We start from the raw sequence: 54224 nt of genomic DNA, 5'->3' as shown, positions 1-54224 counted from the left end.
GAACTTTCTTCTCCCTCTCTCTGGGGGAAGTTGCCAGCACACCCAAGGGAAGGTCTGGCGCCAGCTCTAGGGGGGCACTTTTGGATGTCTGCTTGGGTAATCCTGCCTTGGCTGCAGCAACAGCACAAGAGGCATCTGGAGACAGGGCAGCGGAGAAGCCAACAAACAGCAAGGCTTTCTGCATGTTTTATAGATCTGCCAGGCTTCTCATGGGATGAATCATGTCCAGGTATAGGTGTGTCTAAGGTCCAAACATCCACTGGCAGGTGTGAGAAGAGGGAGCTATTTACAAACTGTCAGAAGCTCACGATGCCCAGCCTCACGGCTAAGCAGTGGGACTGCCCAAAGATGCCTGTTCAAGTGTTCAGGTTCCTGTCCAGCGCAACTGGAACTAATCTTGCCCCTTCTGCTATGCGTTCCCAGCTGGCCCTTGAGGCCCCTTGGCCAGCTGCCTTCCCACCCTCTGTGCAGAGCATTTGCCACAGCTGAGCCTCTCTCTTGATCCAGGGCCACAAAGTCTCCTACAGCTTCTCGAGTCCAATATTGGATTTCTGAGTCTTACCACAGGCTCCCTTGTAAGTCTACCTCTAAGCCTGGCCTTTATATCTTGCCATACTGCTGCAAAGAATAATATTGGTTGTAATTTGGCTTCACACTTACTAGATTATCTGACCTTTTAGAAAAAGACTTTTTATAGAAGTACAACCAGCAGTTTAAAAAATATCAGCGTAGTCTGATGACTCAAGTGGTTGGTTCAAAGCACACTGGGCAGAGCCAGTCTCTTTGTACCACATGGTGGCTTTGCCATCTTATTATTGCCTCCCTTTGGTCTCTCATCCAGGATTGATTTCCAAGGCTAGATTGAGAAGGTCATTTGTAGTCTCAGTCTTACAGCACTAGATAATATTGACATGAAGTTGACTGATTTAAAATCAAAAATATGACAGTGGTTCTTGTTCCTTGGTGATCTATATATCTGTGGAGGATTACGATGGCCATTGCTTCCAACTAAGTACAACTCAAAAAGTACCTTAGAGATATGCCATCAGTATTTCCTTGCTTCTTTTATGCTGATTAGAGGGAACATAATTTAATTGATGTAACAAAAGTGGTTTATTGGAATAACATAATCTCAGTAGATACAGAGATCGAATAAAACACTTTAGGATTCTTCTTTTATTACGTATTTTCTCATCCCTTTGTTATCATTCCAGTGAAGAGTAAATATAATGATCAAATTTATGCCTAATGCAACTGGGCATTAAATCTGAATAGTGCTTTCAACGCCGCTCAAGTATAAAGAACAAAAAGAGAAAAAACAGCGAATCAGTATTGCCTCAGATTTGCCAGTATAGAAATCTCTCAACTTTTACTGCTAAAATTAAACTAGTTTTGAAATAGCATAAACTAGTGAAAAAGCATGCCTGGAAGGTAAGTATTGGAGCTACCCTGCAAACCCCTTTGAATGTTTCATTAACTACAAGAACCTCAACATATACTCTAATAGATATATAAAAATACCTTTTTTCCTCAAAAATAATAAACAAAAAATAAGTACTGCTATCAGATAATGAAGATTTGAATATATGTAACTCAGGATAGCCTAAACTGCTCTTGCTTATTGCTTTCTCAAGTTTTAAGAGAATCAATTATTCCAAAAATGTATGTATCTTCTTCCCTGGCAAACACGGAGCTAAAAAATCTTTGATAATAAAGAACCTCCTCGGGAAAGCAAGTTCTCAGAAGTGTTGATCCCGTTACCTAGAGCAGGACAGGTTGCTCAGTCCTTTAACTTCTGGAGAAGGTGCCCCCAGTGCCCTGCATTGCCCTGCTGCACGACGAGCATGCCAGCCTTCCGGGGGAGCTCAGAGCTGGCCACCGGCACATCGGCTTCTCCACCCCTACTACTCAGAACATGTTATTGCTTATGCTCCAGTTACTGACAAATAGCTTCTGTAGTAACAGGAATTGCGCATTTAATAGGCTGTGGGTTTTTCTGTCTTAACAACTTGTGAATCTGCTTCCTCCTCCTCCCCTGTCAATGAACTCTCTCTCCCGGAGACACAAAGTAGTGACCAGAACACGCGTGTAGCTAGCACACTGAAAGGCTCATGCTCTGACACCTCCGTGTTCTTGGGGAGGCATTTGCTTCTGCCGAAACGAAGCAACTGAAAACCGGGTATAAAACGGTGCGCCAGCCTGGTGATGGAGGCGACCGTGAAGGCGTCCGTCTCCCTTCTGAAGAAAACATCTTACTGGGGTGAGTAGGTGAAAGAGAAGAGAATTGTAATTTCCTTTATTCCAAACCAAAGTTGCAGACACTTTAACCCCAGACAGGTTTTTCCTGCCCGTCCAGCCCGGCACCTGGGCTGCGCCCGCAGCGGGTTTTAGGGTGCCCAAGTTCAGGGTTCTGCCGTCCCCGAGGGCTCCCGCCGCCGGATGCCCCGGCCTCCCCCCGGCCCCGACGGCTTCGGCGCCCACCGGCGGCGCGGGAGCCCCGGGGAGCAGCGGGGCCGGGGGAGCGCGGCCGCCGCCTCAGGAGGGGCTCTGCGGGACGGGCGGTAGCTCCCGCCGCCGCGGCTGCCCCGGCCCGGCCCGGCCCGGCCCCGCTCCCCGGAGCTCCCCGGGGCTCTCCCGGGGCTGCCCCCCAGCCCCGGGCCCGGCGGAGGCGCCTGCGCGCTGCGGCCGCTCGGTGCCGGCCCCGCTGGCGCCGCCCGCAGCTCCCGCGGCTCCTCTGCCTATTTTAGTCACAGCCGCGCCTCCGCGCCCGCCGCGGGACGCGGGGCCGCCAGCGGCGACGAGCGGCAGCCCGAGTCCGTCCCGTCCGGGCGGCCCGGAAACTTTCCCGGGGCGCGGGGCAGGTAAGAGGCGCGGGCAGGGCGGGGGCCGAGCCGGACCGAGCCGGGGCGGGCAGAAGCCTCGGCGCTGCCTCCGCCCGCCCCCGCCGGCGCTGTCCAGCCAGGCAGCGCTCGGAGCGCCGCCCGCTCTGCCCGGGGCCGGGGGCGAGCGGAGCCGGGGGCGCCTCCGGCAGCGCCGCGCTCCGGGACACCCGCGCCGGGGCGGGGGCGGCGGCGGGAGCGGCGGTCCCGGGAGGGCTGCCCGCCCCGAGGATTCGGCGGCGTCCTGAGCAGGGTTACAAGGGGTCACTGTCCCGGGAGGGAAGCCCTCCCTCCCTGCGTGCCCGGCGGGGGTAACCGGAGCTCCCGAGTCAGCCCTGCCTGGAAGTTGGAGTGCTCTGCCGTGTCCCCTCCGGAGAGGAGCGCGGCGCGCTGCCTAGCGCTGCTCCCCGCCGGGGCTCTGTCTGAAGTGGGACCCTTCGCTGTGTGTCTCAGGTTAGGGTCTGTCCCTTAGGACAGCGGGGTTTCTGATTCTGCCCGGGTGCTGCCGCTCATTGACAGAAGAGCTGGCTCGGAGAGTATCTCTGCTTGTCACAAAACCACCTCGGGATCCGGGGATTTCTTCCTCCGGCTGGGGGTTTGCCTCGTGGGCTGGCGTTATTTGATTCTTCTCCCTGTCCATCAACTAATGGTAAGAGCAGATAAACCCTGAAATCGCATTTGCAGTTGCTCCTTTCTGAAGATAGAACGAGCGACACAAAGCATTTCCCTTCCCTAAACTACAACTTCTTTTTGCCAAACATATTCTTCCAAACTCTAACATTTTATCACATTTTCTTCATCTGTTCTATAAATCTTTATGTACCTGTAGACTGTCAATCAGTTTATGGGCAAATATTTTATGTAGCAGATCTCTTGTAACACTGAATCATGGACTACCTGATAGTGTTACAGAGATGTCATTGATGAAACCCGAGTTCCAGAACTAGGGCTTCTTGCTTACTTTGTTGTTTAATAGGAATATTATTCTACACATACAAGTTTAAATGTCTTCACTGACATTCACAGCAAAACAAGGGATTGTTTCCACTTCTGCAGAACTGGTTCTGTACAGGCTTTCCACAAAAGTTCTGTGTGGTGTCAAATAATAAAGTAGCTTAAAATGTCAAGTTTTAATGAAATGCCTTGCCTGCAAAATAGTAAGTATTCTGCAAGTCCTCTAGTGAAACAGAAGAAAATGGTAACTGTGGTCAGTTGTGGTTCTGACACAAACTTTGCCTTCACAGACATCTTAGAGCTTTTATGACACAAGTTGAGAACAGATAGTTTATTAAGGATTCAAGAGAAGCGTTAACTGAAGCTATGTTTGATCTTTTCATTAAGTGTGTGGGTTCTTCAGAGAGGAGATTTTATTTTGTCCTTTCAGTGTGTTCCCCTGCTTTTCAAAGAAGAGCTCTGGTCAGTGTCTCCAGATGATGACAGACAACCTGTGTTTACGTGTTTGGACTCGTGGCTCATGGCACATCTCATAAGCCAGTTGTACGTGCAGGTATGGTGTGGTGAACCAAGCCTCTTCTTTGGGAAATGAAGTTCATGTCAGGCGGTCGGTTTCATGGGAATACATTCCCATTGAAAGGCACTACTGCACCATACAAACCCATTTAAGCAGAATTCCGCAGAGTTCAGCTGGAGTTCATTAACCCACATTTAAAGCACTTGTGAAATGTGCCTTGTGGCTGCTTTCTCCACTATTAATTTAAAAGTTGAACTGGAGAGAAGCTTGAACTTGTACTTTCTTTCATGTTTTATTCTAAAACACAAGAAAACAGGCCCCCTGAATTTTTTTTTTGGTTATGCCATTCAATATTCAAGAGCTTGCTCAAATTTATCCAACTGCTGGTGATCTTAAAAAAAAAAAAGTCTGATTGCCATTCCATATTCTAGGAGCAAAAGAGCTTTAAAAAATGAGAGAGGGGATTCTACTTCTTAATTTGGTGAGAATACCACATCTACTTATGGTTCATTAATTCTGATTCAAATTGCAAGAAATGTGTAGGTTGGTTTTTTTTTTTCATTTCAGACACTGTCTAGATGATAAAATAGCATCTTCAACATTGGCTTTGCAACCACAGAGGGTTGCACTGTATATTTTACAGTGGTAAATGAGGAATTGTTGAAGAACTGGAAGTTGTGTATAGTTAGCTGGTCTTTAAATAATTAAAGATTAAATAATACCAGCTTCGCTGTATGCAGTGCTCCTAATGAGCCTCTTACTGCTCTTTCTGTATTATTGGGGGTTTCTTCTTCTCTCATGGCCTCTCTCCACTTCCTAAAAAGATTTGTAGGAATTTAAGCAAATTGTAGGCAGAATCAGGCTTTCCCAGCTGCCCCAAACAAGCTCAATGAGTGAAAAGTCCCATGAAACATCTTCTGTTGAAGAGCTGGGCTTTGGAGACAGCAGCTCTGCATCTGCTGCAACAGGGAGATGGGAGAGTGGCTCAGCTTGGTGAGGAGGACAAGCAGTCGCTGGCCTCGTGCCATTTGGTGGGTTCTTTGTGTGGAGTGTTGACTTCAGTGTGGAGGTGGCATTGGGGTGTCTCCAAGGCTGGGCAGCAGCTGGCTGAAGGAGCTGCTTGGTTGAACCTTAAGCATGCTAGCCTAAATTCTGCCTGACCAGAGCAGGGCTTTGGCCCTGGAAAGCCCTGCTTGGCTGGTGGTTGTGTCTCAGAGGTGCCCTGAAGGCAGTGAAACACCACTGGTGGTTGCACATGCCCCAGCTGCCTGTTTTGCAGCTCTGAGCGTTCCCAGAAGGATTATCGTCTGGGGAGGTATCACATCACATGGATGATCTCGGTGTGGCGGGTCCAGTTTGGGAATTGCAGCCCAGCTGGTGGAAGGACTAGGAAGGGTGTGGTCTGACTGCTCTTCCTGAGGCCTGAGGCACTTTACCTTCCATGTGACAGCCTTTGCTCAGAGCACTGATCCAGTGGGCAAGGCAGCGATGAGACATGAATGGGACACGGGATGCCTGCCTCAACCCGAGGAGTGCTGATCCATCTTCTCTCCTCCCGTGAGCCTGCTCCCAGTGACTCATTTTGACTCGTGTGGGTGGGTCACTTGCTGCCCTTCTTGTTACAGGTGTGGTGTTGTGCAGGAGGGACACAGAACTGCACTGCAGTCCCTCTTCACTCTTCCCACACAGGGAACGGGATCCTGAGGCTTGGTTGCTCAGGTTGCAGACAGGCTCCATGGTAAAGCATTCACATCCCTTTCTTTGAAAACCATTCACAGGAAGGGATGCTGGCTCCACACGGATGAAGATTTCATCTATAATGTTGAAGATTTAATTTATAATGTCTACAGGAGGAATAATTTCAGAGATATATCTGTCTTTAGTACTTTCAGTGTCTAAAGTAGCTCTTAGTTGGTATCTGAGATAGGCTTCTGGATTTCTCTGGGAAGACCAGCTCCAAAACTTTCTAGGTATACAAAACTTTTTTATATCAAGTAAATCAAGACAAAAGTCCAGGAGACACTGTTGCAATCATCTAATGTGATTTCCTGTAGCATAAAAAATTGAATTGTAGTAAATAATTTTTTTACTAAGAGTATACCCAGATTTATTTTAGGGACCAGACAACATCTTAACTTCTTTAATTCCTAGCGAAGGAAATCTTTAAAGCCATCCTACTAATTAATTACCTTTGCCATGTATGCTTGTGTGTCTTTGAAGTCTGAATATATCTAGGTTCTTAGTGACTGATTATCTTTATACCCTTGTCTTTTAGATTGATTAGTCCTTTTCTTCCTCACCTTCCTTCCACCTTCCTGCAGGCTGCATTTTGTTGGGGAAACTTTGTGTTTTCCAGTGTTGTAATTACAGCTTTCTCTAGGATACAGTCTCAAGAAGTTTAAGGTAATGTAGCTTGTGTTGCTAGTTACTGTCCTTATTGCTGCATGCATGTTCTCAGCCTGAAGTGTTGTCCAGGGATAGTTGATCACTGAAAATAGCTGGCTTACTTGCCCATACTTGCCCGGAGGCAGGTAGCCTTAGCTCTCTAAGCTAAGAGAGCTCCTCTGTGCCCTGAGTTAGCGCTGCAAAGCAATTAAGAGTTTGGTTCTCTTGGTCCCTGGGGTGTCTAGCCCCACTGCAGAAGGAAAGTAGCCTGGGGAAAGTGTGCAACATAAACAGGGATTGGGAGTGATAGGTGTCAGTAGGAGCCACAGAGCGGGGATTCTAGGGATATAGGGCAGTGGAAGGAAGGGGTATCTCAGTTGACATATGCCTTTACATTGCATGTGAAACTACTTGATGAAATGAAGGAGCAATTTGTTTTAATAATTTAAATTATATTAGACCAGATGTAATTTTTAAGCCTAGAGAGTGTGCTTGGAGCTCATCCCTTTGGAAGTGGGATGTAGCTAGGCCAGGACGACCCCCCCCCCCCCCCCAGCTGGAGGGACTGCCTTGTCCCTGGTGGAGCTGCTGGAATGTTGAGCCAGGCTATGACTCCTAGCTCATGTATACACATACACACTGTAGTGTGCTAGATCCATCATAATCTCATTTTGTGCTAAGAAGTGCATATTCTGTAAAGGAAAATCTTTCCTTTTGCTTCCAAACCTGTAGCAAACAATTCACCCAGGCATGATTAGCATGTGCAGCTCTGTAGCCTCTCCACATGTACAATGTGAAAGTGCTGAGGGCTTTCTTTCAGAGTACTTGGGATAAGGCAACTGAAGAATGGACTATTCAAACTCTGAATAGCTTTACTTTTGACTTAATTAAAAAAAAAAACCAAAAACAATGAGAGAACTGCTGGTGGCCTCAGGGCTTTTAGGGTTTCTTTTTTTGTATGAATTATTGTGATCCAGACACAGAAACTAGCACTCAGAGCTTCTCAGAGTTGAATTTGAATCATCAGTGACAAAAATGGGGTAAAGTACATGGCTCTTGAGCAAATTAAAAAGGTACATAATAGGTAATTCTTTGTGTGAACCCTGCAGTGTAGGGGGGAAACACCCATTTGAGGAGAGGGAAGGTTGTAATGTGCATTTATTTGTACAATGCAAATTCTTTCTGTTTTGACTGGTTCAATGTACTGTTTATATGAAATATTAAGTTGCCAGCAGGTATTTATTTGGTAGCATATAAGTGAAATACTTCATTTTCTGCTTTGAAACTCCAGAGAACTCTGTGATTTCAACACTTTCTGATGGCAACTTAGTCCTCTCAGCACTGCTGCTTATTTTAAAGAAGTCCATGCCACTGTATATTGCTCACATCTCTAGCCTGTGCTGATTTTTTTGCATCACTTAATCTGCTCCTGCTGGAGAAGGTGGGATGTGTGATGGGGCAAGACACTCTAAAGCATGTCAGTAATTCAGGCTGTGTTGGCAAGGCACATCTCCTTCCCAAGCTGGGAGGACTCATCTTGCATAAAGCTCGGGTTTTGGCAGCCTACGTGTCAATGTGTGTCATTCTGATTACGGCAGTCCCATGGCAGGGAGTGTGCTGTGCATGGTGCTCCTTCTCCCTGGCAGGGGATGGAGCAGAAAGTGCTCCATGTTTGCTTGGGAAGACGCAGTTCTTCAGCTTTATCAGCCGAGGCACGTGTTTTAAATGCACTGTCCTGCTTGCTGGATCGTCAGATGAACTTGTAGCAGTAGCTGTTCACCACAGCCAGGGCAATCGAAGCAGGACATCAAACAAAGCAGAAGGCCAAAGCACCTCAGTGACAGGATGGTGTCCCCTCCAGGTGCTTACAAATGGTAGTGTTGTCCGCTGTGGAAGATGACTCAGTTGGTGTCACAGCTGTTTGGTTTTTTGGTTTGGGAGATTTTTCTCCCCCACAACCTCACTTGCAGTAGATCAATGGCTTAATTAGAGTTTAAATTTTGGAGTTGGAGGAACTATAAAGAAAAATGTGAAAGGCCTCATCTAGCCCTAAAGACCCTTCAAAACTGGAAATTTTACTGTGCTTATGCCTGTACCTATTATTGCCTCTGCTCTATTTACATCTGTCAATTATTTTTAGCTCCCAAACATTAGAATAATTTCTTATTTGAGAAGAGCTGTGTCCTCTCTTTCTGCCTGCAGTTTGCAGCAAGGATGCCTGCTCTTCAGCATAGCCCTGAGAAGTCAGTCCCGTTTAGGAATGGGTTTTGTCAGTATTTCCAGAGGATTTGGTTTTCCTGCACACCTTGTGTAGCTTAGGAGAGTGTTGTGTTGGTAAGGCTGTGCTTTGGATTAGCACTGGCCTCCCTCCTTTGCCCTTCCTCTTGCCTGGAAGGAGAGAGGCCCTCTCCAGTCTGGGAGATGCTGCAGCACAGTAAAAGTTCTCATTGTGTAGAACTAATTGAATAAGTGGGAATTTTCCACACAGTGGTTTTGGAAGATAGGTCAAATTCTGAAAATGAACAAATGCAGAACAGTTTTCTCAGGACTTTGCTTTTGTGTATGATGAGCCTATATCCATGTCCTAGTGGTAAGCTGTTCTTTCCAAATTATTTTGGCCCATCTTGTCATGAATAAATGCTTTACAGAAATGCTGTGAGCTGTAGTGTGGGCAGACTGAGAAAGCAATAAGTGAATTAAAAATTGTGCATACATTCTGTGAAATTACTATTGTGCTGTGTCAAATTATAGTAATGCATGACATTACACGATGAAAAGATGTTGGTAATGTAAAGCAAATTACTGCTCCACCGTGGTTTTGTTTGTGGCATTCATACAGTTTCCACTTTATCTTCTCAGTCATGCTTCCCTTCAAAACACTGATTTTTACTGTTTTCTTTTAGAAATTAGGGTCTTCAATAAAACTGCTTAGAACAAAATGTTGGCAGGAGAGTAGAAGTATTAACAATAATCCAAAATCACTATTATCAGTGATTCTGTTTTAAACAATCAGTCAAACAAAAAACTTCTGCCACTGATTTCTGACTGTGTAATGGAAACACGGACTGGATTCAGAACACAGGGTCTGGAAACTGCATGTTCCAGTTTTATTTTCTTTTGATTCAAAAATCTTATCCCTTGATCACAGAAGCACCACCTAAAATTCCTCATGACCTTACCATACCTAGGTAACTTCTTTATATCTGATGCAGTTTCCATCTCCCAGTCTCCAAGGGAAAAAATCCTGTATCTGAGGGAAATCCTGTACCAGAAGAGAGTATTTGGATAAAGAAACAAACTGCAAAGGTTGTAGTTGTAAACTACCTTGTTCTTGTAATACTGGTTCTTACTGCTGCAGGAGGATTTTGAGCACTGTAATTTGGAGACATTCTGTGCTCTTCAGCTGTGGTACTTTTATGGGCCAGTGACTTTCTTATCACCACTCCCAGAGAGGGAGTCTCCTCCTAACTTGTTCTTCTGAGCTCTGCTGCTCAGTTGTGTGGGATTTTATGTCTTTATTTGGCACCAGTGTTATTCAATCATAGAATTAATGTTGGGGTTTGAATAAACTTAAAAGAAGTAATGCTACAGTGGCTAGGAAATATGATACAAATTTTCTTTATTAATTTCTTAGACCTGTCACTGTAAAAGAAGCACCACTGAAAGCCCTGATGAGTGATGTTGGATGCTTCACTGCAACAGCAGTGCTTTTGAAGTATTGACTTCTGTGGCTCTTGTGAGGGGAAAAAAAAACCAAACTACTTTGATATTCTAGAGAATCCGATAATTTTGATAACAAGATAGTTCTTAGTTTCCTTGCCATTCTACCAGGAAAAGATCCAGACAATAACACTTTGGAAGGTTTCAATACTGATTACCTCACTAATATATTCTGGCTTTGCAATTTCTACCGCGTATAATCTCACATTGAAGTATGTATTTTTATTTTAAAAGACATATATGGAAAGCTGGTTTTGATTTTTTGGTTTTAGATTTATCTTGGGGTTTCTTTCATACTTCTTGGTTCTGTGTTTTCCTTTGAAAACTCTTAGGAATACACCACCATATGAAAATGAATACCATGTCTCACATTTTAGAGCGTTGAACAATAAAATTATGTGGTCCACGGCATGAAATTCTATGATGTAGAACTTTGAATGTTGTAAAATTGCTTTGTAAATGTCCCTTGAGTCATATTTTGCAGGACTACTTACCTCATGTTCTAATAGCATAATCTGTATCAGGATGCCTTTAAGCTTTGTAGTGTTTCCTATGTATGACGGGGTTTTTTGCCTGTTATCCTTGGAGTAGAAAGACCTTCCCCTGTGACACTTTGGTTTCCCATGTTGCGGTGTTTGGGGATGGAGTTTGCTGTCCCCAGGAACTGACAGCAGAGTTGAGAGAATGCTCCACCCATTAATGAGAATGATTTGACTGAAATCCAGAGAGAGATGGAGGAAGTGAAGAAGGAAGAAGAGTTCACTGTCTCTTCTTGTTAGAGAGCTGGGTAGGCCATTTAAAAGGCTCTCAGGGAGCAGGGTCTGGAACAACAAATCCTTGTCAGCAGTGAGGCTGTACAAAGGCTTGTCACAGGATGTTGTGGGCACAACACACAGCTTTACATGGATTCAGCGGCAGTTCAGTGGTTGCTGCTCAGATCACAGACACAGAAAATATGATCTTCAGCTGAGTGCATATTAAAGTTTGATCCTGGAATCACAGAGCTTCAAGGGTAATTGAATTGTAATGCAGTCTGTGGTTTTAGGCAATAAAACTTTGATAAAATTTAATTGATGAAAATAATTTTATAAGTAATTTATCTCTTCTTCACTTGTCCAGATCAGATGAAGCTACAGAGGACATGACCAAAGTCAAAACAATGCATGAGCTGATGAGAAACAGCGCTGAGAATGTCAGCTGCTTACTTGCTGGAAATTCTAAGTGCAACTTCACTACCGAGAGACCCTGATGTTCTGTGATCATTGAGCAGACTTTGCAAGAATGGAAAACCAAAGGAAAACCAAAACTAGTTGCATCTCATAAATAAAAATTTTCAAGATTCACCTGAATCAAAAAGTTATTCCAGCCATGGGAGAAAATGCAAGTTTTTGGGAAAGTCTGATATATGCACATCCTACGTGTACCACCTGGAAGCAAGAGGCAGAGGGATCTATCTACCACCTAGCCAGTATTTTCTTTGTTGTGGGCTTCATGGGTGGAAGTGGATTCTTTGGGCTCCTCTACGTCTTCAGTTTGCTTGGACTGGGCTTTCTCTGCTCTTCTGTTTGGGCTTGGCTGGATGTGTGTGCTGCTGATATATTCTCCTGGAATTTTGTACTGTTCGCGATTTGCTTCGTCCAGTTCGTTTATGTCACCTACCAAGTACGGAGTGTTGCCTTTGACAGAGAATTCCAGGAACTCTACAGTGCACTCTTCCAGCCTCTGGGAATTTCCTTGACTGTGTACAGGAAGATTGTCTTGTGCTGTGATGCAGAAGTGATTACCCTGGAGAAGGAGCATTGTTACGCCATGCAGGGCAAAACACCTATTGACAAACTGTCCTTGCTTGTGTCAGGCAGGTTGGTATTGCTTTGTTCAGGTTTTCTGCAAATATCTTCATTTTCCTCTCCTTGTTGAAAATGAAAGAAAAACAGGAAAAAACTTGACTTGTGCATTGTTTGTTTATTTTCCAGTACAATAGATTAAATATTAATGCAAGTAATATAAATATTAATAGGTTAAATACACTTGTCTAGGATAGTAGTAGCACAAAAACACTAAGCACAGAATCTGAAATACCATAAAGAAAAGAATTTGAAATCATTCTTTTCCAGGCTGCTGTATCATATCATTTAACAGGTTAGGCAGATAAAGGGAATAAATGTGGATTTTCAGTGTTCAGGTTATGGCTTGCTCTCTGTCTACTGCCTGGCTGATGAGCACAGCATCTGTCCTATTCTTCTTTACTAGTATCATCTGAAATGGGACAAAAAATTAGGTACAAAACTGAATATACTGAGATAAACTCTGTTTAATAGAGATCTTGACTTTGATATCGATTGTATTCAGTTGCTTTCAAGGGGGTGGGAGAAGGTTATCAATGAGGAAGAGAAAAAGACTTAAAAGTTCCCTTTCATTACAAAAGGATGAGGATAAGGATGCCTTATCAAGAATTGCAGACCAGGATCTACAGTTACTGTACACTGTGGCCTGTGTTAGACCCTGAGGCAGTAAATCCACCTGCTTGTACTCCCTGCTTCCAGGAGAGCCTTCTGGCAGCCTTGCTGATGCTTTCCTGGAGGCAAACACTAGCTTTTGTACTGTATGCAAAGCAGGATGCAGTCCCAGACCGCCACGAGAGTAGGTTGGACATCCAGAGGTGATGGACATGGACTGTCCTTGATGGAACACTTGGTGGGTGCTTTTTGCTGCATGGATAGATGGAACCTGTAGGCAGCTTGACACTCAGCTGATTTAGGACTATTTGCAATGAACAATATGGATTGTGGGCAGGTTTCCTTAGTGACACCCTGGCTCACAGAGTTCATGGGAGCTCTCTAGGAAGTGCCTCATGGAAGTTCCTTTTGGTCTTACCAAAGGTGAGGTATCCATCCTTCTACATGCCCAGCCAGTTAGTGATCACCCAGAGTTCCTGCTGCCCTTCACCATGGTGGTACAGGGCTGTTTGTGTGCGTCCAAGTTTATATGTTATTTAAAAAGTAGCAAGGAAAGGCAGTTTTAGTTTGGCATCTTCAGAAGGCCGCAGCATTTACAGAGATCCCATAAAGCCAGGCTGTTCTTCTGGCTCCAGACATAGTCCTGTGGCCATGTAATTCCTGTTAAACATGGAGAGAGGCTTACCTAACACATACCATGGGGCACTCCTGCTTCCCACTCCCAGTTTTTGCCACTTTGTTCTCTCTAAAATGCGTATTTGCCAAAACTAGAAGTAAATCCCATGGTTTTCAGGAGAAGCAGGTAAATGCTGTTATGGGCATTGGTCTTTCACCTCTCCAGTGCATGATGGCCTTTTAGTGGTAAAGCTTGTGCATCACTGCACAGACCTGCCACAGAGAGAATAATGTGGTTTAAATAAGGCCTGGAAAGATTTCCCTTTCAGTTGCATGATTGCCTTGTATTGTCTTTCAACTGGCCTGAGCAAGTTGTGTTCAAAAATATAATTGTATAATTATAATTGGCCATTGATTGCTTTTTCATGCTTTCAAAGTTATATTTAAATTTCTCATACAGTAGAAATAGCACATTCTTGTGGAAGTCATTGCTGGTGTACAGGTAGCGCTAACAAATTAACACATCTTATCTTGGTAGGATCAGAGTGACAGTTGATGGGGAGTTTCTGCATTATATTTTTCCTCTTCAATTTCTGGACTCTCCTGAATGGGATTCACTGAGGCCCACAGAAGAGGGAATTTTCCAGGTAAAAGTTAAGGGGTTTCTTTTTTTGTTTCTTTTTTTTTTTTTTTTTAGCTTTTGTTTTTTAGTTTGGTGGTTTTGGTGTTTTGGGTTTTTTTTAGTGCTATAGGAAATTGTTCAAGCACTGTTTGATTTAGAAATAAATTTGTTCAGTTGTGGGTTTCGTTTGGGATACTGTGCAAACTTCCCATTAGTTTGGGAAGTCCTCTTTATCTGTTGGACTGGTTTTGCAGTTTGTGTCTTGTTACAACAAACTGGGGTTTTCTCGATGCTAATCTGGGAGGTAGGCTCTGTTTGCATTCTCTGGCTGTGCAGATATTCAGCCCTGAGAAGCGGGATTTCCTTGGGGTGGGAAGAAGCTGGTGCTGAAGAGGTTTCCCAGTGGGAGATGAGCCAGGGGAAGACGTGCCTGGGACACAGCTTGGCACGGGTTGCAGCATGGGACACGGTGTCAGCTGCGGCTGCCCCTGCGCTCTGCGAGCCCTCGCGCTGCTGTCACTTGGCTGACACGCTGGCTTCTGTCTGTGTTGGATCTGATGTATGCTGTCACAAGGACAAATGGCATTTGTTGAGAGCTTTCTTTAGACCTGCCTTTTCAGCTGAGGCTGCCAAGAGCGGAGCAGGGAGTGCAGGGCTGAACCAGGGCATCCATGTGGCACTGAACAAGGCGTGCCATATGGGCACAGGCATATTGTCATTGAGGTTAACTAGATGTGATCACTCAGTCCATATCCAGTCATCTTTCTCATTTGTCTTTTGCATACAGAAACCTCCCAGAGCTCTCTGGCTCGGTTAAAAGGCTCTAATTGCAGTAGACAGGTTCTGCTGGGCGAGGGGGGTGCCTTCTGAGCAAGGGCAGCAGCAGCGGCACCACCTTGTCACCTGGCTGTTCAATTCTCTCTTCCCCAGGTAACACTCACAGCAGAGACAGATTGTCGGTACGTGGCCTGGAGGAGAAAGAAGCTCTACCTGCTGTTCGCTAAACACCGCTTCATCTCCCGCCTGTTCTCGATTCTGATCGGGAGCGACATCGCCGAGAAACTGTACGCCCTGAACGACAGGGTGCACGTGGGGCAAGGCTTTAGGTACGACATCCGCCTGCCCAACTTCTACCACGTGGCGCTGCCGGAGAGCCCTCCCGTGCCGCCCCCGCGCCACTGCCACCAGCTGCAGCGAGGCTCCCCCCGGCGCAAGCCCGCGGGGGTCACAAACTGCGGCTCCTTCCTCGCACCCTCCTAGGGAGGGAAGTTCTGCTGCAGCCATTCCTCGAAGCGGTGAAGGGAAATGGAAGGTGGCAAAGCAGAAGAGCAGAGAGACAAAAGCAGATGAAGCCAAATTTGACTGACAAGTGCCATTTATGTTAACTGGAGTAGGTTGAATTCTCTATCTCAAGCCAGCAGGTTGGCTTCTGCGTTTTGACTGTCTGTGCAATATGTTTACTTTCTGTTGATACTCCTGTTATCTTCATCTCTTTTGTTTTCGAGGAGAACAAATCATAACAGTATGAGGTCTTACTGCAATTGTGATGGTGTGTTGTTTTCTTGTTTTGTTGCGGGTTTTTTTTTTTTTTAAAGCAAGCCCATGGTATTTGTATATTTTCCTCAAAAAATTTGTCACAATGAAGTATAGTCAGAATAGTCAATGAAAACTATGAAGTCATCTTCAAAATATAGCAACTGGCTTATAAAGTTCTTTTTTATGCCATGTGAACATTCTCTCAATTTACATGAATAATGTTGCAGAAAAAAGACTAAGGAATGATTACATTGGGTTTGTTTCTTAAAGAAATGAAAGATTTTGAAATGCACAGCAAGACTGTTAAAAACCCAAACAAAACAAACCAACAAATTCTGTCCCATGAGTAATTGGTTTCTCTCTGACTGTCCTTAAGAGGTATTATGTGAAAGCAAAGTGTCATTGCTGGCATTAGAAAAGTAAAAGAGCTGTAACTGCTGCAAATACAGCTTAGGGAAATGGTTGTGTAGCATTTCTAAGAGAATGTGATGCTATAGGACCTGGGCTTCTGCAGTGTCAGCGCCTTTCGTGACATGTACAATAAATAATGTTAATCAATCTACTGCCAAACCATTGGAGTTTGTTTTATAATATTCCTTTTAGCTATGTTTGTTGGGAAGAGACTTAAACAGCTGCAGCAATAAATACAATTTTTAACTGACCCATGCTTGTTTAGCTTCCAGAGTCACTTTTCTGTGCCTATGAAATTCTTGATTCAAAAGATGTTCTCTCCCTAATTCTGTGGTGTTTTAATGACATAAGGGAGCCTCAGATCGCACTTCAGTAGGAGAGAGTTTGTTTCAACCCTCGGGGTCACTGTGCCTTTGAAGAGAAGTGTCCAAATGTCTTTGCTAACTCACCTTCCTGCTGCTCTGCCTGATGCCTGCCAGTAATCAAAAAGTAAGAAGCATTACTATTTTATGAGAATGGATTGCTGCTTGATATGTCTGGAAGTAGATAATATTTTTAATATTTTAAAATTGCTGGCTTGTTTGGCAGGACACCCCTGTGTGCTTCTCTATGTGTGGGTATACATAGAAGTTCAGATCTTGTGAGTTGTTTCTGGAGGACTTAAAATGATGATACAATCTTACACTTGAAGGATAATCATGCAGTATGTATAAAAAAGCTATTAGGAGTGATGTGAAACACTACCTGTTTGAAGGGCATTTACTGTAGAGCAGATAAGATTGTACAAGTTTTGCTTTTAGCTTTATGTTTCTTCCTCAGAGAGGAAAACCAGTCAAACATAAATACCCCAGCATGCAATGTGATAATCCCCAAATCGTTCTCATAGCCCTTCCAGGCAATGTATTCTGTATGTACTGCTTAATGCATGAACTCCCTGAGTCACAGAGCTACTTTGTCTTGGCGGAAAGAGAATTGGAAAAAATGCAAACAGTTCACTGATGGCTTTTAATGACCTGTTCAGACGATAACTAAGGCACAAAGTGCCAGAGGCTGGCAGCATGTTGTAAGGATGTACATTTGTGTAACAGTCTACAAACATAAAAATATTTTAAATGCATCAAAGAGATCTTATTCTAGTCTTAGGTGTAATAGAAATAATTTATTAGTGTTCTCCTTGGTTTTCTTGCATATTTGGGTTTGGCCTATTTATTCAAGAAAAGTTGTCTTTACTAAATTCTGACCCTACTGAAGTTAATTAGCTTGATCATCCTCACCTTAAAATAAGACCAAGGAGTCTTACTCACCCAATTTCTTTATCAAGCTTATGTATTCTATTTAAGCTGTAGCATACTGCTTAGAAAGATACTGGGTGCTTCATGACATACTTTGATAATTTTTTCTTTTTTGTGACTGTTCTGTGCCTTGGTTTCTGTCACACACTTTCCAAACACAATTGTCTGTGATGCTTTTCTCTGCTGGAATTGGTTACTGTCAGAAATCTCTACCAGGACATGTCTGAGTCAATATCTGAACATACTCTTAGCTAATCTTGTTTAGGTGTTGCTACTGTGCTTTCTGGGCTTTGAGTCATTTTTTAAAAATTGTTTCTAGTTTTCCAGCATCTGTTTGAGACATGACTAGCAGAACATTTGAGCTGGAAAAATCAGCTGTAAAATAGATATCTACAATAATATAAGTGCACACAAAAGGGCTGGAAGCAAGACAGAAGTTCTCACTACCTCTGTTTTTACTTTAATGTGGACAGTACGTCTAAAACATACAGCAAAATACGCTCTGGAATGCGACTCATAAACCAGTGTTTTGGGAGGGCTGTATAATCTACCTAAATGAAGACATATTCAGAATGATGACAGCAAAATTAGACAAGTTTTGTGAAATCATAAACACCCAGGCATTAGAGAGTTGGAGTTGCTCAGCCTGGAGAAGAGAAGGCTCCAAGTGACATTATATTGCAGCCTTTCAGTACTTAAAGGGGCCTGCAGAAAAGATAAGGACAGACTTTTTATAGCAGAGCCTCTTGTGATAGAACAAGGGGTAACGGCTTTAAATTCATTAATATATTTAAGGATATATTTAGATATAAGGAGGAATTTTATTGTTATTATGAGTGTGATGAAACACTGAAACAGGCTGTCCAGAGAGATGGTGCATGCCTGATCCTTGGGAGCATTCAAATTGGGTGGAGCTCTGGGCAACTTGATCTATTTGAAGATATCCTCACTTATTCAAGGGGGTTGGGCTAGATGGCCTTTAAAGGCCCCTTCCAACCCAGACCATTCTATGGTTCTATGATTATTTATAGTTTAATAAACACTTGGAGCTAGATGAAGTTCTGACTTGAGCATCATCCAATTTATGCCTGTGTTACAGCTCAGAAATAACTGTTAGTGAGGTGATCAGATTCCTTCATAATTGGTAAAAGCAAGTGGATACTTGAGTCCATGCTGCTATCAGTGAGTCTTTTCTTGATCCTGCAGTGATTCCCTTTTACTCACATTTTACATTTTTACCAGTTGCATAACCTTCTGTGGAGTTATGTCTACATTTATATGCTGCTATGGGTAAGAGTGATGATGTGGTCATTCCTCAGTTGATTTTTATAAGTTTTTATAATTATATGGACATCATGTTGGAATTGCCCTCACAGCCTGCAGAAGGGTTCAAATTTGCTGCATAAGGTAAGAAACTGTATAGCCTAGGACAGTCCAAAAGAGAGGGGGAGGAGGAGTAGAGGAAGAGGCAACAAAAGTTCATACAAATTTTATCCAAGAGAGGTTTATTTCAAATTGGACTTCTGGCAAATTAGTTTGTTGGGTGAAGCAATATGTAGTAGTTAGAGCTTCAAAACAAGTCTTGCCTGCTAAGGAGCATGGGACTGACCTTGCAATTCTTTCATTATAGAGTATTTTTTTAACTGCTAATAGTGTAAGTTCAGGTAACAGGTTCCATCATGAAACTACACTCAAAACTGCAGAAACTATGGAATAACCTGGGAGGATACACCCCAATGTACTGCTGTAGCTAATACACCATGCAAGGCAAATTTTAAGTGCTTAAAGAAACAGGTTATTTTATTCAGCTGCCTGTGATAACAGAGGCTGTGCTTTGTGGATGAGGAGGGCCATCCAGGATCTGTGTTTTCAGGAACTATTTTCCTTGCAACAAAGCAAATTATACATATAGAGATATGAGCTCCCCTAGGATTAAACTGGGAAAGCTGAATACATGCTTGGATGATATTGCACAGATTTGCCATACCACAAAAAAGACATATGCTTGCAGTAATTAAATAATATGTTGATGCTACATTTACAGGAAAAAAAATGTGCTCTACAGATTTTGCTTAATGTGAGTGATAAATATAAGATTTTTTGGTCTCAATGTACATGAAGTATTAAAACACAATATTGTGTTGCTTATATGAGCTGATATTGCAAACTATGTGTTAAAAGTGAAACAAATCTGCAGCTCTTTATATAGAAGAAAACTATTTAAATAGGAGAGGAAAAAATTAATATTTGTTGAATTCAGACATGATCAGAGTAATATTTTTCTTTCTATTCCTGTAATAATTGAATGCATATTTTTCCTTCCTAGCTGTTGCTGCATAACAGATTTTTTTTACTATACAACAAAATAAATACCATGTTAAACTGATTTGTTAAACCCTCTTGAAAATGCTTACCTTATTTACATTAATATGCATAAAAATATAATAGGTTCAGGGCTTTTAAGGAAAAACACCCTTTCTTTCTGTTTGTCTAATTCAGATTAACTTTCCTTTCCTTTAGATTTTTTTTTATCCCATCAGTTTCTTCTTGCTGTAATTCTGCTTCTGTGGGAATCAAAAGATGTATTGAAATTGACATGTAAATCAAGCCACCTCCTGCTGATGAATCAAACCATGTAGGTGGAGCTTCATCAGCAGGAGTGTGTAGGAGAAAGGCAGCACAAGCATGTCATCAGTCAGCTCTAGATTTGGGGTCGTGTCCCAAACCATGGCTAGCAATGCTCTCCTAGAGGGTCACGTGGCAGAGGGTTCTGCCAGCAAAGGGTTATGGACCCAAATCATCTTTCTGCAAGCTGCAAATGTTAAACCTTGCTCTGGAGTGGGAAGAAAAAAAAAGGATGGGACTTTCCCAAGACCATAGAAGGAGAACAGAAGGATTTTATTGCAGTTATTCTTCTGCTGGATTCACAGGCAATATTTTCTAAGTCGTCAGTTAAACTGTAGCTCCTAATTTGAGGGACCAGTGGTGTGTTGTAGGAACAGGGCTATTTCACTACCTGAGTGGGGTTTTGAAGACAAATGGTGATTAATGATAGATGACCAAGAACTTAGACATCAAAGTCATATAAATAATCAACTGAAATAAAATAATGGTGATAAATAACTCTTTCAGCAGTGAATCCTATACTTTTCATTGTATCCACTAGTGACTCTCCACCTAAACTTGTCTAAATCTGGGACATATAATAATTTTCTGGGAGTAAAAGGGACATTAGGCCAAGAAAGACACTGAGGCAAAAATCCCATCTAATGGATAAATGCTCTAACCATGTAACCATCATTGCATAGACGTGGGCAGCACCATCCCTTTCCACAGAAACTGCACCTCATAGGCAAGCATCAAAGCATCTCAGGTCTGTGAAAGGAGGTGAGCAGGTTCCTGTCCCCAGGCAGAGATTCTGTGGGGTGGTCCCAAGCAGTCTGCAGGAGTCTGGACTCAGTGGGGATGAAGCACACATGTCTCTTTAATATTTCCCTGTGTGGGTTTTAGGAAGAGTGCAGGACAATCCAGATACCCAATGCTGTGTTTGGACTTCCTATGTCCAGCTGTAGGACAAGGGTGGGGTAGTGGCAGTATGATTTGGGATGAGTTAAAACACATTAGATATGACCCTGTATCTTCCCATATGTGCTCTCTCACACTGGGTAAATGAAAAACAACTTAATCCATAACAAAAGTGAGGCAAGCCAGTTCACCTCTGCCAGGATACCCAAGGATGGGTATCAGCAGTTCCTATAGAACAGCCGTTGTGCAGGAATTCCTTGCTGCTGTACTTTGGTCATCTAACTCTATCACATTGAAATCTTTAAAGCTTTTATGGAATCCAGGTATTCTATTTTACTAAAAGATATAATATCTTGAATACTTATTTTGAACATGAAGCAAAACTGTCATGTTTTCATTTACAGAAAAGTTGACTCCTCTCAAATGATACTTTCAAGCAGATCTTAGTAGTAAGGGGAATGAAGTAAGATATCCAGCACTCTGCTCTATTCAACACTGGATCCTCATTTTATTGTCTGATTACAACTTTTCAAAAATACAGTGTTCTTACAGGGAATATGTTCATTATTTAAAGAATTAATGGGTAAGTATTTGTAGGAAAAATACAAGAAATACTGGTACATAAAACATTTTTACATTGGTTTTGATTTTACAAACTGTTAGTATCTTTTTGTTAACTATATTGATTGCCATTTTAGTTCCAAAAGTGCTTTTTACAGTGGTCTATGTACTTCAGCTACATGCAAAAGCAATAATCACATATACGTGTATTTTTATTTCAGTATGTATCCTTGCTTTTAACCCTATGTAATAGGGGTTTGTTAGTTGATTTTTTCTTTACAGAACAAAGAAGTATAATAAACATCATTCAGAAGATTGGTCTTATTTATTCATTGAAATTAGAAGAATATTTAGAAAAAAAATCTGTATTTGCCTTTACTCTTAAAGATCAGGGTAGCAAGGAGCAGTCGTGGCATGCTCTAACTCAGCACACCTGTTGACAGTCCTTTACAATATGCACAGTTTATTAAATTTTAAAAAGTTATCTCTTTCCGTTTCAAAGTTCTTCTGAGCTCATGTCTTTACCTTTTCTTTCCCCTCACTGTGGAGTATCTTCACTATCAAATCATGTATGTTTTCTCTGTCACTTGTTAAAGTAATTCCTTAGACTCATGTTCAGCCTCCCCCTACTTCTTTTTTGTCCTCATTCCTCAAGTTTTTAAGTTGGGTTTTTTGATTTTATTTTTCAGTTGTCAGTCTGTCCAGAGATGTTAAACACTTGTTATTTAGTTCTTTTTCATATCTTTTTGTAAAATTCTAAATCCTTATCAACAATTTTAAAAATTCCTAGAAAATGAATGATAGTGATGCAAATATGCAACACCCTGAAGGTTCAATCCTAGCCTTTGCTTCTCAAAACCAGCCACATTAATATTAAAATGCACAGCTAAAAAAGGATTAACACTGCAGCAAAACATTAATTGTCACTACCAACACCCAAAAGCAAGCATATATTTGTATTCTGACAGTACCTATGGTTCCTTTGGTCTATACAGACACAGACTCACACAAATTCGTAGGGATCTCTGCAGAGACAATGTTGAGAGCTGCAGCTGAAAGGCATTTACTTCAGGATTAGTGCAGACATCTCTCCATGATTGTTTTGAACTTTATTTGTGCGTGGAAGTTGTCCAAAAAGGGAACAGAAAAATCACAGCCAGCTCACCCAGTGTTGCCAAATCTGCTGTAGTGGGGACCCCTAAAAATGGGCTGTCCCCCAGGGAGGGGACAGATGCAATGCAAAAGCATGACTATTACTTGACTTGCAATTTTGAGTGAAGTAAGAGCTGCCTCACGTTAACAGAGAGCAATGTGTCGATAACTATTTGAGTTCCAGGCAAGCAATGTGGTCAGACTCCATATTTGGTATTGCTCTATTTGCAGAAAGGAGCAAACCCCTTGGGACAGGCTCCCATTATTCCCCAATGCTGTTTGCAAGCTGCCCTGGCAGGGCGGTGACAAGCGTGCCATGGCTCTGCTTTAGGAAATCCAACCATTTTATATCAGCCCTCCTGGTTTTTTTGGGGAATCGTGATTTAGGTAGAGCTAGAGCAAGCTTAGCAGGCCCTTCTATCAAGTCCCAGAAAAATCACTTGCAAGCAGTTCATAGAAACTGTTCACTTAGCAATTTCAAATAATAAACATACAAAATAAGGTGTCAGCAGGGAGCTGCTCATGCATAATTTGGGAACAGGGATAATTGTTCAGTGTGATTGAATAAATTGTTTACTGCACACAGTTTAGATAACTTTAATGGCAAAAAATTTTACTCTGTCCTTATGCCTCAGCATCATATACCCTTTAGATAAACATCTACATCAACCATCTGTTAAACCTTGAATACTTTGACTGATTATTTTAGAAAAAAGTTGGCTCCTGGCTCTAAGCTGGCAGCAATCAGTTAGTCTATTAGTCTACCTGGAAGCCCTGGGATGTGGTGTTTTATATCTTGGATTTAAACAAAAAGCTAGCCCTGCTTGGATTAACAGGAGACACCCTTCCTGCAGGTCTTGAATTGGAAGAATTGCCTGACTATACATCAGAAAGTGTCTGTCAGAGGGCCTGAGGTAAACATGCACTGGAATGCACATACTCCTGTTAAATAAACCTCCAGAATACTAAAGAGCTGAGAGAGTATTTGTCATTCCTAATTCTCTTCCATACAAACTTCCTTCCAATAAAACATAATTCTTGAGGATGCTTTCAGGCAAAACACATATAAATAAATTTTCTGTGGAAAATGTGTGTGATTTTTCAGTTATACGGCACAAAATTTCAGCAAGTGGGAAGGGATTTGCTGGTGTATTTCATCCCACTCCAGACAGTTGTCAAATACACCCAGGATGAATTGCTTTCTAAAGGAGCCCGCTTACAGACCCTATGGAGGGAATTTAAAAGATTAGTTTAGAGTAGATGCTGAGTATGCTTCCTGAAACTATAAATGGAAACATTTCATAGATCTTGCCATTGTCTGAAAATAGCCCTGTCAGCCTGGCACATCTGGGATCCTGAATACAAAGCATTTGTTCTCTTTAGTGAAAACTTTGCCTAAAAAAGGCTGTGACATTGGGCTCTCCTTTGGAAGAGGCACAGTGCTTGCAGTTTCATGAAAAGTTTCTTCCTCATCTGCTTAATAAAGTTTTCCTTTATCTAAGCTAAACTGAGAGACAGGAGAGGGAGGTTCAGGTCTCAGCTGTGCCTCTGAACTCCTGTCTGTCTTCTTCTGAGGTCCAACACCTTCCTGCATTATCAGCAGGATGATATTTTCCCTGGAATACAGAGGAAAAGCCAGGCACCAAGAGATTAAAGTATACTGTTGAGGATCACAAAGCTGGTTGCTGGAGATAAGGAACAAGACTGAACAATTTGCAACACCCATGTGACATTTTCTACTATGGATTATTACTGTGAAAAATAACTGTATGATTGGAGAAAGTACTTAAGCTATCAAGAATCTAATAGCAGAAGAAGGGGAAGAAGCCTGCATCAATGAACAGCTGTAACACCATTAAACCTGTCTCTGCTAACAAAATGCATCAATTCAACACAAATCTCCAAAAATTGATCTGTCTGTCTAAAGCCATTTCCTCATTCTGTGTAAATGCAAACAGTTTTTATTTCTTGCCTCTGTCAGATTAATTTATATTAGCAGACTTCAAAGAACCTGCAGCTTGTTGACAAAGATAGGTTAAAGAATCTTTATAGTGATTTAGCAATAGGATAATAATTTAATTGAACCAGCCCACTCTCCTACAGTATGAGACCTTATTTTAAGGGGATAAATTCTACTTAATACTTTTTACTTACAGCGTGTTTGTTACCTGTATAAGTATAGGCAATGTTATCTAATACTATCTGTAAAACTAAAGGCCATTTATCTATTATATGAAATTAATGCCAGTGATTCTGTTATGGAAAGTTTTTCTTCTGTGCACAGGTGCACACCACAGGCCAACACTAGAGTCTGTCAGAGTCATGTCTATGTGCTCCACCTGTTTATGGTCCTCCTGGAGAGATGGGATATAGGGGCATCTCTCAGCTCCTCTCCCATTTCCCTCTTCCTGCTGACAGCTGTACTGGTAGATGCCACCAGTTCTGTGTAGTCTTGGTTTTTACTGCCCTGCTGCAGAGGGTAAATGGCATTTAATCATGAATATATATGAAGACCCCAAGAGACTAGCTGCAGTCAGGACAAAGCTCTATACTGTCACATGGCTGCAAATATTATTCGTTTGTTGCTAAGCTTTTCTAACAAACTTTTTCTTTTTTTTTTTTTTTTGCATTGGTCTAAGCACATGCTGCTTTCCACCAAGGCTTCCCCCAAAGTTAGAGAAGACCTCAAGGGAAATGAGAGAAGTACAAAGACTTTATAGAAGATACAACCAGTAGAAAAAACTGTGCTTCTCCAATACATAATGTTCAGTAACATGCGAGAAAAGGCTTACACGTCAGTTTGGATTGGGGTAGGAACTCTCTGATGGATTGCTTTGTGCAGCTTTTGGAAGGTACTTGGCTTTGCTCCAGCAAGCGTAGCTGAATACTGTCAATCTCAAACACATGCTAGATGCTGTCATTCATGACCGTTCCTGTAGCCAGGCTATCCTGACTCATTCTTCCTACCCTTTTTCTAGCTCACTTACTCTGCATAACTCAGGAAAGAGAAGGTACAGCCATAAAAATGGCTGGCCAGTCAGATGAAACATAGTGCCAAATCAAGTCCCTCATAATTATATGTGACTTGATTATATTTCATAATATACTTTTGAAAATCAGGTCTTACACAAGGCAGCAGGATTCATAAACCCCTGTTCACATGGCACACATTCCTGAAGACATCCTGATCTCTTGTCCAAGGTGCAAAACCAAGAATAACTGTGACAAAGGCAGGGCCCCCTTGGATGTGTATAAACTGTGATGTGTATAAACTGTTACTTCAAAAACAAGTTGGGATCCTGTATGCTTTCAAAAAAAATTTAAGAATAATGCTCTTGACCATATGCCAATGCTGCCGAAAACTCCACTTTGTAGCTAGCTCATCAATGTATTGAAAGGGTTTTTCTGCCTTGGCAGTCCTCATTTATCACTGATGTTCGGGTTTTGAGATGGGCTGGAATGCCTTTCATCACTGAATGCTACTCATCAGCCTCCTGGGGATGAAGGCACGCTCTGTGACTGTTTCGCCCGTCCTGTAAGACGGGTAGTGCCGGCGGGGACTGGACAGGGCATGGGCAGAGCCGATGCCAACATGCGGGGACAGACACGTCCCGCTTTGCAAGCACGCCGTTTCTGGGAGCTGTCAAAGCGCCACACGAGCAAACTTGGCGACATTTCTTAAACATCACGCTCGTGACCAAGCAACCACAGCAGGTGCCGAGTTGAGAAGAGCAGTTTTATTAAGGCTGTTGAGGCTCCTTGACACACCATGTAGGGGCAATAGTGCCTGCCACAGGTTTAGGGCAGAATTCAGCTCTTCTAATTTTAACCACACAACAGCTGGGCAGGCTGCCCGGGCGCAGGGCTCTGGCCGCACCTCTGCGCGGTGGCTCTCCCCACCTGTTTCGGGCACTTGAGCACTGCCCCGTAGCCACAGACCCCGGCCCGGGCGGGGGTGCCCGGGGCGGCTCTCCCAGGGTCGCGGGGCCGCGGCCTCTCCTGGCCCTCCCGCCCCTCACGCAGCCCCGGGCCCGGCGGAGGCGCCTGCGCGCTGCGGCCGCTCGGTGCCGGCCCCGCTGGCGCCGCCCGCAGCTCCCGCGGCTCCTCTGCCTATTTTAGTCACAGCCGCGCCTCCGCGGGACCGCCAGCGGCGACGAGCGGCAGCCCCGGGCTGTTGCTGTCCTGTCCGGGTGGCCCGGAAAGTTTTCCGCGGGGCAGGTGAGGGGCGCTGCTCCCGTGCGCCGGCGGCACCGCGGGTGCGGGGCGGCGGCGGGAGCCGGCATCGGCGGTTCCCGGGGCCGGGGTGCCGCTGCACCGGCGGCGGGAGCCAGCATCGGCGGGTCCCGGGGCCGGGGGTCGCTGCACCGGCGGCGGCAGGAGGGGTGGGCGCCAGGCTCCGCTGTGGAGCCGCCCGGCCAGCGGAGGCAACGCGCAGTCCCGTCCCTGGTCCCTCGTTCCCTTCGGTCGCTCTCCTGTGCCCTGCCCGCGGGGAGGAGGGACGGGCTGCAGCGTTCGAAGTGTCCCTTTTGGGGGAAAAGGGAGCAGTTGTTCGACTCTTTTCAATTTTTCAAAATTATTTTTCATGACTGTTTTGTACGAAGAGTGGGTTTGGCGTTCGCGCGTCGCGGGCTGAAGGGAGGCTGCGGAGCGCAGAGCGGGGCTGCGGGCTGGCAGCTGCGGGCGCGCCCCTGGGCTCGGGCGCCCGGCGCTTCTGTGAGCGCTGCGAGCGGAGGGGAGAGCGAGCCCGAGGGCACTCACAGCCTCCGCTCCGCTCCGCTTGGGGCTGCGGGGCTGCACTGCCGCGGGGGAAGGTTTTCTCACTGTGTGGATACTTTGTTGACTATGAAGAATGAACATGCTGTTAAATTTTCTCTTGATTAAAGTGACTGAAGAGAGTAACAAATTTCTGTAGTTGCTGACGCAATTAATTGAATGTGACTTGCTGCAGGGAGCATATTGAGCATACTTTCTTATACCACTTCGTTTCTACTGCGTTGTAAAAGAGGAAATTGGTAACTTAAACTGTAATTAACTCAGCTATGCTACCTCTAGTATTTTGTCTTCACAGAAGAATTATTGCTAAAATATCTGTTCAGCTTCTCTGCAGTAAGTCCATAGAAAAGTAGATTAAAACTCTGCAGGTATAAGGATTTTTTTTTAATTGCATTGACTGTAAAGTTATAGAAACATACTCAAGTAAAGATTTAAGAGGCTCACTTGAATAATGTTGACCAGTAAAGCTGTGGGATATGAATAATCTCAATAAGTGGGGCACTCAGCACTGTCCTGTATCAGCTTGGCTGACTGGTTCTCATAGTAAAACCAAATGCTTTACAATTTTATGCCTTGTCTGTCTTCTGTGAATGTTGTTTAGGTATCCATAAAATTCACAATTTTTTCAAAGCCATCTTAGTGTGCGAATATTTGTAGACTAAATCTTTTCGGAATGCTTTTCAGAAGTTTGGTCTCTTGTATAAAGCTGTTGCATACAGCAGAATCCTGCAGTAAGCTCCCCTTGTTTATATTCTGAGAATTTGTATTTTCTGACTTAAGATAACCATGTATTACCTTAACTTTCTATCACGTTCATGCACCAAAAAAAAATATTAATAAGCCTTTTTTAAACTACACTAAATTTCTTTTAGGTTCAATATTAAAGAGTCAATGAGTTTTTATTTTTTTTTATATCCTCTTTTTTTCCTCCTGTTTGAACAACAAATTGGCTTGAGTTCTCAGTCTTCTGAATTATAAATTCTTGTTTGGGTAAATATAAATCCATATAATGGATATATACTGGATATTAAAAAATGCTCTTTTATTGGTTTGTCTTATGCCCCATAAAGCTTTCATTTCAGTGGATGCTATTTTACCCCAACTTTCCAAAATTATTTGACTATGTTAGTTGTTTTTTTAACTCCTGATATTAATACATGTCTCTGCATTGAACACTTAAGCATATGACTAAATAGTCTTGTGCTATATTAATCCTTAGTAGACATAATTAAAGTTTTAAAGGCCTGAATCTGTACTTCCAAATTAATTTTTGGCTTTCTGAGGTCACATAAGGTAAAAAATGATAATTGATTGCTCTTTTGTGGAACTGCAGACTTTTTCCTCATTCTTCAGTATTATTTGGCAACAGTAGGTGTTAAGACTAAAGAATTGATCTAAAAATTACAGTGATGTTGTTTTTTGACATTTTGGATATATGTCTTTCTGGTGTTACCTGTAAACAAACACTTTAGGTCACAGCTTGTAGCTCTGCCTGTCTGCCTTCTCTCCTGATCCCCAAAGCAGTCTCCTTAGTTGAAATTCAGAGCCCATGTCTAAGTCTGTCCTTGTGTCACTTTGCAGATAGCATCAATCTATTTCTGTCAGCTTTTTAATACCACCATGATGGAGAAGTTCTTGTTTCTGCTGTTTGCAGTATACCAGGGGAGCTGTAATTATTGTTTGTGAGTAGTAAGTGAAGTTCAAAGGTATTCATATAAAGATTTTTAGGTAGTAAAGACAAAGCTTATAAAAAACTGAGTGCAGGCAGATTTAGGTTCCTGGGTTCTAATTTAGGCAATCTAGTAGGTGAGCCTGACCTCCAAAAGTGTTAATGTCCTCTTACAACTGTGGCTTTAAATTGCTTGATCAACATTTGAAGAAATTCCTTCCCATTATTTCAGTTTATGGCTGGTGATTTGTTGCATGGAGGTCTGTGAAGAGCAAGGGGAGCAGTGTTTTGGCTGGGCTGCAAGGAGAATGATATTGTCAGGTGCTGTATATTTAATTTGGTTCATTGGGTTTCCAGTCTTCTAATGTGTGATGCTTTAGAGCTGAGCCAAAAGGGTGAGGTAGCCTCTATTCCCACAGTGGAGCAGTACAAAATTTTGCTAATAAAAAATATCAAGCATCTGGAAGGCTGCTTTGCTCTGTGATCAGATGTAGCTGAGATGATTTCTTGCAGCCTCTTTTGGTGTTGAGTTGAAGGACTTATGCCTGGTTCTGTATCTGTGTGTGAGTTTGGTTGTCTCTACTTGTTCTGTTGGCACTTTAAGTGGTTTCTTTACTGGCACATGACTGGGCAGTGAAAGGCTGAATATAGGTAGAAACTCAGTCGAGTATTTTTTTTAGAGATCCTGCTGTTCTAGTGTAAGGAGTTTATATTGTTTGGAAACAACAGGAGCACCAGATGAGCTGTATGTAAGATGAGCACAGACATAGTTATCCAGTTAGCAATTCCCTCCTGTTTATGAGCCCGTTAAAATGCCAGTCCTGCAGCCTCTCATGGGCTCTGGCTTTGGCTCACTGTGTGAGAGGCTTTGTCAGGACAGTGAAACTGCTCTAATGACTCTCTTGATGAACTCGTGTGAAAGAGCTGAAAGAAAGTAGGAGTGTATTTGGATAGGCCTGATGTTTGCTAACAGGTAAGTGTAGAGTTTATGACAAGCCCCCACATTTTAATTAATCTTTGTGAATAACTAATGTAGGAATGAAAAGAGGAAAGTGATATCTTAAGAAATAAGTGAATTGTGTGTTTTGGATTAGATATTTAGGATTTGTTAATTTTTTTTTCCTTGGAAATCATTTCAAACCAGATATAGATACATTGCATCTGTGCTAGTGTTTGATCCTGCATCCCTTAGCTGTGACAGGCTCTGGGCATAGGATATGAACCGTAAGAGAGGGTTGAGGATTTCTTCCTTCCCATTGCTTTCAGAAGGGATCTAAAGCACTGATTAATTTTGAAAACTGTCCAGCTTGCTTATGCCCTGTGCACAGGTCGATTGCAAGAAAACAATAAAAGGAAGGGATGAAGCAACTCAATTTTATTTCACAGGCCAAGAAACACTCTCAATTAACAGAGATGCTCCAGAGTATATTCAAGTCTGCAGAAAACAGAGTGTATTAACTGTGACCCAGAATTGTCTGCTGAGCAGATGAATTACATGGCGGTTAGTGATGACACACATCAGGGACGTGCCCTGTCTCTACAGAATTTAATGGGATGCAAATCCTGCTGTATTGTATGTTATGGAGCTTCTTGGCTCAGTGATGAAGTGCATAAAGTTCATTAATGAGACTTAAGCCCACCTCCATATAATTTCTACTGCTGTGGCAGGGAGAGACCATACATGCCTTGATAGAAGCAGGGTTCTCCTGTGTTTGACAGCAGACATTTCTAGGAGCAGTCGTGTTCCTTCAGCTAAACCTTGCTCTGGGTTCAGAAGACCTTCAAGAGCTTGTAGTGCTGACTTGTAGTTACCCAGAGAGACCAGCTTTTAATATTTTAAAGATAGTGTCTTGAAATCTTACAGTTTCTCCCTGTAGTTTGTTTTTAATAGTAATTTTTTGTTTTGTATTGGGATTTGCTCACAGATATTTTTCCATTTCATTGAGGCAAAAGGTATATGTGTTATATTTATTATTACAACAACAAAAATGTCCTATTATGTTTAGATTAGAAATAGTCTTTAGTTGTCTCCATTTCTCCAGTAGTCCCACACACAGACAAGGGTCTTGCAAGCTTGTTCAAACTGTGTAGACCAAGTGATTTCCCTAAAAGACTGGCAGCAGACTTAGCAGCCTCCCTGTTTTGGTAGCTATGATTTAGGTGAAAGAGATAGCAAAGCACTGCTGAACTATAGACCTAGCTTACCCTTTTAAAGCATTTTTTATATTTTGTTTTTTGAATGCTAATGGAAAATATATCTTGGGAAGGGAGAGAATAACCCTAAAATCCATATGTATGTCTACTATGTTTCAGTTTAATTCACAGTGAATTTTTTTCCTCTCCTTGCAGGAGTCTCCAAGATGAATACTACAGCAATGAGCCCACTCACTGTTACTCCACTAGGTTTTGTTCCAGACTTAAAAAATTCCACCCTTGATCCTCTCAATGAGACTGCATGTGAAAACTGGAAAGAGATCCATCATCTTGTTTTCCATGTGGCAAACATTTGCTTTGCAGTTGGACTGGTTATTCCAACCACTTTGAATCTTCATATGATTCTTCTGCGAGGCCTGCTCACCATAGGTAGGAGTATTATTCTGGAGACAGGAATGTGACACAAATGGCTGGGTTTGACCATTACGGAGCTGGTTCCTGTAGTTTATGGTGAAATTACTGCCTCTATTAATGGCCATTGTGCTCTGGTGAAGGTGGTTTTGGTCTAAGACTGGATCTGTTTTGTCCTTGATGTACCTTTTCTGGAATTATATAACCCTTGGCTCTTAAAACTTCCTTGAACTGTAATTTACAATTTTGAACCTATGAAGATGTCAGCTTGAAAACAAGTGGACATCATTTATGTCAGATGTAACTGGATGTTTAAAATCCACTTATTTCAAATCAGTTATGTCTGATCATTAAGACCTTTATTTTAGACTTCTTTCTTACCTTTACTTTTTAAGTAAGTACTGGGACTGTGTATTGGCAGGTGCACTGGCTTAGTGTGTCTGAGGTAGGTGAGCTTTTCCTTGAGGAGCTTGCTGCGAGCCCAAGTGTTCTTTTAATGTGGGTTCAAGCCTGTGGCACTTGGGGGTCACCAGCATTATTTTTGTTGCTGATTTAGAAGCGCAGCCTTTTGATGGGGAGTGTATTCCATGTTCTGATATCAGTTGTGTTTCTTCTGCCACTGTAGGAATCTTGTGACACCAGAATCTGACTTGAGAGGAAAACCTAAATTTGGCACGCTTGAGACTGAGCGAATGTGGTTTGATTTGTAACATTGCAGTCTCACAGCTATTTCAAAGCCTCTGTACCTTGTGTGGGACAAGATCCTTGTGATCAAAGAAGGAATAGTGACTCATTGAAGTGTAAGAAGGATAAATCCAATCCAACAAGAGCATGCTCAAGTATTTTTAAGTGAGTGCTTATTGGCATTATAGTGAGGGTAAATTTTATGATAGAACTATTTGATTTTACAATGCTCTTGCATTTTCTGTTTTATAGTTATGATAGGGTAATTTCTTAAAACACACTGCACTGGTGACCAAGGGTCTGAGCATTGCAAGACTTTTTACCTTGGCTTTAAAAGCAAAAGAAGCTCTGCACTTGCCGGGCCTGCCATTTTGTTGTGTAGGTCTTGTAGTATTTTGAGCAGATAGGGAATCAGAGTTTTGCAAACTGGGGTGGCAGCAGGGAGCAGATTTACTCAGTGGGCAGAACAAGTAATGAGGCCTGGTTCCTATGGACCTGTTCCCTTTGCTTTGTCCCTGTCCCACCTCTGTGCTGCTCTGCAATATTGCTGCTCTTCAACACATCCAGACTTTGTATCCTCCTGTGCTTTGCAGTCTAGCTAATAAGCAGATCAAGAGTCACTATATTTTGATTTTTCTAATCCATGTGCAAGCGCTGCCTCATCAGTTAACAACCCAGACAGACTAGATAGTACCAAGTTCATTAAGTCAAGGTCATTTTCAGGGGGAAAAGGGGTAAGAATACTCATTTAGCACTGTCTCCTTTTTGTCTTTGCAGGAAGCTTAAGGGAGAATATAACTGTGGCCTCTCCAGCCATCTCTGCTGGATGGTAGGCTCACAGTTATCTGGGAGAGGCTCGTTAAATAATCCATCATTTGATAAACATTAACTTTGTAGGCTGAAAATGGAATCCCTATTCATACATGATGCCTTGTCTTTTAAAGCAAGTGTCATTATTCAAAGTAAGGCAACTAAAAAAAGAGTAAGCATTTGGAAATTTTGTCTTTGATGTTGCTCAGGAGAATTCAGGTTCCTGATGTGACCTGTCACATCAGCAATAGCAGTTTCTTTTAATTTTCAAAAATATCTGCGTATGACTTCAGGAAGTTTTTATGCAACTCTTCCTTGCTATTGAGATGTGAATGTTAATTTCTAGGCTTTTTTTTTGACTAATTAATGCAACACAGATTTTTGTGAGCTGTCTAATTTTCCCCCATCTCTTTTCTACTTAATTTCAGTAACAAATCATCGTGGACTGCGCCTTTCGGCTTGCCCTATCCTGATCTGAATGACTGTGATTTCAGTATTGCAGTCCCATGTAATAGGACTGCAGTCTGTCCACCTGCCCTCAGTGCCTGTTGTAGCATTGCAGTGATTAGCTATTGTTGCATGCCTTCATCCAGAGAGCTTAACTGTATTAAAGTTTGTAGAATATATTGCTTTTCAGCATAATTATACTCAGTGGATGTATTCTTGATCATTTTCTAGGAATCTTTATTATTTGGTGAAATTTAACTTCCTCTTTGTTTGTAAATTTTTACAGGATGTGCATTATTCATCATTTGGGCTACACTCTATCGTTGTGCCTTGGACATAATGATCTGGAATTCTGTGTTTTTGGTTGTCAACCTTTTGCATTTCATATACCTAGTGTATAAAAGAAGACCGGTATGTATAACACCTAAATTTCACAAGCACTCTAGTAAGATGCAAGAAAAGGAAATTTTGCCCATGTTTGCTGGGCAAACCCATGGATTAGTACACATTTTCAGCAGAATACTTTTGTGTTTGGCCCAAAATCACACTCTGGAAGTGTGCAACAACTTGTACCAAAAAACAAAGAGAAAACAGAACCTAACTGGAAATAAGCTCTTCACCAATTCAACACTGCTGGTGCAAGAAAGCAGCTAGAAAATTAGCTGGCAAGGCAGCATGAAGCTTGACTTCTGCCTAGGAAGTAGCTTAAAACAAGCTAGACTCATCTGTTACTAGACAATTGTAAATGTGTAGTAAATATTTCTAGTTTCAATTGCTCTTGAAAGGTCGTCTAACTATTTAAAGGGTAACTTCCTCTTTAGTTAGTATTACTAATTTTTTTTTTCAGCCTATTCAATTGATTTATGTCACCATTGAGATGCAGCGCATGATGAAACTGCATTGTATTTCTGCTAGGTGGCCATGGCCATGCTGTCCAGCACACACACAAAATAGCAGCTGTGATAAGGGAGAGCCAGTGAGGCCAAACTCTACCTACTCTGTAGATGTCCACAGTTAAATATCCCATGCAGGTACTCTGGTTTCTAATCTGGGGTGACCTCATTTGCAGTCTTTTCCCTCAACCAAATTAACATGTTTTGCTTCCCTTCAAACTGTCCCCCCCACCAGTTAAGCCTTTTTATTAAAAACTGGAGGCTTCTAATCTTCTGTCAGATGGGACAGGAAATGGCCACCAAAGTGAGAAATTATTGCAAAAAGCAGGAGTGCTCAGCTGATAGAAACCCATTGCCCTGGGAAACCAAGCTTTTAATCTTCCCTGTATTTTAAAAGTGAATTGAGACATCCTTAAACATAGGTACCATAGGTAATGGTCCTTGAGTTTGTACCTGTCCAACCCTTTCCAAAAATCTAAATAAAAGGTTATTGGTGAGTGAAAAAGCATCCTGGGAGGCTGATGTGCTTGTCTGGGCTTGAGTGAAAAAAAAAACAACCAAACAAAAAAATATCTCCCTGTAATATATAAATCAATACTGAATGAAGAAGCAAATACATTATTTTGTAATTACAGTTGTCTACTAAAAGCTATATTGGCATAGATTGGGGTACTTTGTGCATTATGGTATGGATTTCATCCTATTGAAGAGGCAGCTATTCACTAAATCCTCTAGTAAATTTGTTAGCAGAATTATTTGTAGGGGTTAGTTTAAGTGATAGAAGTGATTGAAGTACTCTGTGGGTGGATACAAAAAGATGGAATTTTGTGAGAATATGAAACTCGACTCATATACTCAGTCACCAAAGTTGGTAAAAAATTGCATCTAAGAGGGGGAGGCCTGGAACACCTGCCTTTACTTTGTTTTCTCTTTCTGTAGCCCTTGCCCAGGGTCAGAGTAACCACAGCAGGACTGAAGTCCTTGGCAATCCCATAAACTCTGCACTGCTCACACTCTGTCAGGCAACCACAGCATATAAAAGGAGGCTAAAGGTTAAATTGCATCTGTCTACAACAAGTTGATAAATTGAGTACATGTGTTAAAAAAGGAAGAGGCTCTACCTACAGCAGTGTTCCTCCAAGATGGAATGCAGGTTCACCCAAATATTACCATCAGCTGTGCTATGTACCTGACCAACTTAAAAGCTTAGCCAAAAATTAGATCTGATAGACTAGACAGATAGTGCTGTTTCTTTGCATATTAAGGCTTAATTTCAATAGTCTTCTTTCCATTGAAAAATTACAGTATTGATGAACATTGCATGGAAAATACTGTTATTTTAATAGCTGTAGTACATAATATTTTCATTAATTATTGAAAAAATACGAATCTTTGTTGCAAACTATGATCAACAAGAATAGTTGAAGTGATGCCTGATAGTCATGCATGTCTTCTTAGCTGTCTAGCATGTTAATTATGAACCCCAAGGCTGTTTTAAGTGTTTTTCCTACAGGAGGACAAAGAAGGCGGGGGGGAGGAAATCAAAACTCATAGGAACTAATTTTTGAATGAGATTTTCTCTCTGCAGCTATTGTATTGCCCATCTCAATCAGTTTTGGTAATTCTCACAAAAGATCTTTCCAAGGAAAGAAAGGAACGGCAGAATAATTACAAGTTAGTAATATTACAAAATGAATAATTGATATGTTCGGTTGTTAAATATTTATTTTATTAAATGGAGCATGCAAAATCACAGTGAGTTTCTTTTCTGACCAGAAGATTATTTCAGTGGTTTTGATTCCTTGGAGCTTTACAAATTTGGCTTTTTTAGTCAGAGTGGAAGCCGAGTCTAATCAGTCTGACTCGGAGTACTGGCAGCATCCCAGAATATTTCAACCCCTGCTGAAGAAAACATTACACCTACCCATATGGCTTGTTTGGAATATGACCCACAAGCATGACTGGAGGAGCAGTCAGCTGTGCTTGGGAAGGGGGAATGGTCTGTTATAAGGGAGCCCATCTAAAGCACAGCTACAGCCTGCAATCTGATCAGTCTTTAAGAAAGTGGCTACACCTGCTTTCCCCTCAAAGTATTACACACTAGAGGAAGATCATGAAACATGAACCATGTGCTAGTTAAGGGATTGGATTAGCACTCCAGGGCCAAAATTTGCCCTCATGTCTGTTTGCCTGGTTTTGGGTTCAGGGGTCTTGGGAGCTACGTAAATTCCTTTTTCAGATGGAAATGTATTTCTTTAAGTTGCAGTGGTCATTTATAGAAAGGTGCAAATTAAATTGGTACAGCTGTTGAAAATGAAGGCGTTCCTGGAGAACGTGATGGTAAAAGAGTCATCTGGCTTTGTGGGTATATGGAACAACAAAATATGTTCAGGACAATCCTTAACATAATACAATTTCTCTTGCGTGTTTGTTTTTAATCCTTGGTTTGTCTGTGTAGATGTCCTCTGACGGATTAAAGATTGTGACATAAGGAACATATAGGAAATTCAAAACCTGAATTTCATAGGAGTGTAGTTGCTTGTGGAATATTTAACTAGTAATTGATTCAGTGTGAAACAAGTGTAACTTTAGGTCGGGTGACGCACTGGCCATAGTAAGTCCACAAGCCCTGATGTCACACAGCCACAAGAGCTCGTGTCAGTGCAAGGCCATTTGTGATAGTCTTGGTGGTGACTGAGAGAAGAGAGTGAGAAATAGAGGAAGCAAATGCCACTCCTTTCCTCAGAAAGGGCAAGAAGGAGAACCCAGGGACCTGCAGCCTGGTCAGCCTCAACTTGATCCCTGAAAAGAAGGAATAGATTGTGCTGGAAAACATTTCTATGCACATGGAACACAACAAGGTAATCAGGAATGGTCAGCAAGGATTTACCAAGGGGAAGCCATGCTTAACCAGCCTGATAAGAGATAGATTAAAAAACTGATTGAATGGTCACCTCCAGAGGATAATGGTCAAAGGTTCAGAGTCCTGATGGATATCAGTGATAAGTGATGTCCCGTTTGGGTCTGTATTGAGACCAGTGCTATTTACTGTCTTCAGTAATGGCATGGACAAAGGGATTGAATGCACCCTCAACAAGTCTACAGATGGCACCAAGCTGCGTTGTTTGACATACTCAAAGGATGGGATACCATCCAGAGGGACTTGGACAAGCTTGAGAAGTGGACCAATGGAAATCTCATGAAATGCAACATGACCAAGTGCAAGATGCTGCACCTGGTTGGGGCTACCCCCAACATCAACACAAGCTGGGGATGGACAGATTGAGAGCAGCCCTACACAGAAGGACTTGGGTGTGGATGAGAGGCTGGACTTGACAAGCCACAGAAAGCCACAGTTTCTTGGCAAGCCACAGAAACCCAATTGTATCCTGAGCTGCATCAAAAGCAGCATGGCCAGCAGGGTGAGGGAAGTGACTGCTCTGGTGGGATCCCACCTGGAGTGCTCTGAGGTCCTGAGCACAGAGATAGAAGAAGTGTTCTATGAGGGAAGGCTGGGAGAATTGGGGTTGTTCAGCCTCGAGAAGGCTTTGAGGTGGCCAGATTGTGACCTTCCAGTACTGGAAGGGAAATGACAGGAAGGATGGAGAGGGACATTTGACAAGGGCATGTAGTAACAGGATAAGGGGGAATGGTTTCAAACTGAGAGTAGGTTTAGATTAGATATAAGGAAGGAATTCTTTACTGTGTGGGGGAGTGAGGCACTGGGGCAGATTGCCCAGAGAAGCTGTACATGCACAATCCCTGGAAGTGTTCAAGGTCAGGTTGAAGCTCTGATGCTACCTGGTCTTGTGGAAGATGTCCCTGCCCATGGCAGAGGGGTTGAGACTGGGTGATCTTTAAGGTCCCTTCCAACTCAAGCCATTCTATTATAACCTTCCACGATGAAATGACTGGCTAGATAGCTGAGAATAGTGAATATCCTCAACCTTAATTTTGGTAGGCTTTTCAACCCTGTCTTATATAAAATCCTGATAGAGAATCTGTTGAAGTGTGGCCTGGATGAGGACACAGTGAGATGGATTGAAGTTTGGCTGAATGGCAGGGCTGAGTGTGGTAATCAGAGGTAAGAAGTCTAGTTGGGGCTGGGTACTACACATAACGTTAGTGTGTGGTGTGTAACCTTGGGGCCAGTGCTAGTCCCAGTGCTGTTGGCCATCTTCGTTCATAATTTGAGTGAACCCTGATGACACTAAACTGTGAGGAGTGGCTGATAGGCCAGAAGGTTGGGAAACCATCTGGAAGGGTCTCAGCAGGCTGGAGAAATGGATCAACAGGAACTTCACAGAGTTCAACAAAAAGTGTGGAGTATTGCAGCAGGGGAGGAATAACAATGCATCAGCACATGCCATGGACTGACCAGCTGGAAAGAGGCTTTGTAGAAAAGGACCTGCAGGTCCTGAGGGAAGAGTTGAACATGAGTCAGAAACTTGTCTCTCTCCGTTTCTGACATTCTTTCTCGGGTGTTTTTTCCTTATTCTCTCTTCTATGTATATATTTTTTTTTCATTATCTGATGCTTATTGTTCTAATTTGTCTTCCTCATGGCAAATATGCAAGCTTTATTCAGGCTGCCTCTGCTTTCAGGAAGGCTATAATATTGTCTCATTCCCTGCTTCCTTCATTCAGGGAAGACTTCCAGGCTTAGGATTTCAGCCAACATCCTTTCCCTCATTGCTGCTGCCTGAGTTTGGGTGGGCTCTTAGATGTGGGATGTTCAGCTGGCAATGTTTTTGGGTTTTTTTTTTCCTCCCTCATCACATGTGGTTTCAATATAATTGGTTTGTTTTTCAGGACTTGCTTTTCTACTGCAAGTAAGCCAAGAAGCTCAGGGATGAGAGGGGCTCCCAGGAGAGCCTGAGGGATAGCCACAGTGATGCATGCATGCAGTGTGAAAGACAACCTCATTTTTTTTTCTCTGCGTAATCCTTGCCCAAGTCCTACCAATTCACTATTGCATCTACAGACATCTCAAAGGGCTCCTTGTGTGTGATTTAATGTGGCACTTGGATGGAGCAGCATTCTAAAGCCCCAGTGTGCCATCCTGGCTAATTTTAGATAAGGTTTCGGTCACCCTATCACAGGCAGTGTTTGTGAATAGACATCACACATTTACTACTTCTTTCCTTGCTTAAGCAAAATGAAGCCAAAGATGTTCCTCAAGCTAAAGCATGTGTGCAGTCTTACCCATTTTTTAACTAATGCATCTGTGTTTATTGATCTCTCTTGTTTTTCCAATCCAGATCAAGATAGAGAAGGAGCTTAGCAGCCTCTACAAGAGAATGTTTGAACCTCTCCATGTGCCTCCAGAGCTCTTCCAAAGACTAACTGGACAATTCTGCAACATTCAGACTTTGAAGACAGGTCAAGCCTATGCAGCAGAAGATAAAACATCAGTTGATGATAGGCTAAGCATCCTGCTGAAGGGGAAGTAGGTTCTATAAAAGCCTGGGGACAGTCGTATGCTTTGTGTCATGGCTGAATAAATTAGAAAATTATTGAGGTTGCAATTGTTTGTAGTATGTTATGGTCTATAGTCAAATAGTCTATACTTGTACTCTATTTTGTGACACCATTTTCAGGTGGCAGTGATATCTCTTACTGGGAGCATATTGTGTATCCACTTACATGTGCAGCTGCATGGATTTTAGTGGGAATTATATTTGTGTAATACCAAAGGCAGTGTCTTGCAAAATGAGCAAGAGATTTGTTTGAGTCTTGGATATCCTAGTTGTCCATTCTCAGGTTTTAAGGTTAAAAAATATGGTTCATGAGGGAAGAAGAAGTATGTCTCCAGTGGGATTTAAAACAGAAGGCCTTTGGAATTTATTCATTGCACTTGTACCTGCAAGTAGAGAGGGGCAGTTGCACTGCCCAGAGGCAGACAGAATCCAGGTGAGAAAGGGTAAAATATATGCCCATGGCCAAGCTGTAATCTTGAAACCCATGCTAAATTCTGGCCAATATTTTAACCATTTTCTGTTGACAGCAACAGCGATGTCAGGCTTCATTGCTTCTCTTACTCATTACCACAAAGCTACTTACCTAAAGGAAGCCTGATTCTGGTCTGGCTGTGTAACATGACCTTTCTCATATTGAATAACAATGTTTTGTGGATACATGCCACGTTCATCAGTTCTCTATTTGTCTGGCAGCCTGTTCTGCTTGCAATCAGTTAGGCAGAAAACAGCATAGCTCTGGGAGTGATATTCCAGAAGATGAATGTTTTTATTCCTGTTACCTACTGCATTACTGTTGTCAGTAGTCCTACCCAATTTTTGATTAAATTAATCAGCCTCCATGATTTTAAAATGTTGTTTCATACATTTTTATTTCCAGAATGAAGGTGTCTTATCGAGGGCATTTTCTGCATAATATTTACCCCTGTGCCTTTATAGATTCTCCTGAATTTCGATCAACGCAGATGAACCGGGGTGAGAAATTCCAGGTACATTTTGTTTTAAATGTCAATGGATATGAGCTGGTGAGACCATTAAAAAACAGAGTATAAATTTGATCAACAGTGAACTATTTGACTTGCATAATTGTGCTGTCCTTCTAGTACAGCTCTTTGAAGATGGATCATGTCAAGAATAACTTTTAAATGCTGCAAAACAGTATTATAATGGTTTGTATTGAGCAGTATCTGGCTTTTGCTATTTTGTTCTCTATTACTGTTACTAAGTTTGTTTTGTGTTAAGAGATTGCTCAGGACAAATAATTTAAGAGGCAGTTTTAATAGAAAAAGATGATATGAACAGGTCTCATCAGTGGTTCAGAAAAAGAAAAGGGAAGAAGAACTACTGTAATAATTAAAGTCTAGAAGTTCTGGCACCAGTAATTAAAAATTGGTATTTATAAAAGTGTATTAATACTTCTGTCATTTTGCAATTTGTTAAAGCCACATAAACTGAAAATTATCTCAGTATTTTGAATAAAATATTCATATGGGGAACAATAAGGGTGTATTTCTCTAGCAGTGTAATTATGCTGGTATATTAAATATATTTTATAATAGTTTGGGGAGGTGGAATACCCAGAGAAGGGTAGTTTTTTCTCATAGAAATGGCTATTTTGCTACCTCTTACTTGATGTTCTTTAGCTAGTGTGTGTGTAATAATGACCAGACTGTGACTGACTGATGCATCCACACTGATAGCATGGCAGAAGGGGAGGGAGGCAGTGCAGACTCTAAAATCAGTGATCGATGTCATATGTTCCAGTCAAACCTTGGGCTTAGCGCCAGTGGGAGAGACTTGTCCAGATGCACTCACCTCGCAGCAGTGGGGCCTCCCACAGCCTGGCTGCCCTCTTGGCACAGCCCCTTTCTCTTGGGAGCAGCTGGAAAGGAATCGGTCCCTCCCAAGGGAAAAGGGTCATGCCTCAGCTTCTGTGCGGTGTGCATCCTTTATTTGTGGGTTCTGCTTGTTACTGCCCTGTGAATACCAGCAGCCTTGCAAAAGCACACGGATTCAGTCTTAAGGACCCCATCTGCTGGCAATGCTGGCAAATTCTTCCTCAGCCTGTGGGTTTATATTACAGTCTGTGGAGGTAAAAATACATGGATATATGACAGTATTTCATTGTTTCTAGGACTTAATGGATTTTAAATTTTTTTTTCCAGGATGTAATATTACCTTGTAAAAGCAGAGAGCACCTGATTTTGATTTATTCACAGATGCCTGACTCCCCTTGCAAAACCTGGTCTTGGGTATGACCAGTGTGGGTTTTGGTGTGACATTGCCCTCTGCTGGCACGGGGGGATGAACCTGGCACATCCATCCTCCCGTGAGAGGGGACAAGATCCCCTGTAACTACCCAGAACTAGATTATCAATAACTGAGCAAACAGAGCCTCGGCTCAACTGCTACAAGGTTGTACTTGTGGGATCAGCAGGGCTGACAGGTACGAGAGGAAGATGAAAATATTTTTTTTTTAATTACTAAAAACTCTTTATGGAGACCTTTGGGTGATACCAGTTGTTCCTGTTTGGTGACAGTGATGTAAAACAAAATCAAGCTACATATAGGCCTACTGCAAGTGCTTGTCATCGCTATAGGACTGACCTCATAAATAAATTTCCTCTTACATGAATGCTTTTACGGTGTGACATTTTCCTCTGTTATTGTTATTGTCCCCCAGGTTTTCTGTAAAACAAACTGGCTACACATATCAGTTAAAAATATAATGATAATAAATTGCTGAGAATTTTTACATTTGTAAATATCACATTCATAACAAAGGGATACCAAAAAGGTTTATGGCTTAAGAGTTACTTTAACTGGAGTCACAAATAAAATGTAATCACTTCTTTTAAAGCATGTTTAAGTGTGCTCATCTTAAAACATTTTTAAATGTGCTAATTCTGAGCATGTATTTTTTCCAGGTCACCATTATTGCAGATGATAACTGCAAGTTCCTGTGCTGGTCCAGGGAACGGCTGACTTACTTTCTGGAGTCTGAGCCATTTCTTTATGAGATCTTTAAGTACCTTATTGGCAAAGATATTACAAATAAACTTTATTCATTGAATGACCCAACCTTAAATGACAAGGTAAGCAACTTCAAGTTTTGTTTGGAAATTTTCCTCCCACATACAAATGTGTTTTTACTTCAATTTTGAATGCTCTTAAAGCACCCTATTTTAACCTGCTGCCATTAGCTACTTAATGCTCACTCGTGGCGTGTTAGTGCCAAGGTGTGAGTCAGTGCAACATTTCTGTCAGAAGCAATATTTAGCAAAGTTAGCACGGTAATGTACAAGAAAGATGAGTAACTGAGATTCAGAACTGATCAGTTTGTGGAAATATTTCTGCCTAACGATTAGACATGATGGCCAGTAGCTAAAAAGGTGCTTCTCTCTGGATATCTTTTCTCACTAACAAATGAGTGTCTTTGTAAAAAGAAGATTCAGAGTTTTTTCCTTAAAAACATTTCTTACTGAGAGCAAACAATTATGTAATACTGATTGCTAGGAAGAATAATTTCAACATGTCTTGGAGGGTTGCAAATGAAAAAAAAAAGGCAAAAAAGCAAACATTATGTTGATATGATGCAGTTAGTGGAAAGAATAATGAAATACATATAAAATATAAATAAATATAATTAAAATATAATTTATATATTTATAAATATATAAAACATTAAGTGGTCTGGGTGTACTCATAGATATATGAACTATCTTGCTTTAGTTTCATTTTGTCTCCTTACTTATTCCTTATCATAATTTCAAAGAATTAGAAAATCCAACAAATTTTGCCCCTCTTACGACTTAACATCTGCACACTTTAACTTCAGTTTGTACTGAGTCTTTGTTTTTAGTTGCAAAAGTCACATAAATTTAAAATTATTATAGCTGGTCTATTATAGTAATTTTTGAAAATTGTATGTTGTAAAAATTGAGTGAGCATCTGAAAATTTGTAGTATCTTTTTATTCTTCCTAAAATAAAAATCCTGTTGCATGAGCTCTTCCTACATAATTTGGCAGGAGAACTGTTAAATAAATTCTTAATTTTTCCCATTGCCAGCGCTGTATGTACATATTACCTCTCACAAGCTTCACTTTCAAATATAAATATTATTGGTGTCTTTGATGCCTTTTAACTGTTGTCAATCTCATCAGAAAATGTTGGTGTTGACTTGTGTATGTAGGGGACTACAGAAATAGAGTGAGTGTTGATTCTTCATATTCAGTGTGGTAGTAATAAAGTTAAACTATCAAATAATTTTTTGTTGGAAAACAGAAAAATATATTTTATTTATTGAAAAAGTATATTTATTTTTAGAAAGTATATTTATTTTAAAAGTATATTTATTTTTAAAGTATATTCTATTTTATTAAATATATTATTAAAGTATAATTTATTTTAAGAAAACTTGTGATTTTCTCCTACCTGAGGAGTATTGGGAAAATAGTCATTCCTTTCTGCATGAAGTAGGATACGCGTTCCTGACTTTTAAAATTCTGTAAAGTGGAGTTATCCATTATAGTCTTGTCATTGATTGCTACCTTTCATATGCACCTAAAATAGCATTCTGACTTGCAGTAATAACTTACAAGGTACCATGTATGGCTTCATATAAATGTTATAGTATAAAGGCTTCTCAGGAAGGCTACTCAAAGCAAAATGGAAGCTCCTCAGACCGTTTGACAGGGAGAGGATAATGATCACCTGATGCACTTAGTCTGCAGTAGAATCAAGAGCCAAATGGTTGTCTACTGGGAAGGAAGGACATTCGCCACTTTCCTAACATGATGAAATGAAAAGCCAGGAAAATGAACATGCTTCTGTTAAGGCATAAATTGCCTCTATATATAGCATGCTGTTTTGTTTAGCAAGGAGGATCAGCTTCATCATAAAGACTACAATTGCAGAGCATCATATTTAAATAATGAATTACCAGATAATAAACCCCAAGCTTTCTGTAAGAAAATACATGAAAATTTCAGTACAAAAGCAATTTGAGATTGAATAATTAATGTGCAGTTTCATACTTGTCAATGTTCCAGTTCCAGTATATTACTGGCATTTTCTGTTGTCATTTAAATTGATTTACACTGCACAGAATCTTCTCCTGTAACAATTTTCTTGTATAATCACGGCTGAGACTGGAGCATCTATTACAAGGGAAGTAGTAATTTTCCATTTTTATTTTAATTTGCTTGATATCTTTTTTTAAAGTAATAATTTTTTTCTTTTTTAGGCTTCAAAGAAGATTGACCGACAGCCCAGCCTTTGCTCTCAGCTCTCCGTGATGCAGATGAGGAACAGCATGGCCAGCACCAGTGACAGCGAGGATGGCTTGCAGATGTTTCTTCGTGGGACTTCCTCTGCATCCTCTCTTCGTGAGTGCTCAGAGTAGTTTGTGCCAGTTTTGAACACGGCTCAGGTTGACCATTAGAGACCACTGCAGAACTCCTGTTGCCCTCTGTAGGAGCAGACTGTAGCTTTTTGGGTGCTGCTGTATCAGCTAAATGAAGGGACTTAACTATAGGGCAGTCATTAGGTACGTGAGGCTTTGTGTTTTAAATGCAGATGCCTCATGTACATACTGGGAAAAGACCTCAACATGTGTAGTAATAATGTTTGGCATAATGTTTATGTTTAGGCATAATATGGAATGTTCATACTAATGGGGCAAAACTGAAGGTACAGTGCCGGTCACAGTAGTATGTCCTTTGGTCTGTCACTGGTGCTTGTAGAAACTAAAAACCCAAACAAAATATATTCCTTCAGCAACTTGGTGTCCTGCTTTTCCTCCTGAGATAGTTTGTATTGGCATGGTCTGGAGGAATGTGGTATACAACCAATATTTTGATGTCACCTGAAAAATCTCCAAGTATCCTGTCAGGCTCTCCTCTGCTGTGCTTTGTATGACAGGAGGAGTAGAGAACAGATGAAGTGAGAGAAGAAACTATGACCTTTTTGCTTCTATTATTTGAATTTATTCCTTTATGGAAACAATCTAAATTATTCTTTCTAGGCTTTTGCTGTCATTTGTTTTTAGATCATCTGAATCGAAACATCAATGTTAGCCTGCATTCTGGAAGCAGTGTTAAAATAAAAAAGCCCCAGAGGATTCTCTATTTTTGCATTTGGCATAAGCTGTTAGTTTAGCAGCATTTAAAAGGATCATATAGGATTATTTATTTTTATTTTGGAAATATTATTTTTTAGTGATTAGAATTCAAATATATGACCAAAAAACCCACTGTTATTGTTATTTGTTATATTATATGTTATTTGTTATGGTTCAAGTCTCTGCTAAGAAGAGGAAATATTTTCAAATATTTGCATCTTTCTGTTTAATTATCTGTTTTCCATTGTGTTCCTCATAGTTCTCATCCAGTAACACCTTCAAACCTGGAGGGCCTATCTGGTTTTACTTCTTAACATTGGTGTAGTCTGCATGCCCAGATAGATGGAAGAAAAAGCCCTACTAACGCTTCACCCTACTAGAACATCAAGGGTGATACCTGGGATATAGTTTGATGAAAATTCCAGTGTTGTTTTCTTTTTCTCCTCTGTTCGCTGCAAGGACTTTCAGAGGTAGTTGAGGTAGTAAGAGACCTCTGGACATTATCAGGTCCAGCCTCATGTCCAAAGCAATATCAGCTAGAGCAGGGCCATGTCCAGTTGAGCTTTGAATATTTCCAAGCTGGAAGATTTTCCAGCCTCCCTGGGCAACCTGCTCCAGAGACTTACCACCCTCACAGTGAAAAAATTTCCCTTATTGCAGCTCATGCTTGTTTTCCTTCTTTCTTTAGCGCATGCCTTTGAGAAGAGCCTGGTTCTCTCTTCTATGTTGCCTTCCCTTAGGTAGCCAGAGACAAGAGTCAGAAGCCCTGGGAGCCTTCTGTTCCTAAGGCTGAACACACCCAGCTCCTGCAGCCTGTCCATCATTGCTCCAGCCTCTGGCCATCTGGGTTGCACTCTGCCGGTCTCGCTCCTGTATGTCCACGTCTTTCTTGTACAGGGAGGCACAAAACTGATGCAGTACTCCAAATCCTGTCTCACGATTGCCAGATAGAGAGGATTAATCTCTTCCATTGACCTGCTGGCTATGCTCTTGCTTATATGGTTCAATATATGCTGCTAATGTGGCCCACGGATGGCACGCTGTACTGCAGGGGCACTCTGCTGACTCATGTTCTATTTTGTGTCCACCAGGTTTGTTTCTGCAAAGCTGCTTTCCAACCAGCTGGGGCCTAGGCTGTAAAGCTGTCTAGGTGTGTCATGTCCCGGGTTCAGGGATTTGTCTTTCATGAACTTGTCGTTTTTGTCAGTTCTTTTCTCTTTTTCCAATGGCCTGTCCAGACTCACTACCCTACGCTTTGGCCTGTCAGCAATTTCCCTCACTACCTGGCTCTTGTCTGTGAATTTGGCAGGAGTGTGTTCCATCCCATCAACCAGGTCATTCATATCTTGATTATAGGCCTTGGCTTTGGCCCTTGAGAACGCTGCTGGTAACCAATCACCTGACATCTGGATTTTGTACTGCTGTTCACCACCCTGTGAACTTGGCAGTACAGCACATTTTCCACTGAGGCTCTAATCCATCTATCCAGTCTGTTTCCCATTTGTCTGGAAGGACCCAGTGGCAGACTGTGGAGGGCTGTGCTACCATCCATGTAAAAAACATCCATTGTACTCCATTCATACACAGAGGCCATCATCTCACCACCGAAGGTGGAAGGTGGTCAGAGTGGTCAGATGCAATCAGCATCTGTGATGGCTTCCTCAGTCACCTTCCCATACCTTGTGTGCTTGGGCATGGCTTCCAGGAAGACAAGTTCCATAATCTTCCTGGCAAATGAATTCAGACTACTAGGCCTGGGTGCTCCATCTTCCCCTTCATTAAAATGGCTGTGATGTCGGCATTTCCATTTGTGTCCCCTGACTGCAATCACCTTTCCAAGATAATAGAGGGGGCCTTGCAATTGTATCAGCCAATGCTTGGCACCCTTGGATGCAGCCCTTGTGCTTCCACAATCTTGTGTTCATCCTGTGGACTTCAGGTGTTCCTAATTCAGTTGAGGTTTCCTGTCAGTCAAACATCACTCTCTGTCTCTACCACTGGATGCAGAGCCCCAACAGGCCTCAGGACAAACCTCTAAAGTAAAAAAACTCAAAACAAAAAAGTTACTGAATATCTCAGACTTTTTCGTGTTTCTGTGTCCTGTGCCTCACTGAACTCTTGCCTCGCAGTTACCCTGGTCTTTCTTTTGTTGCTGATTTATTTGTAGATGCCGTTCTTGTTGTCCTTCACTAGACCCAGGTGTAGCCGAGGCTTGGCTTCCCTCATTTCATCACTGCATGCTTGGGCCATGGTTCTGTGTTTCCTCCAAGGAGCTCACCCCCATTTACACTTTGTGTGTGTCTGTTTGAGATCTGTCAAAAGTTTCCTGTTCATCTATGCCAGCCTTCTACCCTACTTGCTCAGCTTTTTTGTGCACTGGAATGGACTGTCCTTGTGTTTTGAGGAAGGTGTCCTTGAAGATCAACCATCTGTTCTTAGGTCCCTTTGCAGGCCTTGTCCCGTGAGTTCCTGCCGAGTAAAACCCTGAGCAAGCCACAGTCCCCTGTCCTGTAAGGTTGTAATTCCACTATTTGTCTTGCACTCCACTCAGTATCTTAAACTCCACCAGCTCCTGGACACTGCAGCCAAGATTACCAGCAGCCTCCAGCTCTCTGATGAGTTCTTCCTTGTTCATCAGTGACAGGTCCAGCAGAGCGCCTTCCCTAGTTGACTCATCGATCACTTGCGCGAAGGAATTGCCTGCTACGTTCCAGAAACCTCCTGGACTGCCTGCTCCCAGCCTTGTTGCCTTTCCACCAGATACCAGGGTGGTTAAAACTCCCCAAGAGCACCAAGGCCTGTGATCCAGTTGTTGAAAGAAGGCTTCCTTCTCCTTGCTCTTCTTGATCAGGCAGCCTGTAGAGATTCCTGCTGTGAAGTTCTCCTGTGTTGGTCTGTTCTCTGATCTTTGCCTTTAAACCCTCGAGTGGCTTTTCACTTGTTCCACACACAGCAAAGTTCTGTGAAATTGAAGCCACTCCTTTGCATAGAGAGCCTTTGGGTGAATTTGCACTCAGAAATTACAAAACTGTGTTTGTGCGATTAGTTAGAATTAAAATGTCTCTTTCAGGCTTAACACCAAAACTCTTACACCAGTATTTCAGCTTTGGGAGAAAGTACTTGAAATGCATGACAAGTTCAGCTGTAATTATATAAATCTCCAAGATGCACTTGTGCTTAGCACATATTTGATAAATACACTTTTCTCTGTTGTACTTTTCCTTGGTTTGTGTACCTTTTTTTTTTTGGTAAACACAGTGTGCTTTACCCAAGAAAAGGGGTTTATGTGTCTTTTATTTTCTGAAATTCCTCAGCCCAGCTGAGGCAGCAGCCTCCCAAGTCCAATGCTTCCCCTTACTTTTGGGGAGGCAGAGGGATTGCCCCTATAGCAGTGCAACACACACCTTGGGAAGTATTTTTATTTTTTTTATTTATTTCTTCTTTGCATTTTGGTTGTGAAATTTCTGACTTCTGTAAAAGGTTTGTTCATGTCCTCAAACTGTAATGCTTCAATCTTTGTTTTTGCCAAGATAGCTTTTTAGTTATTCCTGGGTACTGTCATTGCCAATGATGGGGTTGCTACCAAGGTGAGCTCTGATTAAAGATTTGTATTCAGTGTGGATTGTGGCCATGTACGCACTTTTTTCAGATCACAGGGAAAACTGAAAAAAATCTGCTATTTGCCTTGTCACTGCTGTGTGTTCAAAAATTTTCTGCTGAGTGCTCTCAGTGCAAAAGCTGGGGTATTTTTTTGTCTTTTTTTTTAACATTTACTGTAGTGCACATGCTGAGGCTTACAGTTCCAGTGCTGTTCCCTGGGTCCTCCTTCTACAGGTATACATTTGTTTCTTTGGAACAAACAAACACAATCCAAAATCCTCAAAAGATTTTTTGAGAAGCATATGGAATGTCAAACTTTTTCTTCTTCTCTATTCTTTTTTTAAAATTATAATAAAAAATGAATGAAGGGAACTTACCTGTACAGGAACTCTATAGGAATACTGTTTTGTCATTGCTAGGTGATTGTTGTGTGGACAAAGCCTCCCACTACAAATATAACTTTGACTACTATAATCCAAATAAGTTTTCTTCTCTTAATTTACATATTCTTGAAAAAATTAGCATTTATAATTTTGTGTAATCCCATCTTTTAAAATTATGTATTTATCAGTGCTATAAATGATAAGCTTTGACTCATTCTCTCAAGAAATTAATATTAATACTTTTTCAAAGTGTTTAGTAATAAAAGGGCTAAAATTACTAATTAGTAGGTCCCAAACTACAGTTACTAACAAAAGTATATTTTTAATTTAATTAATTAAGAAACCCAACTAACTGTTTGCTTTTATATTAAGGAAATAACCAACAAGAGTTCTATAATGCTTACGGAGTGAGTCGTTTGCAGCATGATGTTTTCTGTTGATAACATCACATTAACTCAGCAGGCATCCTCAAAAAGGTATTAAAGTGGGGTTTGTTTATCATGTGACACTTGTGCTTGACATCTGTGGTCCATCTGTATGTAATTCATTAGTAAGTGAAATAGAGGTATCTCTTTTTCCAAAATTTGAGTTAAGCAAATATAGTTTAACCTGATCACAAGCCTAGTTTCACCTGAATTTCAGCCCTTTAAATAATATTTTGGTATTAGTTTCTATTCTGTAATTCTATTGCTTGACAGCCATTCACATATTTATTAGAGATAAGTCTCTTTTTCTGTGGTACTTGTTCTAGACATCTCAGATTTGCTGGTGTATTCATCTGTATTTGTTAACTTCTAAGCTGAGCAGGAATGTAAAAAAGTTTTGGTTTGGTAATGCTTTTAGTGGTATTATGAGATTAAATGCTCCCCACTTGTGGTTAAAGGCAGGATTGGATTTCACAAGAATTTTAATATGTATTTTGGTTTAGGCCCTCAAGAAAGGGCAACAAAATGTAGTGAAAGGAAGGTCTGACTCAGTCACTTGAACATCTGTCCAACACTGGATAATGGCATCAGTAGACAAAGGTTTGTATTTGGAGCAAATAAGAGCATGTCTTTGAAACAAACAGGCTGAGTGAATTAGACCTTATACTGGATCCTGTTGTACAAACTTATGGCCGCTTGCTTCTGTTTTCTGGAGAGAATTAAGTGGCTTTAAACAGAAGAAAACCATTTTTAAAATAGCAATAAACTACAAAAAAATAAAAAAAAAAAAAAAAAAAGAACCTGGAACTGTAACTCAGCATTTTCAGGCACCCTTTTACTTTTGGGTGTCTCCCAGAAAAGCCAATTTTGTATCCAAATGTACCCACAGATGTCAGGTGGGACACATAGGCCAATTAAGCCAATTAATTGATCTAGTTATCCTTTGCTTAGGCCAGAAAACACATCTGTGTGGGAAGAAATGTTTCATAATTTCGGTATCTAAAAGTGTGCTTGAGTAAACCTGTATTGTGGCAGTTAAAGTAGTTTTTGAATCTCAAGAGAAAATACTAATGCATTTTTGACATAAAAAGTTCTGAAACAGCAATTCCAAACAGTGTCTTTGTGAATGTGACTTAAAAATGCATTAGTGTTGTAACTTGCTGGTGTTGCCTGTGTCTGTATATTGTTCTCCGTGTGTAACACATGCGGTGTAAATAGTCTTTCTTCATAAGTAGGCTTTCTTAACACAGAACTTTACTGTGTATCTGATAAATGTTTCTTAAAAATAAGAGTGTGTTACAGCTATCAGTATTTTTTTCAAGAATATTTAAATTTTTAATTTGTATGCAAACAGTCTGTTAGCATGGCCTTTATCTCTTGCTTTTTTCTTCTCAAATAGGATTTCAAAGGTTTCCATAATCTTTTTGGTCATCATATACTAGCTGTTTGCAGCCTCATACTGTTGCAGTGGTCTAAGTCTACAAGAGGGTACTGAGAAAAATACATGTCCTCATGTAGGTTCGATTTCAGAACGAGCAATGGAAAACAGAACTGTTCAGCTGATGGCTCAAAGGAGTCCTCTGGTTTGACCCTCAAACTGAAAATTTAACTGCAATAGAGGTAGTTTGCAGTGGTAACTTGCACAAAAATTCCATTTAGTGTCTTGACAGTGATAGCTGTGGTGTGAGCCCTGCTCTGGCAGACAAGTTGCTGCCTTTCTAAAAGGTACTTTTTTTGCAGTGAAATCACTGTCAGTTGAAAGTTATGTGGCCTTTGACTGTAAATCTTGTTTTCTCTGTGGTTGTTTATGGGAGTATAAATCTTGTATAAGTTTTACATTATCATGCTGTGTAAAACTTACGACAATGTGTCAGAGGAGGTTTAGGTCAGCTTTTAGGATAAGGCTCTTCACACAGGGCATGCGTGGGTAGGCTCCCCAGGGAAATGGTCACAGCACCACGCTTGGCAGAGTTCAAGAGTGTTGTGTCTAAGTGTCTGGACAATGCTCTCAGGCACATGGTGTGACTCTTGGCATGTCCTGTGCAGGACCAGGAGCTGGACTTGATTCTGATGAGTATCCCTTCCAACTCAGCACATTCTATGACTTAATGCTTTAAAGGCAGTTGTGGCTTTGATGATGTGCCCATCCAAGGTTTGCCTAGCACACTGAGGAGCCTTCCCCGCAGCCAGGCCAGTGTGCAGATGTACACACCCTTTGTACTTGGGGCAGCCCCTCATGTTGCTGTAGTTGAACAGAGACGAGTCAGTGCGTGAGTGTGATGGTGAGAAAATGGTCTCCAGGGAGCAAGTAGTGGGCACCCTGTGCAGGTGGGGTTTGCACTGAACTCGGGGACAATGCTGTGTCTGTGGTTAGCAGCAGGCATTGCTGGTTCATAGCAGTGTGGCTGTGTCTAGAATTTCCTGGTGCCTGTGGCCAGATAACAAAGAAACCTTCACTTAGAAATCCTCTCATGAAGCGACTAGGGCAGGATCATCAGATTGTGTCCACTTTGTCACAAATAGGTCTATGTAGCAGGTGTGTGTTGTTAAATTAACTGGTAATTTCTTTGTACCTGTGACAGGCCCAGGCCGCACATCTCCTTACCTGAGAACTTCAGCAAAGATGAAGCCCATAGAGGAAAGTGTTGAGGATGATGTCTTTGAAGCACCGTCTGCTGATAAGCTTGAGCTCCAGCGGCTGCCTTAAACAGTTGTGTCCTCAGGTGTATCAGAGCTTGCACAAAGCTCCAGTGCAAAAAGAAGGAGCTGAATTTGGCAGGAATCTGAAAGCTAAGCCCACCTCTCCATATTTGAATTTATTGTAGCATATGCCAGTGGTTTCCAGATGGAAATCTCATGTTTTATTTTACTTCTAAATAAAATAAATAAAAACTTGTGTGGGTTTTTTGTTGCTTCTTTTTGGTTGCTTTATTTCTACTTTGACTTCTGCCATTACAAATTTAGTATTGTGTTGCTGACTAGCTGGAAATTTCTATATTTACCTGGTGGAGAATATCCTGTTTCATTTACCTGTGTTCCTTTGAAGTCTGTATCTTTGTGTTTTCAGTGAGAGATTTTGAAACTCCAAGGGCGTGTTGCTGTTTCCAACCATCATGGTTGTGACAGTCTCATGTGAAAAACACAGTCTTCTGCCTGATTTTTTTTAAGGTATTTGCCTTTAGTGTTTCCCAGTCTCACTACTTGACTCCACAATTGTAGTCATGACCTCAATTTTAGTTTTTCTTGGCCAAAAATTTAAACCTAATGCTACCTTTTCAACCTTAACCTTTTCTTCTTTAGGCAACTGTATTATACTGAGCTTCATGATTTTCCTTAGCCTTGTCCATGGACTGACTGAGCTGTTCTGAATTAACCTTCCCCCAAAGAAGCACACAAATGACACTTGATATAGGAAATTCTATTCAAACCCCAAAACTGGGTATCTGCAAGTTTAGTAAAGCCCAGTCTCATAAAGGGAGGCACTGGGAAACTTTTATAGGAGGTGCTTGTAGCAGTCCTGCCTGTGACATGTAGACGGTAGCTGTACTACCTAGCTTTGACAACTCTTGAAAATCATGGAACAGATAGTATATTTTAACTAAATATAACAGAAAATAGCTACTCCTCCATTTTTTGACTTGCACAAAACTGATACATAGAATAATAGATGTTTGGTGTCAACTCTCCAGCAATTAGAAATGTCATAGACTGGGTATTTTGTTTATATAATCCCATATTATTTCTAAAATTTA

The 54224-nt window shown here is 41.6% G+C and overlaps 2 protein-coding genes across 12 annotated transcripts; both read left to right on the top strand.

The window, feature by feature from the left end:
• Positions 1-2729: 2729 nt before the first annotated feature.
• On the top strand, positions 2730-21733 carry POPDC3 (popeye domain containing 3). 10 transcript variants are annotated; one of them, XM_038132717.1, is made up of 6 exons: positions 2730-2861; positions 4264-4386; positions 6672-6753; positions 11575-12314; positions 14065-14173; positions 15079-21733. In XM_038132717.1, the coding sequence occupies exons 4-6, from the start codon at positions 11824-11826 to the stop codon at positions 15406-15408; spliced, it is 930 nt and encodes a 309-aa protein (XP_037988645.1). In that variant the 5' UTR covers positions 2730-2861; positions 4264-4386; positions 6672-6753; positions 11575-11823; the 3' UTR covers positions 15409-21733. The 10 variants fall into 10 exon arrangements, with proteins under 10 accessions (XP_037988645.1, XP_037988646.1, XP_037988643.1 ...); XM_038132718.1 differs by having other exon boundaries at positions 6626-6753; positions 11580-12314; XM_038132715.1 differs by having other exon boundaries at positions 6626-6753.
• Positions 21734-26622: 4889 nt separating this feature from the next.
• BVES (blood vessel epicardial substance) lies at positions 26623-53366 on the top strand. Of its 2 annotated transcripts, none has more exons than XM_038132712.1 (8): positions 26623-26843; positions 31417-31650; positions 33860-33984; positions 39727-39914; positions 40823-40931; positions 42870-43037; positions 45189-45330; positions 48703-51249. In XM_038132712.1, the coding sequence occupies exons 2-8, from the start codon at positions 31428-31430 to the stop codon at positions 48729-48731; spliced, it is 984 nt and encodes a 327-aa protein (XP_037988640.1). In that variant the 5' UTR covers positions 26623-26843; positions 31417-31427; the 3' UTR covers positions 48732-51249. The 2 variants fall into 2 exon arrangements, with proteins under 2 accessions (XP_037988640.1, XP_037988639.1); XM_038132711.1 differs by lacking the exon at positions 48703-51249 and adding an exon at positions 53055-53366 and having other exon boundaries at positions 26634-26843.
• Positions 53367-54224: the final 858 nt, after the last annotated feature.

The sequence above is a fragment of the Motacilla alba genome, chromosome 3 (assembly GCF_015832195.1).
Source record: "Motacilla alba alba isolate MOTALB_02 chromosome 3, Motacilla_alba_V1.0_pri, whole genome shotgun sequence".
Classification (NCBI taxonomy): Eukaryota; Metazoa; Chordata; class Aves; order Passeriformes; family Motacillidae; genus Motacilla; species Motacilla alba.
This window is presented reverse-complemented; position numbering and strand designations above follow the sequence as displayed.

Excerpts from the sequence above, each read along its gene's own strand:
- POPDC3 (XM_038132723.1), top strand. The coding sequence starts at position 11,824 with ATGGGAGAAAATGCAAGTTTTTGGGAAAGTCTGATATATGCACATCCT. Across the intron at positions 12,315-14,064 it reads TCCTTGCTTGTGTCAGGCAG|GATCAGAGTGACAGTTGATG; the intron begins GTTGGTATTGCT and ends TTATCTTGGTAG. Across the intron at positions 14,174-15,078 it reads CAGAAGAGGGAATTTTCCAG|GTAACACTCACAGCAGAGAC; the intron begins GTAAAAGTTAAG and ends TCTCTTCCCCAG.
- BVES (XM_038132711.1), top strand. The coding sequence starts at position 31,428 with ATGAATACTACAGCAATGAGCCCACTCACTGTTACTCCACTAGGTTTT. Across the intron at positions 39,915-40,822 it reads AGCATCCTGCTGAAGGGGAA|AATGAAGGTGTCTTATCGAG; the intron begins GTAGGTTCTATA and ends TTTTATTTCCAG. Across the intron at positions 40,932-42,869 it reads ACCGGGGTGAGAAATTCCAG|GTCACCATTATTGCAGATGA; the intron begins GTACATTTTGTT and ends TATTTTTTCCAG.